Source organism: Uloborus diversus, chromosome 5 (assembly GCF_026930045.1).
Source record: "Uloborus diversus isolate 005 chromosome 5, Udiv.v.3.1, whole genome shotgun sequence".
Lineage (NCBI taxonomy): Eukaryota > Metazoa > Arthropoda > Arachnida > Araneae > Uloboridae > Uloborus > Uloborus diversus.
The window spans coordinates 175,413,741-175,485,829 of record NC_072735.1 but is presented as its reverse complement, the minus strand read 5'-3'; the positions used below and the strand labels follow the sequence as shown (position 1 = coordinate 175,485,829).

Below are 72,089 nucleotides of genomic sequence, written 5' to 3'. Positions count from 1 at the left end.
TTTATTTTTTCAACATTTAATTATTAAATTATTTTTTAAAATGTCAGATTTCTAAAAAAAAAAAATGTTTCATCATATGACGTCACATGAAAGACGCGCGTGGTTGTCTTTTCTGGTAAGATATCGCCTTTTAGTGATTTTTCAGTGCGAGCAACTAATAGCGAGAAGACAGTCGGTAATAAAATAATGCGCTTACTAAAACCTGGAAGTGAGTAGCCTAGTTGAAGAAGCACATTTCTCTGCTGACCGTTAGTCAATTACAATATTAATTCGACATTCAGAACTTCTGAATGGGGTAGTTTCCAAGAATTTAAAAGTATTTTTCTGAAAGAGTATGTTTAAAAACATAGGCTCTGTCCATTTTTTAAATAATTTGCTTAAGTTTAATATTTTTAAAAAAAAAAAATTTCGGTGCGCTTTTATTGTTTACGTTTTGTCCCGATGACATCACAAATGATGAAATGCTATTCAGCGTTGTCATTCACAGAGCTAAATATTTAATTCGCATCTTTACTCACGTGTATTGGCAACGATAGGGTTGATAGCAAGCGTAGAGCGCAATATTTAATTCGCTTCTTGATCATCATAACGTGGAAACGCTAGAAAGATGCGCCAAAATGCATCATTTGTGACGTCATCAAGACTACACCTTGTTTGAAAAATTGGACATTTAAAAAAATTAATTAAAAAATAACTGTTGGAAAAATGAAAGAATTTTCTGGGCCCATGTTATTATTTTTGCTCATTCTATCAATTTCAGTGACTAAAAGTAGTACTTTTGACTGAAGGAAACAATCCCATTAGTAATGTAGTTGAGTGATAAAAATATTTATTATTATTACTACTTTTGTTGTTCAAATGTTGGTTTGGCAGCAATTCAAAAATGAAATGATTTTAATTACAGTTTTATTTGTAACAATGTATGTAATTCTCAATGATTTTCAGTTGAGTTATACGTGATAAAATGCCAGTAATGTTTTCTTTTTAAATTTTTTTATTTATTTTACTTTTTTTTTGGCCTTTCATTTATTACTTTTTGATTTGTTGATTGTGGAGTTTCAAGTTACGGCTATAATATGTCAAATTAAAGTACACTATGCTAGATTGTTTGTACAAAACACCTATTTCTGTCTACAAACTACGTCGATAAGATCTTAAAACATTACTTTTGTTTTTAAGGACTTAGTTCAAAATTAAATAAATGAATAAACAAGTCGGAGAATTTAAGATATTATATATTGATATTGCTTTAATAAGTTACGCAATTTGTAAAAAAAAATAGTAAAAATTATTAATTTAGTAAACAAGATCAGCAAAATAGTAAAAATGTAATCAAAAAAACTTTATTTTCTCATTTTGTTTTTAGTAAAAGAATTCAGAGTAGTTGGAATTTTTATACCCAATGATAAAACTTCATAAATTAATCATGATTCTGTACGAAAAGTGATAAAGCTATTTTTTTTCTTTTTTTTTTTCAACGTGACCCAGGGGTATTAAACCAATTTGTGTCACGAAAACTCAAGTTAATTCGAAATAGTACAAAACGTTTCAATGCTCATGGTGGGATTCAAACAAATGAGGTATGGTTTGCATTCTCGTCTTTTCGCCGTCGAATCGATTGACTAAATTACTTTTTTCCATTACCATTCCCACACCACTTTACTTTCGCCCTGAAAATCACAGTGAAAAAGAGCTTCATAAACGTAATTACCTAGCCAAATGAAATTTATTACAATGAGGTTTTTCGCTCCTATTTAACCTTCGTACTAGTCAGCACAGGTTAAAACAGCAAATCCCCGATGCTTTGAGAGAACACCACTCCCTTTATAATAACTTTGAAAAGCGAGCTTTTTCGGAGATTGACTCATTGAAAACTTTCTTATTCCGCTTCTGACACCGCAGGATTTCGTTGGTGACGCCATCTATGGGTGTATAAATAAACTTTATAAAATTAGTTAGCGCTATGATTTTTTAGCCAAAGATTTACATTTCTTGGATTCTGATCGCTTGAGAAAATTCTGCCGATTTTTTGTTGGAGGGTTGGCCAGTTTATTAAACAGTATCGTAGGAAAAATTTTATTTGTAAATGCCATTTTTGAGTTTCTTAATTTCCTTTTAGTAGTTTAATTTAAAGACAATGTTGTTTGAGGTTTGAATATTTTAATTCAATCACAAGACGTATTTGTTTTTGTTATTTCTGAAGTCATTTTCTCGTGACAATAAGAAATAATTCCCAATGATAATAATTTTGTTATTATAGTACTTAAAAAATCAAAAGCAGCAAAAAAAAAAAAAAAAAAACCCCTCAATTGACCTATTGATAGACAAAATGCATTTTTTTTTTTTTGGCGGTGGACAGTGCAGCAATCAGGAATTTTTTTTTTTTGGAAGGGGATTTAGTTAATTTAAATTTTTTTTTGTGGTCAAAAAAGGAAGTTTTCTTAGCTTTGGTGAGACTTTACGCCCCCCCTCCCCCCACTCACCACAATGGATGCGCCTCTTTCGATGGAAGATTAAAAATGAAACGATTTGAAATGCAAATTGCAGTTTAAAGTAATGTATGTAATTCCAACTGATTTTCAATTACAGTAGCTGTGATTACATTCCAATAAAACTTTTTTTTTAATTTATTATTTTTTGTTTTCTTCGTGATGGTAGGGTTTTTTTTCCCCCCCTAGGTCATCAGCGGTGCCACAGATAGATAGACCGATAAACACATATACAGACACGTCTACTTATAACCCCCTTCCTTGTAGCATCTGTTCTTAAAAATGAAAACCAACAAGTAGTCATTGACTGCTGAACAGTGAAATGTATAATGGAAACAGGCTCGGATCTATAAGTTTTAGCCCCCCCCCCCCGCAACAAAAACTGTAGGGTCCCTCCCCAGAGTCCAGCAGTGTATAATTGCAACGTTAATAAGTCTTAGTGCAAGTTTTTTGAATTTATTTATTTATTTATTTATTTTTTGAATTTGTTGGGCCCTTTAAGAACCCCCCCCCCCCCGGTCTGCGGGTATACAGATCCGGGACTGAATAAAAACAGTAAAACAGCCCAGAAACTATGTCGACAGAATGTGTCTCTAGATCGAGTTACATTAACTGCTTTCCTCATTTTCTCCCCACCAAGGCAAGCGTTCAATTTCTTATAGATGTTAAGTTTTAAAGAATCATGCTTCCATTAAGACATGAACGCAAACACGCATAACAGAAACCAATCTTGTAAACTCGATTAGATTGCTCCAAATATGGATAACGACAGCTCTCGAGAAGAAAAAGAGCTCAAACTGCTCTTTATGAAAGACGGCTGCCTGGATTTTATTACTGATAAAAAATATATGTGTGCATGCATTTCGAAAACGAGATCTGTTTGTTTTACAAGTGCTTGTCGACATATCTCCCAACCCAAGGAATGATTCAGTTCGGAGATAAGGCGTGTTCTCTGGATAAGAGAGATAAAATATGAATTCTCAAGGAGGGGCGTTGAGGCATTGCATCATTTCGTTTCTCAAATTGATTTTGGAATATAAATATATACTGTTACAAGGGCAAATATTGCATTTTGCTGAAAGATGTTTGTGTTTAGTAATCGTGTGATCATCGCTCGTTACATACAAGAACTTAAAATTAAGTTTCACTTTCTTAATTCACGTATGTATGTGAAAGAAAAAAAAAAGAGAGCGTTTTCATTTTTAATCACCGACGCTAAAGGCCCCCCCCCCCTTTACTTTAATTGTAACTTGGGTTGTAACTTTAATTTGTATACTCGTGTATCCGGTTGTCTGTCTGTGGGGCTGCAGTTCATAAACGGATGAACCGATTTTGATTCATTTGGGGCGGGGGGGGGGGTTCATTAAAACACATAGGGTGTTTATATGTGGTAGTTTTACAGGAGGGCTATAAATTCCGAGCGGAAATTCTTCTCACGGATCAGCTATTCTGCCGTGTGCAGGTAAACGACAGTATCTGCAGAAATGAATTTTCGAGATATTTGAAGAAATGTGTGATGGATTCAATACTAACAATAGGAAAATGTTGGAATTAGACGTTTTTTCGCCCCTTTTTTTCAGCGGAAACCAAATAAACGAGGTTGTACAGTAAAGGTAACGTTCAATAGATGTCAAAAATGCAAAAAAGAAAAAAAAGAAAAAAATTAAATTAAAAATTTGCAGTTACTTCTTTTTACCTGCACACGGCAGTAATATACACCCTACTGTACAAAATGGGATAAATGTATCTGGAAAGGAATATAATTTGAATTATTGATGTATTTACTACTGTTACATTATCGCAACGATGACGAGCAGAGCCAACAAGGATAACTAACGCATTGGCAGCAAAAAGCTATTTACTATATTAATACATGCCTTTAAAACTATTTACAGGATCAAATGTTGGCTCGGATGCGGTAGTCGCAGTCAAAGGTTGCGAATGACATCTCAATTTCCTCATTTGCCAGAATTCATCGCCATAAACGTTGAGCTACTAAATTCTAGTTCAAACACGAAGCAATTCTAGATAACATTACGCATCTGAGATATGACTCAGAACTAGGAAAGCGCCGATGAATGAACAGTGCGATTAATCGGCCATAATCGGCTACTTTGCCGATTATTTATAATTGGCCAAATTTTGCCAATTGATCGGCGGAAGAAATATTTTCCGAAATATTTTCTTTTAAGCATACCGTCAACAAGAAACTATAATGAATAGATTTGTTAACAATTAATACATTTTCTGCAAACATTACACTGTAAAAAAATTCCGAAACGTTACTGGTTATTTCCGTGGAACGTTTCGTAATTTCAGAGGTTTTCACCTATTTCCCCAAAAAATCAAGTATCTTCGCAAAAAAGTTTCCTGAATTCCTAAAAGATGCACGAATGCAGACCTTGCACTGATGTGAAAAATATTTTTTGCTACCAGTTTAAATATTGATGGAGCGTGTTTATTTAGTGTATCGGCTTTAGTTTGTTGATGGCTCGTCCAGATTGACTAAGCTTCCAATGGGAACAAATAAATCACTGGGTAGCTACAGTTTTGCGTGGCAGGAATTGCAGGCAAGGAATATGCTTGGTTCTTGCTTGCAATTTTCCCGTAGCTTGGCCGTGGTTGCTCTAATATTTCTGGAGCTTTCTTGGTAAATCAGGAAGGTTCTAATCAAATAAATTTAACCTATTTAATTTTTCTAGAAGGTTCACGACTGGCTTTAATAGGGGAAATTTCTTAATATTTCAGAAAGATTACTGACTTTTATCGGAAAACGTTCCTGGTTTTTGTAAGATATGTTACTGGCTGTAATTGGGCACATCAGCTGCCTATTATTTTCCAGGAACGTTTCTGAATCGTTTTTACAGTGTACTATAGCATGTAGTATGAAAGTATACAGGGTAAAAACAAAACAAATCGTTTAGAAAATGGGTAAAACTGAATGAAACATTATGATCATTTCCTAGGTTTGTTTGTTAAAATCTCACTCCAACTTTTGATATCAAAATATTTTTTTTATAGTTATTTTGCCCCTTGTAACTATACACATGATTACATCATGCATTTTGCTACATACTCTTTAAATTATTGATTTTTGAATCAACAAAACATTAACTGTTATCAAATATCCTTAGATTTAAATAAAAAACTATGCACTTACTTTATTATTGTTATTATTATTTAAAAGATGGTTGAAGTAATGTCATTTTTCAAATTTATGTTTTCTATTTTTAATAAATGTATACGAATACAATGTTGAGACATTTTTCATGTGTCGATACTTTTCTCCTTTAGCTTTCTCCTTAGCTTTACTACCAGATAACCTTGTAATTTTTATAAATAATCAAAGTCTTGGATTAAATGACTACAAATATTTAAAAAATATATTGGAAGTACAAGTGCTCCTAAGTTAGCCTACTGAACGCAGCTACCCCCCCCCCTTTTTTTGACATTTTTATGTTTAATTAACATAATGTAACTTTATTAACAATAATATGGAGAGACAACAACAAATGGAGAGAAATAAATCTTCTCAGAAATAAACCATTCACTATTTCTAAAGTCGAAATAGTAAAGGGGAAAAAAAACATGGAGAAATTGATTTAAAAATAATCATCACTGTCATTAATCGACTCTGGCCGATTATTCGGTAGTCGGCTAATTTGCTTATTGGCACATCCCTACTAAAAACCTTTTCGCTAATCCCCTTTTAGCATGCGTAAATTCTCAACACACGAAAACGAATTCTGTAAAAGTCGCTTCTCTTCAATCGCGGTGATAATACAGAGAAAACGTTTTGTCTTCACTGTAGTATTCTAGTATCCTCGCCATCAGAAGGCGCCAAATTGGCGAAAGAACAGCAATCATACAATCCATCCTGGATATCAGTGTGGCAACCGTGAAACTGGTTGTCAAGCTATTGCCACACCGCTGATGCATAATTTTTGTTTAAATGTCGCTTTGTGTTCGTAGCATATGTGAACGTTATTTGATGAATGTGTGAACTTCAAATCTAGAGTCTGGAAGTCTAGATTAATGACCCAACGATGCTACAGTATGTACAACATTCATTATCAATTTTTACACGCATATTAATGGCGTTGTGGCGAAAATAATTAAGTTCATAAAAAAATTTTAATAACTGCAATGAACACTAGACTTTATAGTAAGTTACTTCAGTTGCATGAATAAACTTACTGTAAAAGTTGGGGTTCTGTTAAATGCTTTTTGCTGTTTCTTCAATCCGGAGTTTCGAACTCCTTTTGCTTGAACATTGATGAAAAGTACTTTCATATTTTACCTCTTAGTTTTCAGTTATTGAACTTGGTTTGCATTGCACTTTGGTTCCACTAAAATGGATTAAAAAAAAGCGCGGGGGGGAAAAGTTATACGTCTTATTTATATTATGCTAATACATTCCAAAATTTCCCCGTTAATGTAATAATATAAACGAAAGTAAAGGGGAAAAAGGGCTTCTAGCATTAAAATTATTTTGTCAGCTGTTTCTATAATATCTTTTTAATCGAAAGCATACGCAAAGTCTACATACAAACAAGAACAAAATAGCAAATTTCATGCCCACAACTGAATATTTATCACTGGATGTTTACCTGAAACGTAGCGCCACCGAGAAAAACTTTTTTTACTCAAGAGACACTCTCTGAATAGTTGGCAGTATTTCTAGTCGAAGAATTTGTAAGTTAAATTTAAAACCACTGCCAACAATTCTTGAGAAATTCATTGGTAATTTAAAGCTCATCCGACCCATTTAGCATTTGTGTTCAAAACTTTCCACCCATCCTCGAAGTTGGAGTTTAAAAAAAAAGGAGCAAAACAAAAGAACGGATTAATTCATCTCAATTACCTCTCTTTCTCTTCACCGGCGCTTAGTATTCGATGTGGGTTAGTATGTAGACTTGGCCTTCGCTGCATCAACCCTAAGCGCGCTTTTAATATTTCATGGTGATTTTTTTGGCCGGGCCGATGGTTGGGGGTTCCGTTTCTTATCCACACCCTCCCCCTGAATGTTTTTCCAGGCTTCATGCCAAAGGATGCTGATTCGGGAGGATCAATCCTTAAACGACTATTGGCACCAGTGCAGGATTAAGTTTTTTCAGGGCGAATCTTGTGGGGGTTCTGATTTGACAACGTAGGTTTTGTTATCTAATGTTTTGATATCTGACGTAGGCTACCCTCCGCTTATTAATGATGCACATTGAGTAACAAGTATATGATGAAAAAAAAGTTGTTATCTATTTTATTGTTTTTTAAACAGAGGACTTGAGTTAGAGAGAGAGAGAGAGAGTCTGGAAAACTCTTGTATAATTTTCCTTCAAAAGATCTAAATTCCTCAAATCTACACTTGCTTCAGTTCCGCCTTGACATTGATTTTTTAACGATTAACTTTATAATTTATGTTATTTATTAGTTTTTGGCAACGTTTAAAAAACTTAACTCATCATCCCAAAATAATAAAAGCTTTTAAAAGGAATTCAATTTCCACTTATAGTGCATTCACGAGAAAGAGACTAGATGTAAACCAAGAAATGCGCCATTTGGCTGCGTCAATCACGTGTTTGGCTTGGATGATAAAAAATTTGGTGCCAAGCAGATGGCGAATACAAATACTATTGATTTTATTTTTATTTCAGAAAAAAATCTCCCAAAATGGCCGTAGTGACAAACCTTCTGGCAACTTGTTTGTTTACATCTGGTCTATTTTTGTGTGAACGTAGTATGTACAAAATTTCGATAGTGAACTAGACAACTTATGCAAGGTCCTATTCTGAAACTGTCTTATGCGGTATTGATACTGGTGAACTACATCAGCACAATCTTAACAAATTTCTGATGTCCGAACATTAAACCATTTACGAGCATTTATAGGGAAAGTTTTTTTTCTTTTTATCCAGTAATTTTTGATAGAATGTGCTTTAATTTGCCAAAAACATAATCTAAGTTATCCCTTTACCGTTATTTTGAGTAATATAAATTGTAGAGTAGAGTATTTAATTCAAATTAAGATGCAAATTGTGTTCTGTAACTAAAATGGGCACACCAAGAAGATAGCAGCTTCAAGTTACGTATGAATTTGTTAATTTGGCAAATGAAAGGCGGATAGTACTATTTTATATTCATACTGGGCATTATTTGTAGTGTAACTCAAAGGAATACATCAACAATTTTTGCTTGATCTTTCGTTGTTTCAACTTTAAATTACTGAAAGTTTTTTGCGACATGGAATAGAAAAAATGTAGATTTTTTACTGTCACTGTATGCCAATGCCTTACAAAAGGCATGGCAAAGTTTAGTTTGTTTGAAATTTCAATCGTTCTTAGGAAGCATGAGAATTTATTTTGAGCTATTTTAAAACCAAGCTTCTCCTAAATTAACTAAACAATTTTAAAGCACGTGTTTAAATAATTATATATAGATATACACATATATATTTTTTCAACAGTAAGCAAACATTGACATTGTTAACACTAAAAAAAAAACAGAAAATTAAAATATCGTTACCACATTGATGAGGATCAAAAGTAAGTCAAGCGAACTTCTGAATAACCCAGTGATATTTCAGAAGAAATTTATTTTCATTCGATTAAAGACTTAGAGCAAATTCAACGGAAATAGAGGAGACCGACCACTGAGGGAACAGACAGTAGTTTTAAAAATAATAATAAGGATTTAATAGTCATTTGTTTGATGAATTAGGAGAGATAACTTCATTCAATACATTTCCGAAACGAATATGATGTGTTTGACCACTTCATTCCCGCTCATTCATTGGGTTGTTGCACTTTTTCGATTTCAGCCCTATAGTGGAAAATGCTATAAATTTTCGAAATGTTATGAATTTGTGAAAATGAAATTCCACTTAATAAGTGTCCATTCACTGGTCGGGCTGCCCTAAATTTGATGAAAAATACTGTTGAAACGAAAAAACATGATTTTAATGAAATGTGGCCCAAAAATATGTCGTAGACAGGAAATTTCCATAACACCCAAGTAAATGCAAAAACCAGTATGAGCATCAGTGGCGCACACAGGAATTTTTTTTTGCAAGGGGAGGGTCCAAGGTCGTAACTCTCATTCTCATATCATACCCCAATACGCCGTCTAACATATTGACTTGATTTTCACGATACGAAAAACGGTAAAAAATAAACCATTGAATAAATAATTAGCATTACTTAGTGAAATATATTCTCAAATAAAAAGCAAGAAGGCAACATAATTTTCTTTTAATTTCCTCATAAGTAAAAAATGGATTCAAGTTCATAGAATCTTATTTTAATTTGAAATTAAAAAGCTAAAAACATGGCTATTACAGTGAATTCATTTATAATCACCATTCTGCATCTTATAGGCGATTCGTTATAGGTAAACTGCACACTATTTTCAAAAATCTTTTAGCATGAGTACTTTATTTTCTCACTTATTAGAACTGAAGTTATTGTTACCTTTGTTCGAAATTATTCAACGTACAAAATACACATAATCGTAATCAATCTGTAAAAAAAGCAAGACCTACGGGAGGGGTCCGGACCATTGAGAAGAGACAAAATGGAGGAAATGAAGACTTTCATTCATGAAACCTAGAGTCCAAGTCACGTGATAGATTTTTAAAGCTCAGCATTGGAAGAAATCAGGTTTCTTTCGCTTTGTTTCACGCAAAACGTGCCAACCATTCGTCGTTGTTGAGTCACGTGACTTGAGTTCTTTGGATCAGCTTTTGCTAATCAAATGACTGAACTTGCTCCCTCCATTCTAATTCCTGCTCTAAGGTCCGGACCCCTCCCTTGTGTGGGCAACTGACCAGTATGCAAACACAGAATGAACAAAATGAAAAATGCTGTTCTCGCGATAACACTTCTCTAGAATAAAGGCATTCGACAAAAAAGTGGAAATTGGTTCAGTCAGTCAGTTTTCCTTTCTTGACTGGAATAATTTTCCGCTGCTCTTCAAGTTATATATTGTTTCTCGAGAACAGTGTAACAATCCCTCACGTGCACTGACAGAAACCGAATTTCGGTATTCAAATGCGCAACGAAATGGCTCATCGCTCAACAAACGACTCCAGTTTTTAGGAATTCCAAAGCCTTCCCACCTCCAATAAATATTTCCCTGATTACGTCATAGGGAGAACGATCTTTAAAACGGATTTGCGAATACAAAAATATGCGCCGAAAGAATGGAACGTGAGCATGATTCTAATGTTCAGAAACTGGGGCACAAAGTCCCGTCTGCGCGCTTCCCACCGGAAAAAGCAGGCTGGCCCCTCTCCCGATTGAGTGGATGCCAAAGCCCTTCTCTCCGAGGGAAAGTTCTCGCAGCCGGATTCTATTTATAGAACGGGAGAAGCGCGCGTGTCCGGAATCTCTACCCCTCCCGGAGAAGTTCCATCCCGAACGGGGCCCGACTGACAGCTGTTTTAAAGAACCTGATAAGCCCCTCTAATGAACTTCCGAGTGACCGGAATTTATCGGTTTCTTTTATTGTTCTCTCATATCCTTTTATAAAAAAATCCAATGTGGAAACCACATGGCTTCTACACACGCCTCTTAAAAGAAAAATATTTTTTAATGGTTAAGAAAAAAGTAATAAAAAGAAAAAAGTGTATGCTTGCACTTTTATACTTGAATTTGATGTCATTCTTCCTAAATTTATACTCTTTAAAATGAATTTTTAGATTTTTACTGAATCTTTAGACACTTTCTCTATACCTATAAAGTCCTCATCCTCATCTCTACATAGTATAAAATGAAGTCTCCGAAAAGCATCTGTGTAAACGCGCAAAATTCGAGAACTACCCGACCGATTTCGGAGGCATTTTCACAGTATCTTTCTTTTAGCCCCGGAAAGGTTTGCAGATCAGTTCGAAAAAAAATTCGACGAGTAGTTCTTTTTTTATTCCAGTTTTGACCCAATTTTCGCATAAATTCCCGAATATAGGGAGGAAAAATTACTTGCACATATTAATATTACGTATCGTTGGGAAAGGGTAGAACTTTAATTTTATGTCTTCTACGCAATTTGTTTCAATGCTCTAACTAAATTATGGCGGGAGTTATTTGCATTTTTAGCTCGAACTTTTTTAGGCTTACCTGAAATTTAGGCACTACTTACTTCATTAAATCTATCAATAAAAAGTGAAAGAATTTTCCTCGATTTTTTTTTTTTTTGACACCATTGGAAAAAGCGACATTTTTTACTTCAGATCTGTCTCGACCTATGGTCGAAAAACGAAGCTTCTATCTCCAAAGGAAAAAAGTTACGAGCCTTTTTAAATCAATTTCGAAAAATCTCATCTCCATTTAAGTTGTGAACCATTTCATTTTCGCGTTTCCATGGTTACGCTTTTTGAATCCATTAACTCTTTCCATATTTCTCATTTTCACTTTAACTTATTTTGTTTTGTGTTTCCATGGTTACGCTTTTTAAACCCATCTTTCTCATTTTCATTTCTTACAAGTATTTTATTATTTGTCGTCATTGTTTAGGAGGGAAATTTTGCATTATATATATTTTTTTCTTTTATTTAAGCCTGATTGTTGAATATAATCCTTTGAACAATTTTTATTTTCAAGGTAGACCGGGCAAAGCCGAGCAACTAGTATTATATAATAGCGAATTCACTGATCGAGTAAAGCTCTTGACGTCACCAACAATGAAACTCGTGCCATAGCATGATAATTTGATATTTTTTGGTAATGTCTGACATGTAGGGAAATGCTTTATTTTGACAAGGCTGGACTGGATCCGGTAGCTGGTTTACTGGTCAGCCAGTCGTTTTAGGAGAATGAAGAAATGATAAAGTGGTCAACAATTAACGCTATCTACTGGAGTTTGGGGTTGATCCTCTGGAGTAGGGGTTGACATTTCAGCCATCAAAATATCACCAAACAGGCACTGACTTTAAATGCAGGAGCAATTTTCACCCGTCATACCTTGAAGGGGGAGATTCCAGTAGTGAACAAACATAAAAGATGGTAATTTAAACTTAAAGTAGAATCCAATGTTTTTGTATGCGTCTGAGGTCTGAAATTACAGTAGCATTGCAGGAGCAATTTTCACCCGTCATACCTTGATGGGCGATTTTCCAGTAGTGAACATAAAAGATGGTAATTTAAACTTAAAGTAAATCCAATATGTTTTTGTATGCGTCTGAGGTCTGAAATTACAAGAACACTGAATAAATAGGAGAATGTAAAAGGAAGGAAGATCCAGTTCAGCCTTGTCAAAATAAAGCATTTCCCTGCTCTTAAACATTACCAAAAAATAGTATCAAATTATCATGCTATGACGTGAGTTTCATTGATGGTGAAGTGAGGAGCGTTACTCGATCAGTGAATTGGCTAATGTATATATATATATATATATGAGGATTATACGAAAACAGCACTTATAAATCGGAACAGAGTTAAAATCAAGTGTGTAAATCAATCATCAAAAGATAAATTGTTTCATGCAGTAAGAACTGTGCATAGTTGTAGTACTAAATGAAACATACATTCAAATTATTGTAATATTTATTTTTGATGTTTATTACTTGTTTTTGCGTTTATTTAATGTTTATTTATATTTTTTATTTACTCAATAAATTTTAATTTATATTAAAAAGAAGAATTATTATAAAAAGTATAATATAGCGTCTTTTTTTTTTTTGACAGTTGGAAAAATTAAACAAAATGCTCGCAAATAATGTTTGCGGAAAAAAAAAGATTAAATAAGATTCGAAAAGATTTATTGTCTGAAAAAAGCCTCAGCAACACAACATCGTCCGTGAACCTAATCCCCCTTCACCTCATAAAGTGATGTGTCACGTGACTCGTTATCTGCCAACCACAAAACAATTGAATGAAAAACAGCAAACCGCAGCAAATTTAAACAAGCAATATTGATTGGTAAAAATCCGAGTGAAAAATTACTAGATCTTTGATAAAATGTGCCTCTAAATACATAGACAAAATTAAAAAAAAAAAAAAAAACCTTAAATAGTAAGTAATTCCCCGAAAATTTTCTTAAAAATAGGAAAAATATTTCTGTGAATATAATAAACTGCGAAAGGCTTTGCAGAAATTAAAAACAAGGAAGAAAAACATGAGAACTTTGCCCCAACACACATTATGATTTTTAAATTTTCATTTTTTGGTATGCAAATGTGTCTTGTTCTATATGAGTTTCAGAAGTAAATGGCCGAATGGTTGTTTTCCCGAGTCCAAAAATCTTTATTCTTGAAGCTCGAAAGTGAGAAGTTTTTCTAAGTGGAAGTTTATTAAGCGCAATTACTTGTCTAGACGAAAGCCTTGCTTCCATCGATATTACTTGCTTACTGACGAATGAAAGTGAAAGTTGATGGTTTTGGCCATCAGAACAGAAAACATCCGAAAGACGAAAAGGAAGTAGCAAGAAATGATTACTGACAATGAATAAAAGATCATGTAATGGAAAACCGGATTTGCGAATGTCGTCTACGTAATAAGAATCTGCATTTTTATACGGTTTTCTGCTAACCTGCTATTCAACACAATTGCGGTCAATAATTTACTGGAATTGTACCCAAGAGTGGTTCTAAAACTTCCGCAACCCACGCAACTCTTTTTGTGTGTTAGTAACTACTCATACTCCCTTTACTGAAGTGTGTTAAATAAGGTAGCATTTAGCTATAGGATTTTTAATGTTTATTTCAGAATAAGTACTTAACTGAATTTAAAGCAATAAATTTGACTTTATAGACCACTAGCGGAACCGCACGGCTTTGATCGTAGTAGCGAATTAAAAGGTCATTTGATTCGCTTGTATATTTACAAATAATGGATGATGAATTTCTCGCCAATTTGTTATGGCTATTTGCTCGTCCACGTTATGGTAATTTGCTCGTCCATGTTATGATAATTTGCTCTGTAAAATGTTTTAAAAATTGGAATAGAAAAGGAACAAAATCGAATGTTTGAAAAATCGCTTCGAGGTGCACACCCCATGCTACAAACTAATTTTGTACCAAATTTCATGAAAATCGGCCGAACGGTCTAGGCGCTATGCGTGTTACAGGCATGCAGACAGAGATCCAGACTTTCAGCTTTATCATTAGTAAAATATTTTGGTAGAAAAAGTTTTATTTTTATCAAACATAATTTTTTTCAGATCTCAAAAAATAACTTTGTAGGAAAGTTGGGGTTGTTATTGTTCAATAAGTTTATCTATATTGTATTGGATAAAGGTATTGCAAGTTTGAGAAATCCAACATTGTTTTCAAACATGAGACTATCCAGTTTCTTTCCCCACAATTCAACTGATGCTTTTTACTTCCTTTTACAAGAAAGGAAGTATTGTATTCGCGAAAAAAATTTCACTCAAAAATCGACCTTAATTTTCATTTTGCTCTCCCCGAATGAATATTAATTTCTGTTTTCAACCTCACCACTCGTGGATACATGCCGAAGAACGTATAGACACCTGAAAAATCCATTTTGACGATCCCCGAGTTAATTACAACGAGTTTTCGGGTGACGTCCGTATGTACGTATGTATGTGCGTATGTATCTCGCATAACTCAAGAAGGGTATGTCCTAGAATGCTGAAATTTGGTACATAGACTCCAAGTGGGGTCTAGTTGTGCACCTTCTCTTTTAGTTGCATTCTGATGTTCCAAAGGGGGTCTTTTACACCTTTTTGGGGGTAAAATCATTGTTCATTTCAATGTAAACTCAAGCGGTGCTATAATTGGACAAACACTTGGTAATATATCGCCAAGTTTTTGGTCGCCAAGTTTTTTCGCCAACTTGGTGACAAATTTGCCTTTTTTTTTTTAATCTGGTTTCAATTTGGCCATTCTTGGTGATATTTAGAGACTTAACTATTGAATCATGTTAAAACTGCCAATATTGCGAAAAGTTATCTGTACAAAACGTTTTCTTTGCTTCGGTTCGCAACAAACTTGGGGTGAAAATATTTAAAGTGTTTCTTTGCGCACTCCGAGGCACTATTATCTTTAAATTGGAGTAAAAGGAAGTCATGTGATGCACACATAAGCTCGTTTATTGAGAAAATGTTAAATTAATTTTGATTTAGTTATTGTACACAAGTAATTATTCATTTTCATTAAAAAAATATCTTTAAAAAATGTTCAGCTTATCAGAAATAAGAATCCATTTCTGAAACCCTTCAAATAAAGTGAAATAAAGATACAATTTCGAGTTATTCTGAGCAGAAAAAATAGGTGAGTGCAACTGAACCGGAGAATTTTATTTTTTCGTCCCTTTCGTTTGATTACATTAACCGCTCTTTAAGCATGGAACATATACGAGGTTCTTTCGTTTAATTTCATTCTGCCAACCTTCTATTATAGTTTCTTTAAACTTCTTATCTACATTTGCACTTTAAAAATCAGTTTAATTTTTAAAAATACTATTTCTGCTGGTGGCTTATTGTGAAAAAATGATGGATTTCTATAACTTGCAATACCTATAGCGTATGTTTCAATTTCGCTTGGTCAAATACAGCCGGAAGTTTTCCTTAATATTAACTTTCGGGCCGTGGTAGCCCGATCGGTAGAGTGTCGGATTCGGGGCCGGAGGGTCCTGAGTTCGAACCTCGATGGTCGAAGACCCACCTTCGTCATTAAACGGGACTGGGCGACGTTAAATATGCTCGTGGTCTCAATGTCCTCCAAGTGAAACGATACCTCTGGGGGTGCTAGCACCAGGTAGCTATTAGCTCTTGGACTAGTTCTAAATTCTCATTAACTGTTCGATCCGTTGATGGCGCTGCCATCTATCAGTATATTAAATAATGGAGGCAAGGCACTTAGTATGCAGTCCTCAACATAAATACAGTTGTAGTCAGTTGTGACTCTGAATATTAACTTTGTTTTTATACTTATTGTTCAAGTAAGTTGAACTTAAAACCCCCCTTTTTTGCGCAAGCTACAGTAAACCTGAGAAGGGAACTTCACATTAGTGTCTGCTAGTATTTTTGCGTCTTTTTCAATAGCATGAACAAAATAATGCATTAATCTAGTTTCAACGTCGGATGACAAAGTTTTGTCTGGATTTTATCCCAGTTAATTTCTAGCAGGTAGTTGGGAACTCTTAGTTTACTGTATGCTTCTATTTAATCTTTTGGAACAGAAATAAGGAAATTGTGATTATTTCAACATACCACCGTTTTAAGCTTGTGTCTCATTTGATGAATTTTATGGAAGAATGATTTTCATCACTATGCAATCAGGGAGAAAGGCGCTAAAATTACTTATCATTTTTTTTTAAATTATGAATCAATGTACATCTCATTTTAAGAGTAGTTACGCAATAGAATAAAGAAGAAAATAAATTTTAAAGAAACTTTTTCAGCACAGTGGCAAATTTCGCAAAGATAGTTCGATCAGAGAAAAAACACTCCCCGGTGAATGAACAGTGATTACTAGGAAAATATACACGCCCGCACATCCATACATACAGAATGCAGATTGGTTTTTCTATTCCATCATTTTTTTCAATTTTTTTTAAAACTGGGTTGAGAGTCATTTTGCTCTCCTAAAAAAAGTCCTTGCAATAAAATTTACCCCCCCCCCCCTATTCTTTTAATAATTGTATTCTCTATCCTAGAAACACATTTCTCTTATTGTTTCTACAAAGATCGTCATTTCAATGTTTTCCTGGAAGGGGGGGGGGGAGGAGGGGACAATACCCCCTCTCTTCCAAGCGCAAAGGGGTCTTGTCCCCTCACTTTTTAGAGTTTAAAATTACAGGTCGATTGAAAAGTTTCTTTTTTTTACTGGGTGGATTGTTTTATTTCATGAAAACAAAACTAAAAATTCACAAATAATTTTCTTACGTTATTTCATAAAAATAAAACTTTGAAATGGAAGAGGGAAGTTAACGGTGGCTATTCTTTCTCATTTTTGATGCCAGGTTCCAGGGGTGCCCCCCCCCCTAAGAGCAAGGGCACACCCCCGCCTGAAAAACCACGACGTCCCCCGAAAGTCGGAAGCCTCCCCAAAAATGTTGAAAGTATGCCTTAAAACACCCCTCCTAAAAATTTCAGTCACGCAGTCTGCGCCATTCCCCCCCCCCCCCTCTCCTAGGTGGGCACCCCTGCAGGTTCCATATTTTTAGACGATTTTTTAATCACTAATGTTAAAATCAAATAATATAACCTAATTTTACTTAAAAATTTCCTCTTCGGTTAAACCGCACCCTTATCCCCCTCACTTCTTTTGACCCCCACTTTTTTGGTGCACCAGCCGCTTATGGGGGGAGGGGGATTAAAGGTTACATTCTCAATGCATATATTACCGAAAAACTACAAAATCTAAATCCTCACAGGTGTGAATGCATTGAGTTTCCCCAAGTCTGGAGGAGGCAATTGCCCCATCCTAACCCCTTCAATGGCGGGCCTGTGTGCCTTGCTTAACAAACTAAAACTTCTGTTATTATCGTTGAGCAAATAATTTTTATATCAAGAAGAAATGTTACTCAAGAAGAAAATTGAAATGTCCTTCTTGCTTAGGCGGCATATTTGTCCTTACCATTCCCCATACACTCCTAAACGATGGAACTGCATGAAATTATATTTCGCCTCACGCTTTGTGTTATGCATTATACAATGATAGATAGATAATGTAAACAACGACATTTTTTCTGCCCACGCGGACTCCGAAATGAAAATTTATAATTGTCCAATCAAAAGCTAGACGTATATACATCACCCAGCCCCCTACTTCCTAGCGAGCACTGAGATCAAGATGCACTGACTCAAGTTCCATCAAGTGTCCGCTTTTGAGGTCATAAAGCCTGATAGCGAGCTTTTTTAACACTTGCGCGGCCAGTAACAAGGTCAAAAAAACCGCCGAAAAAAAGCCGGTTGCATGCGATAACGCAGTTTCTCTGAAACAAGTTGCGGGCAGACGCATCACGTGATCCATTGGATGTCTTCGGGCCGATCAAGTTTTGTGTCACCCCCCTTTCGGTACAAGCGTTCTTACACAACTCGCGAGCTTTTGAGTTGGGCTTGAGAAAAACGTTCTTTTGGAATGAGTGCGGCGGGCTCGTTTGGTAGGGAAATGTGAATTTCCCTGCTTTTTGTTTACAGTTCCTACAAGGAGACATTGTGCGAAAGTGGTACTTTTGATCTTTGGGATACGCCCGAAATTTGTGTAAACCAAATTTTTAATTTATGCAAAAAAATACTGAATTGTGAATATTTGTGTTCCTGCGACTTCAGTTCGACTGAGAGTGTGCTCTAGTTAGAGCAAAACAGAATTGTGAGATCATAACTGAGCTCTTTCGACTTCATTCCGACTGAAAATCTCTGCCGATTACCGTGGGAGAAAAACGAACATCGGACCAAAATTTGAGTTCTTACGACTTCATTTCGACTGAAAATCTGTGTTGTTAAAATTATTTTCTTATAGATTGTCCAAGAACCTAGCTTTTTGCTCTACAAAGGTGTCTTCCAAAATACAATTGTTGTGCCTATTTTACAAAGTATATGAGGATACGCGATACTTTTTTCAATTGCTCACACTACCTGTTATCACCAGTATTCACTTAAAGGGAATATATTCTTCATACTAGAAATATCATACATTCTTTCCACGCTTCGTCGATAGCTTTTCAGTCATGATAGAGGTATTCGGACCCCTCAAGGGGTTGCTCAAACTCGGATCCATCGCTTCCACAAAAATCGACAATGCGGTGTTCCAGCTCCATTACAAAGTGACCGCCCCCATTCTCATCGTTTTCAGCCTGCTCGTGACCAGCAAACAGCACATCGGGGACCCCATCGAATGCATCTCCAAGGATGACATCCCCGAAAAGTAAGCACATCATTATACAGTACTAAAAGACCAGATATCATTAGTAGTAATTTAGTAATTTACTTGGTTTATCCCCAGTTTCGTCGACACATTTCAAATTTCCTCGCCACCTTTAGTTTATCAAAAGGTGTGATTGAAACTGAAAAACGAGGGGGGGGGGGGGCGTGTCTTTGAAACTGGGGGGGGGGGGACACCATTTACTTCGCTCTTGTTTTCAATACACTGGTTTTTCTTTAGAATGATGATAAGTTTTCTTATGACGCTTTTTTTTCATAAATTAGTTTATAATTGGTGACGTAAAAATATGAAGTGTGAAGAAAATGAATTTCAACCATTATAGACACCAATGCATCAATGGTAAAAACATCAATATTTAAAGAAAGACACTGAAAAGTTCTTAAACTTCTACATCGGTGTTCCATTCTTACAATAAGAAAAAAAATATGAAGAAAAGAAAAAGAAATAATGAAGAAAATAAAAACTATTAAACTGAGAAAAAAATGCTAAAATGCTATCATTGCTTAGCAAGTTGGCTGAAGACAATTTAAAAACAGCAGGCACGTCGTGTCGTTACAAAATTTCTTGTTCAACTTAAAATTGTTAACAAAATGATCTACTAGATTTAAACATCTTAAGCCTTAATAAAGAAGAAAAAACAACGTCAAAGAAGCACAAATTGCAGATTTCTGCAGACGCGTGTTTCGGCGTTATAGGGAACGCCTTTTTCAATGCAAAAAAAAAAAAAAAAAAAAACTGTTTTCTTCTTTTCAGGAAGAGAACCATGAGTTTGAAATTCGAATGCGTCAAAATCATAACGATCTTTATTAACTTCTTATCTATTTTTTTAAACTATTTTTTTTATCCAGTTCTCGTTTATTCATCCCTCTATTTTCAGCTCGAAATTCTCTTTCGTTTTTCTTTCATGTCAGTTTCAAAAAATCGTTAGCAATAGGCTGAAAATTTAAAAAAATCAAGCAGTACGGGAAAATATTTTTGCTACATGTATGACTAACTACCAGAATAACAAGACAATGATGAGTAGTATTTTTTGAAAAATTGATTTCATAAAATTTCGCATCATAAAGTTTTTTACTGATTCAACGTGATTTTTCATTGTCTCATTGATTCAAGTTCCATTTTTTTTTCTTGTTACATCAGTTCGTAAAAATATATTTGGCTTTTTAGAAATGTGTGCTAAAAGAATATTAGCAGCTATAATTCACCATTTATTTCATAAATTATGTTCTGTGCAAGTTCGTTATCGAGCTAAACTATTAACTTCAATTAAAAAACTTCATAAAACCATAAGAGAACAACAGGACCAAGTTTTTATTTTCAAATAATAGAACTCCATGAAAATATACTCATAAAAAGTAAAGAAATTTTTCAAAACTAACTTAATTTCTGAATTTTAATTATATTGATTTAATTAAAATCGAAAGTGCGTTAGATTGCCCTGCCAAAAATTAGTTTTAAAGAGCTGCGCTTTCTAACTTATTGAAAAGCATTTTTACATATTTTTTTGTTTGTAAAAGTTTTCTGGTAAAAAGATTCATGGTTAAAAATTACGAAAATCGGATGTATATACGTTTAACAGAAATAAATTGATTATCGTTTACTTAACAGGTAATAATTTTCTTTTTATTAAGGCTACACAGACCCCTATTTTCAAAAATATTTTTTTGGAAACAGGAGTATTAAAAGTAATTTATAGATTGTCTTTAGCTTATAATTTTAAACAGATCCTGAAAAAAAAAAACGCAAGTTCGGCCAGATGTTATTTAACTCTTTTTAAAAATTAACCTTTTGAAGTTTTTTAAAAACATTTATAAAATACTGAAATTTCGATGTTGTTTCTTTCAAAATTTGAAGTGATTTATGTCTCTTGAGTTATTAATATCAAAAGTTAGAATGAAGTTTAAAGTTTGACTCTTTGCTAAATAAAAAAAAATGCAGACAAACCTCGAAAAAGCAAAAAAAATCCATTCAAATTAACTTCAAATTAACTCGAATCAAAAAAAACTTCACATTCATATCTGACTTGAATCTATACTAACTATCTGTTGTGCACACATACAAAAAACTTCGAGATTATTTTCCGTAGTAAAAAAAAAAAAAAAAAAAAAAGCCTTTAACATTAGTTAAACATTTGGATCAACAAAATCAAAAATTTGAGACACACATATTTAAAGGTTGCAATGACATGACACTATTACTAATAATGCTTGTAAGGTTCTAGTTTTGTGCCTTTTCATTTCCCACTTTTTAAAATTCAAGAAAACACCATTTTGAATCTGGTAGTCCTGGCCCCACAATGTAGTCCCGTAAAAATTTTTAGGTCCAGAGATTTTCTCTTTAGAATCTTGATCTGTAGGTGTTCTAATGTGAGAATATCTTGGGTAGACATGTTGAATCCTGCGCGAAATAATTTTACAGGACATCAAAGATAGCGGCCATTTTGGTTCACTTGCTCATTACGTTTTTCGCAACGGGCGTACCAACAAATTTATTTTTAGTTTTGAACTGCAGTTTTTGGAGTTAAGGAAGTCAATTAATGTATTAATTATGTCATAAAAGCCGCTCTAGCTGTTTCCACAATTTTACGTGGAGATATCTCCGACATTTGTTGTTGAATATTCTGGTTACTAAAAAGGGTACAAAAATTAATAAATAATTTAAAATGCTCATTTTAAACTCCTGTTTATCACATACATGTTTCTTCAACAACACAATAAACGAAAAATACAAGATTAGTTACTTTTAAAAAAGGTTACGATCTGTTTTTGCATTGCATGTTATTGAACTACGACGGACGTCTGTATCATTTGATGCCGCAGCCACTCCTTTTGAGCAATTTTTATCAGCCCAGTCTATGTGTGGAAAAATTCGTAGATCTGCATCTTCTCTTGAGTTATTCTAATTAAGCTCTTCAATGATGTGTCTCAAATCTCCTATGAAAAGTATTGCAGATTGCTTCTTCATTAACTGTTAAACCACTAGCAATAGCTGAAAATGTAGCATTTTTGGACATTTCTTCTATTTCCTTGCGTGCTAGTTACTGTAAATTTTCCTTATTTGATACTGAAGACCAGAATTGTTCTACCTGCATCGGTACTAGTGTTTTTCTGTCAATTACAGCAATGTTTATTCTGCCCTTAGTTGATTCTCTTCTCATCTTTTCGGATTATTTCACAACATGCTGCAAATAACTATCGAACACAGGATGAAGTTCATGAAAAGAGCATACAAGAATGAATCCATGCAGAACATTGCTGATAACTTCGCCAAAAATTTTCTTTATTTAGCGGACTTGTGGCATGAAATATATAACGAAGGCAGTTTTTATTTGGGATACTTTGCTAAATAAAAAATGTTCTGGGAACGGATATTTCTGCAATCTAGCTTGGTAGGTGAATCACCACCACCAGGGGCGTGCACAGGGGAGGGGGGGGGGAGAAGAGAAAATTGTTGGCCCGGGCCTGAGCCTGAAGGGGGCCTATTGTTTTTAAAACTAGGGATGAAATATGTGCTTAAACAATATGGAAGGGCGGCCGAAACATTTGTGGGCATTTGTGAAGGGCCCCAAATTTTCTGTGCACGCCCCTGACCATCGCATAATGTGTTCGTTGGAAACAAGCCATGAGCTAAAATATTTTTAATGCATTCTCCCCTTTCTTTCGCTATTTCCATGTCTCTGTACCCCTGTTAAAGTTGATTCTTTCCCATTAGTTTAGAAGTGATATTTTATGAAGAACTGTGTGCCTCAAAGCATGGTAGGTTGACTTTGGAAAGTAAATCAGACAATTTTTGAAACAAAATGTATCCGGTCTGAACTGGCGGTACGGTTCTGATCAATGATTCATGATATTCATGATACTGAGAAGGCGAATCATGACACTACCATTCACAAGTTGTTTAGTGAGAAAGTTGTAAAGTTGCTCTGTTTCAGAAATATGATAGGGATTTACATGTTGATAGATAAAATCAACAAGTCTTTTGACATTTTCATCAAAATACTGGCTACGATTGCTTATAAAAATAAAGATGCGGGACACTCTCACAGTGATCCATTAAATGAGAACTAGTAAGACCACGAAACACATTGCATATCATTAAAATTTCATAATACTCTAAATGCCACTCCGGCAACTTTTTCTCGTCTGCCCTGCAATTTCTCCGGCACTTTTCTGTGACCGTTGAATCGTTTGTTCCAATTTCATTCTGGCTTCACAGCATTGAATTTTAACAACAAATTTACCTTGAATGAATTTTTCTTACAGGTAGGGACACTCATTTTCTAGCGCCCTTATCCTCTCTACGTACCATGTTTCATATAGTAAATAAATGATGCAATCAAATACACGAAAGACTGGAAACAGTAATTCAACAGTTTGAACGTATGATTTGTAATTTTCTTCGCGATCAGCAATAATCAAGTGTTTTACAAGTGATACCAGTGAACGAAACACTTCCCAACCCTTGCACAGTTCTGATTTGTCACTACATCCTTTAACAAAAACTCAATCTCAGTTTTCAAGCTTTCAATATTTGTGCGTAGCGATTGAATCATCATTGTCTTTTCGTATCATTGACTTTTTTCCTCATCTTTTGAACCAAGAGCATCCTGAACCATCTTTACTCGCTTAGCAGAACTTCTCTTGTAGTCTAAACTCAACATCTTATAATGATTTTCTCAAGATTCTCAATGATTTTCTGCAGTCTTCACATCTTCTTGTGAGCTAAAAGCAGCAGCAAGTACTTTTGGAGATAAATGACTGAAAAAAAAACCAACAAAAGTGCATTCTTTCTTTAGGAAGCACAGAAAAGAATCCTTTCATTATACGTTGTTACGAGAAATAGTTTTGTTTCATTAATAAAAACCAATGCATTTTCATCTACATTGAGCATTGAGCATCAACTCTTTTATTTCTGAAAGAATAAATCCATGCCCAGCATTTAATAGAGTTTTTAATATTTCATTTGCCTTTTTAAACAGTTCAAATTTTGAGGATAGATGTTGCGCAGACTGTGTATTGGTTTCTCACTCATATTTTCGAATATAAGAACTTATACAGCTTGGATTTGCATATGAATTCGCAGCAGAAACATTCATATCGCTGTTAAGATCTGCTACTCTGTCAAAAACTTCGTCTTCATTTGGACCTCCTTCAGCACTTTCTGATTTTTCTAAAACATTGTTTTCACTTTCAAAATAACTTGTCTGTGCATTTTTTTCTACCATTTTTTTAGCGTTTTTCCTCTTGTGTATTTCTTATAGCACTAGTTGCTGCAATGACACACTATATTTTCTTGCCGCGTTTTTCAATATTGCGTCTTTGCGTATTTCAGCAGCTTCCCGAACTTGTTTTTGTCGAAGAACATAATTTTTCTCTTGATTCCTTTTTACAAACTACATATTCGTTTGTTAAAACTGTCTTCAAGATGTCTTCAATTGCCTACCAAAACTTTCTGAACTCGGTTTAGAAATATCAGCCATTGCTAAAATAGTTATTGTCACAGAAAAACATGAAACAAAAAGTTTTTGGAACTGTGGAATATTTTTACTCGAAAACAATTACTTTGATAGCAGACGATAAATAACCTTGAACAGCGTGGAGCGACCGGGGGGGGGGGGGGAATCCCTATAGCTACTGGTTTTAACATGAATGCAAATTTTAATACAGTAGCTTATGCATATGAAAGGGCTGTTTTGATCAAAAAATCTCCTTTATAATGTATTTTTGATCAAAAAATCCCCTTCGTAAGGTATTTTTGATCAAAAAATCTCCTTCAGAAGGTTTTTTCATCAAAAAACCCCCTTCAGAAGGTATTTTTGACCAAAAAACCCCCTACAGAAGATATTGCTGGCTGCGCTGGTGACCTTGAAAAATATTGATTTACACAAAGGGTTTTACACTTTGAAATCGCTTGGTTTCATTAAGAGTTATTAATTTTTGTACACTTTTAAGTAACTAGAATGTTAAACAAAAAACGTCAGAGATACCTCACGTAAAAATTGTGGAAAAAGTCAGAGCGGTTTTTATGACATAACTATTACATTAATTGACTTTCTAAGGCCCAAAAATTTCAGTTCAAAACTAAAAATAAAATTTATAGGTACGCACGTTGCGAAAAACCTAATGAGCAAGTGAACCAAAATGGCCGCCATCTTTGATGGCCTGTAAAATTATTTCGCGCAGGATTCAACATGTCTACCCAAGATATTCTCACATTAGAACACCTACAGATCAAGATTCTAAAGAGAAAATCTCTGGACCTAAAAATTTTTACGGGCATACATTGTGGGGCCTGGAATATGGGTGATAAAATATATTTCCTTGCGCAAAATATCAAGTTTTCGCAATATTTCGCAATATCGATGCTCACCGTCTACTCTCAGCTGTCAAGTATTTCGTCTCACGAAACTTCGAATGCCTCTAATTTTAATTAAGGCAGCGGGAATTAAAGGGATCTAAGTTCCAAAATTAAAAAAAAATGGCAGGGCTGGAAAATCTGCGCCAATCGCACCAAACTATGTTCAATTTATGATACAAAACGGCCAAATTCGCGTTTTTTGTGCCAAACTGCGCCAAAAATGCGATTTTATTATCTAAAACTATCTACAACAAGAAAAAAAAACAGTTGCATTCAATTTTTGTCAGAAAAAGCTAAAAGGAGGAAGTAAGTAAAAGAAAGCATAAATAATTCTTAATAATCGCCGAAAATTGCGTACTGTGCTTCAAGCTTCAATCCTTTTGCATCCTGTAAATTTTGAATCATTTTGAAAAAAAATGGAAGTTATTTTAACTTATCTCACTTTAAATTGGCCTATTTTTTTTCTTATTTGAATAATTATTTCGTGTTTTGAATGAAATTACGATGCACTTGTAGTTAATTAGTATACGTGCAGAAAAAGTGTCGTAAAAGTTCATAAAAATTTATTTTTTTTTTGTTCAAATTGCATTTAAGCAGTTTAATCTCTACAACACATACATTCACCCATTTCTTTGAAAATATTTTTTGAAAAGTAGTTTTTTATTCTACTCCTACAAATGCATAATCTACTCGCTGCCATGCATACCTCCATATATATATTTTTTTAAATTATAAAACAAATGTTGTTTATTTAACACATTATCCACCGGTTACTACTGATGTTTATTTTTTTACTTTTAATACTTGAATTAATAGGTCTCCCTTACACTGAGGAATAAAATCCTGAAAAGAAAACATACGAAAAAAGACACACGAAACACACACACACACACACAAAAGACATTCGAAACAGCAATATGGAAAAAGTAAAAAAGTAAGTAAAAGACATACGAAACAGCAATATGGGATCCACATTTTTTTTTCAGCCAATAAAATGCTACTTCTGAAAATGAGCTGATTAAGAAAAGTTTCTCTGGTACCATGAGCTGACCAGAGATTTCTTAATGAGCTGATTAAGAAAACTTTCTCTGGTGCCTGGTGCTCGAACTAATCGAAAGTAACGCATTGACATTGAGTGAAGTTAAATATAATGCAGATATGTGGTCACGATAGGTAATGTGTAAATCCACATACGAAACAGCAATATGGGATCCACATTTTTTTTTTCAGCCAATAAAATGCTACTTCTGAAAATGAGCTAATTTATGAGTTAAAAATAATGTTCAATTATGGCCTGAAAAGAATCAATGAGCTCTCCTTTTATACAAAGGCTTCCTCTTTTTTTTTACAGATTTTTAAAATCTTTAAGGGACTATGTTCTGAAAAAGTCTTAAGTTTGAAGAATTTTTATTTTATTTTCAAGATTTTATTCCTCAGTGTAAGGGAGACCTATTAATTTAAGTATTAAAAGTAAAATTTCAGATATTGATACAAGATGAGAAAATTTGAACAAGGTCTATAAGTTCGGTTGTGAGTGAATAACTTATCAATGTAATGGTTCTAAATTATATTCATATAATGTTGAGGCATAAAAACTTTTATTTCTTCTTAGTAAATCTTAAATTCCTACATTTTTTTTAAAACTTCATTTTATTTATCAAGCCGTTGAAAACATGTTTTTTGCACCCAAAAACTTTAAAAGTTTTTTAACAAAAGTAAAATAGAATCTCACATCTTTATAATAGCATCTCATCCTCACCCTGTTTTTTTTTTTTTTTTTTTTCGAAAAATTATAAATTGTTTATAAATATTTTACAGTTTTTCCCCCTCAAGCTTTGAGTGTAATAAATGTACCAAAGGCATTTTAAATTTAAATGCTATAGTTATCTATATCATGTGAGGCTATAAATAAAAAGATGATAAATGTTTGCAGCAAATACTATGAAGCAGCAAAAGTAAGATTATAAATAGGAATTACTATACTTAATCGCACATTTACCAAAATTAGTTTTTACACTCTTTTTAAATGACAACATTGCTACTAAATTTGCTTTTAAAAATTATTTATGTACTTTTTTACTACAAATGTTTTGTATTAGCTTCCAACTGTGTACTGATTTTGTACAAAATTAAACATTCTGTTAAAAAAACATGAATTCAACTGATACAAAACTGATCATTCTGATACAAAACGGCGTTTTTACTAATACAAAACCTTTCGTTCCGATACGAAATTGACATTTTTGCTGATACAAAGCTGATACAGAAATAAATTTTTGATTTTTCACCCCTGAAATGGAGATAACCAGTGGAAGTAGTAGGAGTTTTTCTCTTCTGTTTTGAGGCAAGAGATAGAATTATATATATATATATATATATATATATATATATATATATATATATATATATATATATATATATATATATATATATATATACAGTCGGACCTCCGTATATCGAAGTAGCAAATTGCCGGAAAAAAATTCGATATATAGAAATTTCGATATATAGAAACAATCTGTTTTTATCACAAAAATCTCCTAAAACATTAAAATTAAAGCTAATTTTCTTGTATGAAACCCAATTTCTAATTTATACGAGCATCGGATTAAACGAAACTTAAGAATTAAAAAATTAACAGAAATTACACTTTTGCGTCTTCATACATCTTCATTCTTCGGCATTTCAACTTGATCCGCAACATCAGAGTATTTTCGTTTTGACAATGTAATCGAGAGAAAATTGAAAAATCAATCTACTTAACCTGAATGATTTTTACTGAAGCTAAAAAGATTAAAAATGATAATCAACAGACAAAAGGGATAACTTGAAACTGATTTTACAGTGTTAATGGTTACAACTAAGATTTGAAATGAACTTGACGGAATTTATGAACTCCAGAACGGAACAACGACCTATCTTCACACCCCTCAACCCCGCACAGATTCCTTGCGAGTTTCATAGCAACCTTTAGTGAACATAATTTTCTCCCCTAACCTTCATTTTTCATGAGACAAACAGTCTAAAGTAGAAAAAAAAATCTACGAATGTCTCGAGAAAAATTTCGATATATAGAGAATTTTTCGATATATAGAAACAAATTTTCTATGTAATGAACATGGAAATGTGCTGGGATTTCGATATATAGAAAATTTCGATATGTGGAAGTTCGATATATGGAGGTCCGACTGTATATATATATATATATATATATATATATATATATATATATATATATATATATATATATATATATATAGTAGCCCTGGCAGGTGTTGCTATGCAGCATCATTTAGAAAAAAAAATCAAAAAAGAAAATTAATTTGAATTTTGACATCCTGAATTCAAATTATGTTTTTCGCAATCACGAGTGTGTGTATGTAGGCGTGTGTGTTTGTGTGTGGGGGTATGTGTTTGTGTGTAGGGGTTATGTGTATGTGTGTGTAGGCATGTGTGTTTGTATCTGTGTGCTGGCATAAGTGTGTGGGTAGTTGTGTGTATGAATGTGTGTGTGGGGGCTATGTATATGTGTGTGTAGGCATATGTGTTTGTGTCTGCGTGCAGCATGAATGTGTGGTTAGTTGTGTGTATGTGTGTGTATGTGTTTGTTTGTGTTTGTTTGTGTGTGTGTAAGTATGTGTGTAGTTGTGTATGTATGCGCGTGTGTGTAGGACATGGATGCAACCTGGAGACGGCTTTCGCTATAGCAGCAGCATCGTGAGGAGCCCGTCGACGGTGATGATGCGGAGGGTGGCGGTGGGAAAAATCAAAGGAACGTCAAAAACAGTCAAGTGAGAACAATAAGCAATCGTGATTGCTAAAATAAAGGCTTACCAAGAATCTGACTGCAAACGTGTTTTACTCAAAATTTAAAAAGTCCGTTAACCCTTGCTTCTCACTGCCTCAATTGAATTTTTGATCTAAAGTTAAAAATTATGATTTTTTATCATACGATCAAACGAAAAGAATTAATAGAAAAAATTATTATTTTTGTTTTTATATTTATTTATTTATTTTTTGCCATTTTCTGGACGCTTTGAAAGAGATTTTTCTTTTGTATTATGTGTTTTACAACTTAACAGGTGTATTAGAAACTGAGATATAGTTGATGATTTTTTTTTATTTTAATTTAATCAATTTCTCACTGCGCATGTACGAAAGATAGAAATTGATAACTTTCAAAATTTCGTAGACAAGTAGAAGTGACAACTTATTTTTAAACAATCCAGTTTGATAACTTAAAATTGAAAAATAAAAAATCGTCCATCTAATAAGTTGTATTCTGATGAGCTTCGGAAATGCGATGAATGATAATGAATGCTTCACAAAAGAACTGTAAGAATTTTTGGTTTTCATGATTTTTTCATGCTTAAATGCAATACAAAAAGTTTCAAATTCTTTTTCGGAATTAAAAGAAATGTGGGCCAATAAGGATTGAAACAAATTTCGCTCCAGTTATTCACTGGTTACTAATTTCTGTTAATTGTTTCTCAGGGTTTTGAACACCTACTGCTGGATCCATGCCACCTTCAGCGTTGAAAACGCCTGGGAGAAGGAAATTGGCAAGGAGATCGCTTATCCCGGCGTCGATAAGTACAAAGAAGGAGATTCCAGGGTCTTCCACGCCTACTATCAGTGGGTCTGCTTCGTGCTATTCCTGCAGGCTTTGCTCTTCTGCATCCCGAGGTAATTTGGTTCTTTCGACGCCTCTTACATTTGACAATTGCCAGGAGACCACAAACACTTTTAAATACGTAGCTATAGAAAGATCATAGTAAAATGTGCTTCTGGTCGCTCAAATTATTTGCCCTCGTGTCCCAGTTATCAAAATATGAGAAAAGTAAGAAATTCGAGAAAAGTCACCAAATCTAGCGAGTTTTGGTGAGAAACGGATGACATCTTTTATACGTTTTGCAGATGGACGTCCTACCACACGCAGAGGGTGAAATCGTTTGATGCTTTAAATTTCTTGCCAAGTCTTTTAAGTTTGGCGTTTTTCTTAAACCTTTGGCACATTTTAAGACTTTATATCGTGATATTGGATGCACGAGGGCAAATAATGTTTATGGTCGAGAAATGTCTCAATGTGCTACTTCGATCGCTGCCTATTTGAAATGTTCTCATTACTGTCCAATTCGTGTGGTTTCCTGATTGGAAACGAAAGAGAGTAAGTGACAAAATTGAGAATTTAGAGATCTAGTGTTAATGATAGGATAAACCGATTTGTTTTGTGGTGAAAGATGCCGATGGTACAATCCCTAACTGGCGTTGCTATCGACAGTGCTTTAGAAAAATGTTTGCGGTAAAGCAACTTTGTTTCCTTTAATCACATAGTTTTCAAATTTCATTTCACCCCCTTTGCTCCAAAATCACTCATAGATCATTTACATTGATCAGGCGTTTAACTAAAAATCGTTCTTTTGACACTTAAACCTCATGCATTTCACAATATCATATATATATATATATTAATTCATTAATGGACGTTTTTTTGATAATTGATTTTTAAATATGACTATAAAACATGAATTGCAGTTGTAAATATTGGGGAAATTAATTTCTCCTAGTCTTTTTTTTTTTTTTTTTTTTCGAGTCGTTGGAAGGTAAAGGAGTGAAACAATATCGTCTCTTTGATTTCCGCATTTTTTTTTTTTTTTTTGCAATGCTCTGAACTTTACGATTTATAATCTGAATGTCAGTGCTTTAACCCTTTTTCAGGGGCAGTGGTCGCGCTGTGAAACCACTAATTCATAATTTTTTTTCTCTGTTTTTTTCTGAGTTTTTTGAATAAAAACCGCTTGAGTCCTCTTCTTTTAAGTTCAATGAACAACATTAGATGGCAGACTAACAAAAAAAATATTTTTTCGTAGGCTCAATTTCTTGTTCAAATAATCAAACTTTCAATTTTTTGTTTACCCCAAAAATTGGAATTTTTTTCAGATTTTAAAATTTTTAATTAGCGTTGAAAGAGTAAATCATTTTTCTTCATTTTACCTGAGGTAGTTAATTATATTGTTCGAAAAGATTCAAATTCATTTTTACATGCATAAACATGTTTTTGTCCTTCCCCAGATGGGGGGTGTGAACAAATGAGGACACCACAACCAGCGAAAAAAATTCTAAAAAAAAAAAAAAAATAACTGAAAAATCTATGTCTAGACGATCAAATAAACCCACTTGTGGTGTTTTTTCTTAAGATTTCTCAAAAATTAATGACGCGCCCTTGAAAGGGTTAAATGATTTTTGGTTTCACTTCGTTTAAAATCTTAGTATTTAATGGTAACTTATTGTTATACATTTAGTAATTTTCGTTTCAAAGAGTTATTTGAAAGATGTTCAACTGTTGTCATTGCATTAACATAATTAATAAATAGTTATTGCCAACATAATTTTGTTATTAATTTAATAAACAAACAAATAAGAATATCAGTCTAGAACTAAACGAGTTGCCTGTATACCAACTTCGGTTTTCTAGTGTCATACCAATATTTTCTCCATTAGTAAGGGTTACTAATTATCTCAAACGTACCATTTTAACATTTAAAATTGATTTCAAGTAGCAATTTATACCTGTCTTTAAGAAAGTAAAAACATATAAAATAGATATCATATTCATTTCCCCGAATTTTTGGGGTTCATTTTTCAGTAAATATCAACCGTTAGTTAGTTTTCTATTAGGAGCAGTTTAAATTAAGCTATTTTGTATAGGATTGAAGCATGCGAAATCACAAGAGGTAAATTGAAGAGTAGAATTACAAAAAAATATTTGTCTTAAATTTTTCCTTTGAATCTGCATATGAGGCAAAGGGATGTCAGTGGACATTTTCAAGTTTCGAATAAAACGCGTACAAAGATAATGTCTTAGGTAGGCTTTCATTGAATTTTTTTCTAAATCATGCTGTATAACAGAACTTACCAGGGCTATTAGTACAATCTCTTGCCCCAAGACAGGAGAGGTTCCCCTACTATTTCTACAGGTTATCTCAAATTTTCAACTTTGCCACTTACATTCCTTTGCTTCGCACTGCCTCATATGTAAAAGATATATATAAAGTAAAAGTATCTTTCGTATAGTACAAAGGCAACTATCATATCTGTACTGCAGAGCGGGACCAGCGAAAGTCCAAAAAAATTGCTTTTTTTCAGTTTATTACTGCATTGTGTGTAAAAACCTTTTCCGCATCGACCCATATGAAATTTATTACTAAACAAAATCCTTTGTAATTATTTACTAGTGTTGAAAGAGCGCAAGTCCCATCCTTTGTAGGCACCAGGCAAACGTTTTACATCTCTCTTGTAAATTAGCGGTTATGTGACTTAGTTAGCTTGGCTTTGAGGTACAGATATTAGTTTTCATATTGAGAAAAAGATTTATTCGAGTGCAAAATAGAAACAAAATTATAAGTAGAAGTTAAAGGTACACTTATATCAAAAGTAAAATCTTTCGCAGCTTTTTCTTTCGCATGAAAAAGAAGAACATTTAGGAAGGAGTGGGAGAATATAATCACAAGCACTATTAAATTTCCGCGTTACTATGTTTTTGTGTTCAGGAAAGTTGAGATTGGGAAGCACTTTCTGTCTTAGACATAGGTTAAGATTGAGTCACATTGTAAGATGGGGAAAAAAACCATCATCATCACCATGAAACGAGCGGAAAATTATTATACCAATTATTAGTTCTTATCCATTTTACAATAATATATAGTCATCCTCAATCTCTATTTCTAAAGCTTGTAAAATTAGGTTCTCAACTCATAAATTAACTCAAAATGCGCATTACTATCGAGTTTTGGCTAAATATTGGCTAAATAAATAGTGCCATGGTGCACCGGAAAAAACTAATTGAAATGAAAAAAAAAAAAAAAAACGCATGTGTACTAGCATATTTAAAAGACAACTTCCGCACCTAGCACCGATTCTTTTTTCGAAACTTCGATTTATCTCTCCACTTTGTGCGTATTTGGTATTTTGCTTAATAACGGTCTACATACAAGATCATGCCATTTAAGTTCCCAGTAAAGACACTACACTCATACTGAGTTCTATCTAGTATTTTACTTCTTTTTTTTTTTTTTCGTTTTTCAACGACTCCGCCTTGTTTGCTTTAATTTTTCTAAAAATGAGTCATTGATTCCCTACTTTTTATGAACTACCACCCCTTAAGTTTAGGAAAGAGAAGTAATGAAGTTGACATTTATGTTTTGCTTAAACCAAAGACGCCTTTAGGTAAGAGATGTTTTAGGGGCGAAGGCGTTGGAAAAAAGAATAGAAGTCAGTAATAGGTGCAATAAAATAGATTCATACTTCCAAAATAATTGCTGCTTTGATTTCCTCCTAAATTCAAGAATCCAAATCAATGAGTTTTAAGCATTATTTCCATTGCTTTGTATTTTCTATTGTTTCTTTCCATTATGTTTTCCGTTTGTTTCTGAGGTAATCTTTCTGCAGTATATGATACTGTAACGATATATATGATACTGCAATGTAAATATACGGCTTGAGTTGAAGTTTGAAAAAATCGTTTTCTGCGTTAAAAACATCCTTTACATAAAGATTTGATCGTTATTTCACAAGAAATAATCATGAATGCGAAGGTGATACATCAAAAGTGGTAATTTATGTGTGTCTGTGACTGAGATCTCTTTATTTAAAAAAATAAAATTGTTTTTATTTCTCAAAGAAGTACATTTTTTACGTTTCTGTCACGAATCGCCTTTCTCGAATCACAAGAAAATAAAAACAAATTATATACTATATACACATAATTTTAGACTAACAATGATTCAGATAAACATTTAATGTTTTTCTAAAGTCGCAATGAAATTTCCTTCCATCTTATTGTTGATGGAATGCATGCATTTGCACTTCGGCACTCAAAATTTATTTTCTGGGAAGGGGGGGGGGGCTTATTTTAGTATAATTATTTTGAGAGTAACTCTTCAAGTTTTTAATCACGTTACAAAATATTTTTTTAGCCAGCCGCAATGAGTCTTATGCTTTGCTGATGAGGTAACTTTGTTGCATTTTAAGCAAAATGTTTAATCAAAGGAAGCAAGTTTTTTTTTTTTCAAATTTGAGTGAGTCTTTTATACGAATAAATGCAATCTTTTGACACAGCAAAGTGATCTGATTACCATCATCATAGGGATCTATCACATAGCCCATTAACTTTTTTGAGACTGGTTTTCAAGGATCGTGACCTTGAAAATAAAATAAAAGAAAAGAGAGATAGCAAGAAGCATTCTTGCATTCTCAATTTTATTTATGCACGAAACTGGATGTTTCCGGATTCGCTCCTTTAAACTGTTCAGACATGTGAAGAATTTTACATCTTTTTTTTTTCTTATTTTTTTTTCTTTTTTTTTTTCTTACTCATTTTTCTAAAGAAAAATGAGTGAAGATTAAAAGGGGATGGAAGTTCGTTATACAATTTTGATGCGTCAAAGGTAAAATTTCAACACAATCGCAAACGAAAGAAATGCAAATATTGGCAACATTAGGAGCTTGTTTGGCCAAAAAGGAGATGCCAAATTCAATGCCAGGTTCATCGATATTGGCGGTATTTGAGAGATGCCTATCGAATACTACTATGTAATTGACTATCTCTGTTAAGCTTTATTTTCTGCGTTGGTTCACAGCTCCGCAAGAATGCATAACTAAAGGAATGAATGTAATTAAATTACGAATTATTTTCACTTCACTAACATTTTACAGCAAAATTGGGCTTTATTATTCTTTCAAAATTAGTGCCACTATTTGTTGACAGTTTGCTTTTCTCGTATTGGAGGCTCATGATATGGATTGCTCCTTTTATCCATTGAACCGGACTGAAACAATGCTTTTTACTTTCTAAAACATAACCTTTTTTCCTCGAACTTGTACGCTCTATAATTAATATCACCATGTTTCTTTGAAGTTATAGTTTTTCAAAAATATCAGTCTTTCCTTTTAGATGTTTTATTCATACTCAAAAGAAAAAAAAAAGAACATTTCTACAGTCGACTCCCAGTTATCCGCCACAAACAGAAAGGCGGATAAGCTAAACTGGCGGAGAATAGAGAGGGTTATATTAATGAAGAAGTAGAAAATACTAAATGCCATTGACTCATTCTTCATAATAAATGTAATGCTATTGTAGGAATTCCCCCAATCAGAGATATACGAATTAGTAAGAGATTACGTGCACTCACTGACGCGCGCAAGCTATCGGCAGATCATTTTACAACGGTTTTTGTTGCATTAATTAATCAAGTAAGAAATTTAAATGCTATTAGTGCGACGGGTTATTCGAATGGCGGATTACGGGTCTCTACTGTATTTAATAAATACTATAATACGTGAAGCTATATCAATTATCAAAACAATTATATGCAAGCGCGATTTTAACACTGTAAAAGATGTTTAAAAATAAAGTATTAAAAAACTAAAACTTGATTCTTAAGCAGAGAAAAAGAAAACTAAAAACAATAGGCTAAAATAATTTTAGGTAAATTTGGTGTAAGAAATGCTGAAATTAGATTTTATTTATAGAAGAATCATACATCATTGTCATATCTGATAGTTTAAAGGTAAATAAGTAACGTTCAATGTGTGTAATAGATGTATTAATGAGTACGAAGAATATAAAATCCAAAAAAGTGCAAGAAAGAAAAAGGAACTATGAGAAGATAGAAGTAAATTAATAGAAAAAAAGTGCAAATATGGGTACCATCTTTTGCTTTTGACCTAAAGTTGTTTTCAGTTCAAAAATTCTAGATTTTTATCTTTTATTAACAACTATAACAATTTTTCTCAATGCGAGATGGAGAAACAATGATGAACATCAAATATTTCATTTAAAAAATGACAATTTACAAAAAAATTTTAAAACAACAACACAAAAAAGTGTGAAATGTAAATATAGGCCCCTTTCAAAATCACCAAAAGTTGTGTAAAAACATGATACAATTGTACGAAAAGATAGATAATTTATTGATTACAGGGGAAAAAAATATTTACTGAGATCGCAAACATAACTGGCTCTTTCAGTCCGACACAATCTAAATGTGCCCACATTTAACACATAACACCCACACTTTTCTCAGAGTGTCTTGAGAGAACTTTCCATCATGCAAACTACAAGTTGCATCGCTTGAGAAATATTGTTTTCTTTCTTTCTTTTTTTTTTTTAAAGACGTTTAATAACTATAGGCACTCTTTAAGTGGGGTCCCATATTTGCACCAACCCAGCCTAATAAAGATGGCCCCCTATCACTTGTAATGAAAAGCATGCATGACTAAAGGTGTGCTTCAAAAAGTAGCTTTGAATCTCCGCTTTTCGGATATCATGGCAAAATTGTTTTTAACTAAACATTAGAGCTAAAAAAGAAAACGATTTCACATACCTTTTAAAAGTTAGCTTTCCAGAACACTTATTTGCACAATATCTTAAGCTGCATACACTATACTTGAAAAATTGTTTCTAACTGCTCTCTGCTATTCTGATATTAGTAAATGCCTCAACTACAATCCTAGGTGCCTGTCGTGAGTAGGGGAATGTGGGGCAAAATGAGATGGTTAAGATGACTGAGTTTTTTCAAAATGAAGAAATCGGAAATTTGTTTTAATTATAGTGCATAAGGAAAGAACATTGTATTTTATAATAAAACTTGCGTTCAAACAGTATTTTTTATTTTTTGCAGTAAATTTGGGTCTTCAAAAAAAAAAAGTGGAAAATTTTCACCTTTTTTTTAAGGGGGAAAGTGAAAAATGATATATTTTTCGAATTAAATATTTTGTATTCGATTGTAAAACATAGTTTTGATCAAAAGAATCTGTAAATAAAAAGTTAAATAAATAATTGGAAACGATAATGAAACAAAAAACGAATAATTAAATGAATAAATCAATTGATGTATGAAGAAAAATAAATGAGCGAGTAAAAGAATGAATGAATAAAAAAATAAGTGAATGAGGGACATAAAATAAGTTAATAACTAAATGATAAATGCAAGTGAAGTAATTAATAAATGAAAACGTAAGTGATTTAGATTAAATGATTGAGTGAGTAAATGAAACAAACTATTTCACTTTGCCCCATCCACTATGCCTCGTATGCACTTGACTAATTGCACAATTTATTCAAAATACAAATAAGCTTAATATTAACTAAATTGTTGCTGCATTGAATATTAGGAGGTCTCAACTAATAATTCAAATGATAATAACAAAAACTTAATCATTTTATAGTAACAAAAATAATTTTTTACTTACAACAAAATATTACAATATGAGTATCAATTTTTTTAAATTGCCTGTATTACCGAAAGCTTTAATCTTCAGCGGTATTTTTTTTCCTGACTGGAATAGACTACATAGGGTACTTAAAATAATACCAGATAGGTGGAGCTAAAAGCAAAGAAAATATTTCACCATTTCACTCTGCCCCGATATTTCAATTTGCCCCATGTTCCCCTACTTCCCATAGCCACTAGGAAGAAATGCTCACATTTACTCCTGTGCCCGTTTTTACACCTTTTCCTCTCTTATTTTTACTTGCCGAAAAAGCAGATGATGATAATATTGCCAGAACACGCGATTTTTTTCTGTCGATAAATTTAGAACAAAAACGAATAAGAGGAGTGAACTCAAGCTGCGTATCAGTAAAAGCAATGAGTAATCTTTATTATTCAATGAGCTAACATCAAAACAATCACTTTGAAAAAATAGGAAATCACGAATCGTTTCTTCTAACACGCGTTCATGAATGCACGTACATTTCTTTTAAATAGTTCTTTTGCTTCAGATACTTCTGGAAATGCATGGAAAAAGGTAAAATCAAGTCCTTGGTGATGGACCTCCACAATCCCGTGCTGGACATGGAGGCGAAGAGTTCCAAAATCAATACTTTGGTTGACTACATGGTAAGAAATCTCAACAACAACGACAACTACTCCACTCTGTACATGATGAGCGAAGCGTTCAACGTCATCAACGTCATCGGACAAATGTACCTCATGGATACTTTCTTGGGTGGAGAGTTCTCATCGTATGGCGCACAGGTAAAACAAAAATAAAACTAATTAAAGTACTCTAATAGCAAAGTTTTTTTAATGGTTTTACCTTAAAGATGTTAGTATATTTTCACAACTGGGATAAAAATTCCTTTCTTTCTTAATTAATTTAATTTATCTCTCATTTAAATTTTACTATTTTACTTCGTAAATGGAAAATTCTACCTCTTTCTTTTGCTAGGTATAGAGTACTTTTTATGATCACTTCTTGGTTGTTAGGAAGTTACTAAGTATATGAAACATTGAAAAACAGTGAAAGGAAAATTCCTAATATGGTAGAAAAGCGATCATTGCCGGACGAATTTTTAACCTGATCCTTACCAGATGGGAAGATAGTTACTTCAATACTACCTGGCGGTGGTAAAGGTCATTTGTCTTTCCTAGTGTAGACAATTCTTATCGAAATTTCTTTCTACCTTCCTTAAGCCGGCTCAGGTTGATTGGCTTGGTAAATGTGCCCTAAGGTTTAGATACCCCAGAGACCCAAAACATCAAAAATACCAACACAGGTATCCTTCGTAGAACACGGTTAATTCGTATCTTGTAGTATTAGAACCGTGTTATGCGAGAGTTTTTTTATAAGTATTTTTGAGCAATCACGATTGCTTATTGTTCTCACTTGACTGTTTTTGACATTCCTTTGATTTTTCCCACCGCCACCCTCCGCACCATCACCGTCGACGGGCTCCTCATGATGCTGCACCTCTAGCGAAAGCCGTCTCCAGGTTGCATCCATGTCCTACACACACGCGCATACCTACACAACTACACACACGCACGCACGCACGCACACACAAACACATACACCTACACACACAAACACATACACACATACAAACACATATACACACGCATACATACAGACACCCACAAATACACACACAAAAACATACACACACATACACACAATTACCCACACATTCATGCCTGCACACAGACACAAACACATATGCCTACATACACATCCCCCCCACAGACACAAACACACATGCCTATACACACATACACATAGCCCGTACACACAAACACATACCCCCACACACAAACACGCATGCCTACACACATACACATAGCCCGTACACACAAACACATACCCCCCCACACAAACACACACGCCTACATACACACACTCGTGATTGCGAAAAACATAATTTGAATTCAAGATGTCAAAATTCAAATTAATTTTTTCTTAATTATTTTCAAACTAATTATTCATATCAGTTCAATATGGATCGTGTTGTATCGAAACTTGTTTTGTGTTACATCGAAACTGTGCTATACGAAACTTTGAAATAATGCAAATCAAGCAATGTGTACCGTGTGATATCGAAACCAAGTTTTAAGGTGCGGATTTTATAATCGCTGAAATTTTGTTTCGTTAAAACATACAAACAAAAACCGGGAACCAAAACATGCAACGGTCCTACTGATCAAAAATTAGATTTGTTATAAACGGTATAACTTAATTCTTTTACATACCTCAAATTAAAACTATTATGCACAACAAGAAAAAATTTTTCACTAAGAACGAAACACGTATTATCAGAAAGAAAATATGAACTTTTCTGTAGCAACAAAATTCATCTGAGCAACAACAGTGAAACAAAATGTTAAATAAATAGAATTATTCTATTCATTTCATTTCATATTTTTTTTCGGCTACATTTTTATATTTATTGTCTGCCAAATTTAGCCTATGTTCAATCCTAATATTATTTTCCTACAATGTATTGGAAATAAAATAATTTTCATCTTTTGGCTTTCAGAACACTGATGAGAAAAATAAAATTTTTGAAAGTTAAAAGTTAGTGTTTTACTAGCAAACTAAACTTTCGAACCAGAGACAGACACAACTTTTTGTATCAGTTACTTAAAAACAAAGAAAAAATCTTTTTAAAGGTAATATCATCCAGTTTTTTAACAGGATATTGAACAAAAATAAAATTCAATCTTTCAAAGTTAGTTTTATAACAAAACCGTGCAGTATTCAATTCAAGTTTTGCACCGTGTGATATCGGATCCGTGTTATAAAAGTCCCGAATTTCTCTCCGTGTAATATCGAACGGTGTTGCAGAAATACCGTGTTTTATGAGGGACGTCTGTACTTAATAAATTAGGCAGTGAGAAGCAAAGGAATGTAAGCGCCAAAATTTAAAAAAATGGAAGTAACTAGTACAAAGAGTATTGAAACTGTCCTCTGTTTTGGAGCAAGAGATACTATACTAGTGCTCCTGGTTGGTGCTGCTATACACAGCATGATTTATTAACTTTTCAATGACAGCCTACCGAGTACCGCAACTTTAGACGCGCTTTACTCAAAACTTTAAAATGTCCGCTAACATTCCTTTGCTTCTCACTGCCTCAACTGAGATATTAGGTAAATATTTCTTCACATTTACAAAAAAATAATTGAATAATCAGAAAAATGCGTCGTAACTCAATACATGATAAGCACATGGCAAAAATAACACTTTTTAGCGAAGTTTCAGTGACTTAAGGGGACGGTGGACCTTGAAAGCGTTTTCTTTTATTTATTAATTTTGAAATTTGAAACTGAGCATAAAAGTTAGTAAGTTTATTAGAAAGCAAAATATCAGGCAAAAAAATGCAACAAAATTAAAATTTGATTAAAATAAATTTTGAAATTTAAAATAAAAATTTTAAAATGCTCCACGCGACTCAATTTTTGCTTTTTTCTCAAACAATTTGCATTTTATCAGAGAACAGAACATTGCTAAGAATTTTGGGTATCCATTTAAGGATTGGTCCATTATTAACGGCACAGTATTTTTTTTTTTCGCGTAAAGCAATAGTTTTTGCTGCGAATATTACATAAAAATGAAAATTTTAATATTTTTAGCAACATAAAATTCTCTTAAACCTTAATGCATACCCAGTTTTATCAAACGACTACCAAAGTAGCATATTCTGAAATTTGAAGCCAATCGAACAAAAATTAAGTCGCATGGAGCTTTTTTCAATCTGTGTCAGCATCGAATTTTCCAGTCCGAGATAAATGACGTTTAAGTCGAATGTCACCTACATTTCATGATCTTCGTATTTTAATACCTCCCGAAAGATATTTTCACGGTGACTAAATATTTGACATTAATACCAATGTCAGAATTTATTGAAATTTATTTTACATGTTTGACACAGCCATTTTAATCGAAAACACGCTCTGTTTACTTTTTTTTTAAAACGCATATATCTTCGCGATAAAACATCAGATAAACGAGAGGTTTTTTTCATACGATTCAGCACACTTCATATATTGTTACTTCCACGGAATAAAAAAAATCATATTTTTGACCGATTTGAGCTATTTGGAAGGTCCACGGTCCCCTTAAGCATTTAACCACTACCAAATTAAAAGAAAACATATTTGGTCTTAATGATTCATAAAGAAGAATATTTCCTGTATTTCACAGCATATTATTTACGTGCAATGTTTGTATGCATTTTTCTATTAAGCAGAACTTATCTCACTGATTATATAATAATTTCATTGAAAAAATTCAACGTTTTTTATGATTTTTGCTTGCGGCGTTATAGTAGGTTTTCAATAAAATTCAGTACTTTCGTAAATATTCACAAAATATTTTAAAAAATAATAATGATATATAGAAGTTTTAAATGAACTTGTTGAACATTCAATGGTGAAAGTTCGGGTATTTGGATTAGACATTTGCATGTCAGCCCAATTAGACAAGTGCTCAATTTCATCTTGGAACACGAGTTTTAATTGCACATGCTGAGTAGGCCCTTTATGTTCTTTTTCCTTCATTCCTTCCTGAACACTTCGCTCTTACCTTTTCTATTACCCTTGGATATGGTATTTATTTTGAATAAGCAAAATTCAACAACTCAGTTTTTTCCACTTCTACCTGCACAGATCTGCAGTATAATAGTCAAGCATTTGTTACTATTATATTTTAGGGATGATAGCACATATGAGGCACATATAAGAAGCAAAGGGATGTAAATGCCAAAACTAAATATTTGGAGATAACCAGTCCAAAGATAGGTGAACCTTGGTCTTGGGGCAAGAGAGAGTACTAGTATCCCTGGTAGATGCTGATATACACCTTGATTTAGAAAAACTTTTCAATGAAAGCCTACCACGAACCGCAACTTCAAGCGCATTTTACTCAAAGCTTGAAAATGTCTACTTACATCCGGGTGCTTCTCACTGCCTCGTTTGAACTTATCATATGTTGCTCCTTACCTTAGGTTAGTATTTTCAAAGCTAAATATCAGGGAAGAAATTGCCAGTAGCGGCATTCGTGCAACAAACATTAAAACTAATTTTACACAGGTACTCTATATTAACAACAACAATGGTATCTTGACACAAAAACATTGATCTAACGTTCATGGGAAAAAATTGAATAGCTTTAATCATTACAAAATTATCACAAAGTTTTAACAAAATGTCTGTAGTAAACACGCTTAATCTTTTTAGAAATAAGTACACCTTAGGTCTTAAAGTAAGCTTAGTATTTCCATCTTTTAGAGAGAAATTGAGCAGTATGTGCGAGCTATAAAATGTTGAAAATAGAAACAGTGTTGCCAAAACTGTCCTTAAAAACTCACTGGGTAAGATGCGCAGGCTAGTTGTGTTTGCAGCAGACATGCAATTGTGTTGAAAAGCGAAACATTAAGACAAACAACTTTAAATAAAATCTGTGTTCTTCAGCAGTTTTACTTAAAAGTATTTCCGAAATGACATCGCATATTTATAAATTCAAATTAAATCCTGCTCGATAAAACTATGTTTTTCATTGAAGTTTTAACTCAAGTTTTGATTTTGAGCAGCATGAATTTCCTTTTCATTTTCAATATTTCCCACAGGTCATCAAATTTACAGAATGGGACTTTTCACTGCGCTACGACCCGATGATTCGAGTATTTCCACGTCTCGCAAAATGTACATTTCACAGGTAAGAGGAAAGTATATCATACATTAACAAACCTTTTTCTGTCCATCATATTCATTTTTTGAAAAGCTTATTAGTGTAAAGCGTTCACCGATTGAAAATTGGGGAACTCATTCTGGGAAATGAAGGTTATTATTTTTTTAAAAAAATATAACGAAGGTTAAAAAATATTTTCTTACATTAACAGAAAACAGTAACTACCTTCTTTACAACTTTAAAATACGAAAGATAAGGGAAAGGGAAAGAAAATAATTTTGAAAAAGTGAAAGAAAATAAAAACATAGCAGAATAAATAATTGAAACAAAGGACAAATAATAACTGGGAAGTATGTACAATAAAATATGAGTGTAAAATAAAGAGTACGAAGCCTGATGGAAACTGATTTCAAGCAAAAATACCTCCTGCGCATTACATAGTACATTTTGGGTGCATCCACTGCTTAAACATGTTCATTTACTTGGATGTTGCGTCACTTTTTATTTTAACGCACAAAAATCTGAAGAGAAAAAAGGGAAAGAGAGATAAAAGTTTCTCCCTCTTTTTTGAAATCAAATATGTATTTAAAAAAAATGTTTTTACGCTTATGCACTTAGAGCAGCAGTTTTTAATTATATCATGAACACCTAAAAATTAAATTTGCTGAACTGTGCATTGGTAAGGCAAGTGGCTCCCAACCTCTGAGAGATCATCCCCGCCAAAGGTTCGATTAGGTTCCTCAACTAGGCGATAAATTGGTGAGGGGCAATAGGGGCAATGAGTATATTAAAAAGCCAGCGAACATCGTAATTGAAAACGCATACAAAACCGATTTTTTAGAGCTCAGACAAGGAATTACAAGTAAAAAATGTATAAATTAAAGTTCAGGAGTTCGATTTTCACACCTCGGTTGAAGTTTAAGGAAGTGTTTCATCATTCGTCACAAAAACTAGGAACTAATTAATCCCTCTTTCTTTTTATCTGTCAACACGATACATATTAAACTGATATGAATTATTAGTTTGAAAATAATTAAAAAAATACTTATAAAAAAACTCTCGTATAACACGGTTCTGATACTGCAAGATACGATTAATATTTTAATCTCATTTGGGAGGGTTCGTTCTTGGGGCATCGTTCTTCCTAGCAGTTGAGGAGGCTACGCCATTATTCTTGAGAGAGCGTCACCACTGGTGTTGAAATAAATCAAGTTGCTGTAACCAAATCATCGTAGTAATCAAACTTATTTTTCCCCAATTCCAGATACGGTTCTTCGGGTGACGTGCAGAGGCACGACGCCATGTGCATCCTGCCCATCAACATCGTAAACGAGAAGATCTACGTCTTCATCTGGTTCTGGTTCGTGGGTCTGGCCGTGGTATCCTGCATTGCCCTCGCCTATCGGGTGGCCACCTTCTTCTGCTACGACCTGCGGGTCAGGCTGCTCAGGTTCCGAGGCAGCCTGGTGCGCGAGGAGCCGCTAGAGGTCGTAGCCAGGAAGACCAAAGTTGGCGATTGGTTCGTGTTGTACCTTCTGTCCAAAAACATGCATTCGCTCCACTTCAGAGATTTCATGGTGGAGTTTGCCAGGAGGTTGGACGGAAAAGGTCATCATAACGACATCAGCGAAGCTTAATGCAATTAGGGTTCTTGAGGATGCTGATCCAATTATCTATTTCGCGAGAACTGACAGTCGAAGTAGACAGTGAAAGGTGCTTTTTCGTTGCCGATTTTAGCCACATTCATGGTTTTCGCACTGAGTGGGCTTCTCTATTAGTATAAAACGAGTAGGTTATGTAGTAGGTACTGTCTGAACAAGCTTGCCATGGAACTAGCAAGTGCTCAGTTAAGACGACTCTATCTGAATTGCGGGGTAAAAGAAACGTTAGATGCGCGTGTTTTGTTCACTTCAATGCGACTCTTCTTACGTTAGAGGCTATCACAAAGCTGTAAAGGCAACCCAATATCTACTTCCGTTTCGGCTTGTAAATCAGATGTTTGCCTCTTCATCTCATCGGTGACCAATCAGTAGACCTTTTTCTTTTTTGCTTGTTTGTTACTTTAAATGTGATTGTGCTATAGCTACTGCTGCCAATGACATGATATTTATACAGAAGGAAATCTTTCTTTTTTCAGAGGACAGAAGCAGTTTCTTAAAGCTACATATTTTCGATATGGGTTTAGAAATAAATTTCCAAAGGCAAAAACAGTTGTTTGCCACATCAATAAAGAGGGCGCTACGTCAAGTAGACAAGGAAATTGCCTAGAATCACGTTGCTTTGTTTACTTTTGCTATCAGTTCTCGTTAAATAGGACATAGTTTTTTAGGAGATATGAAACTGCCAATAACTTTAAGAAATGAGTGGTTACGTTTGAAAAGTACAAACTCTAAACGAGAATGCTATGAAGGAAAAAAACGCGCTAAAGTGTTTTGGAGTTGCAGAGAATTCCTTTTTTAACGTAAAATAATGTAAGTTAATGTAAATTTACAAACACCGTACAGAAAACATGCATTCGATTTTCTATTCATCAGTAGTATTTCATCGTTTTGCATTACAAAATGAGCTCTTTGTAATTTTAAAACACGTGTATGCATGTTTTAATGCTTTTTTGCATTGTTATCTATACTTTTTATCGGTAGCTATCTATTAAATCGATTGTTTTTGACTATCGTTTTCATCGATAGCTATTTTTTCTGTTGAGAGAAGCACCGAATTTAAAACTATGACTATTTTTATTTGAAATTGGCAGTTTTGATCTTTTAAAATGTATTTTTTATGTCTTCTGCATCGAAGAATTAAACCTTTAAGAATTAACTCCCATTTTTCAAATTCTCAATTTATTGCGGAGGATTTCATTATCTTCGTGGATATTTCCAGCGTTGCTTTGTTGCTTTGTTTTCAGTAGATTTGCATTTGTGAAATTCGAAAAAAAAAAAAAAAACGCGACTATTTTGAATTTTTCATTCATTTGAAATTATATTAGACATTTAATATCAAATTCACAGAAAAATATTCACTAAAAATATTATTACTTAAAAAAAATTTAAAAAATCTTCAGAAAAATGAATAAAATATACTTTGCAATATCCTATTTAAAATGTCATTTCAAAACACTTGCTGTAATGATGGTGTGATTATGTTTATTTTTATCGTCGTATTTTTCTTATTCTTCTCAACGCTAAGTTGGAATTATTTTTATTTTATTATTATTCATTTTTTTACTTTTAAAGAGTTATGAACAACCTATGAATGACAACATATCGTACTCATTTTTGAATGAGTCTTTTGAGCAATAAGTATTCCCTTTCAGTGTATGAAAGATTATACTTTTAGCTAAGAAAAATAAATGAGGACCAGAGAAATATTTTCGATTGTGTTTCGATTATAAACTGGACCAGCATGTCGACAGCAAACTTTTGTGAAATTTATTGTCAAGAACTTTTCAGTAAAGTTCACTGCAATGTTATGATTACTATTTTTAATTACAATATTTTTATGTATGCAATTAATTTGAGATAAGGATAGACTAAGTTCTAATGTTAAATGTAATTTTTAGAAAGTCATTCACAACACGGCTATTATTATTTAAAATGTATGTTTGATTAAGTGCATTTAACGTTCACTTTATAGTATAATGTTTCTGCATAACTATTTAACTTCGATGATACATCTCTCACGTATTGAAGTAAATACATATATATTGTATACATTGACAACTTCAGAGTCATTTGCGTCAAATGGACACGGAGAATTGCATATATGCGTTTTGTAGTTACAAGAATCTTTTACCTGCTGTAGTTTCGAGTTATTTCTGTGGAATAACGTTGAATTTGTCAGTTTATACAAGTATATCTTTGAAACTTCATTACAATACAAAATGGCAGTAAATAGTCTTCAAAGACTGAAAAAAATATTCAAAAAAAAAAAAAAAAAACCCAATTGCTCAATCTTGTTTAAATTATTTTACTTTTACTGTAGATTGTTTAGTTAGAAAATAAATGTAAAAATGTGTCTGTGCCAAACGTATTTCCATTTATTTCACTAACCTTACTTTATATATGCATGAAAAAATCGTTCCGAATTAATTTTTTGTATTTTTTAGAACCGTGAATTTGATTCATTTAACCTCACTGAAACACAAGGAAATCACGCCTAAGAAGTAATCTTTTTTTTCATCAATAACTATTACAGTTCAGTCATCGAAAAAAAAAACTTTTTTGCCTTGAAAATCCTTAACTTATGCTGTGTTTGAAGAATATACATGTTTTTGAAGCCAAGACTGTGTTCTATGTCTTCTCCGAAATTTGTGATTAAGTTTGGAATAAAATGTTGACATTAAAAAAATATTTGTATTTGAATTGATGTGCTAAAGTTTTTATTGCAGAGATAAGTGACAAATGCCTTAGATGTTTAAAATAATGCTCAATGCAATTATTGTTTTAAAGGCAATGTCAATATTGTTTTTATTGCCATGTATCGATACCAAAGGTCTTGTTTAATTTAAGAAGCTGCAAAACTTGATTTATACAAGTGACCAAAAAAGTTTAAAGGTGCCATAACACACTGTAAAAAAAAAATTCCGAAACGTTACTGGTTATTTCCGTGGAGCGTTTCAGGATTTCAGAGGTTTTCACCTATTTCCCCGCAAAATCAAGTAAATTCACAGAAAAGTTTCCTGAATTGCTAAAAGATGCACGAATGCAGACTTTTCACTGGTGTGAAAAATGTTTTTTGCTACCAGTTTAAAGGTTGACTGAGCGTGTTTATTAAGTGTATCGGCTTTAGCTTAGATGCGGCCCGTCTGGATTGACTAAGCTCCCAATGGGAGCAAATAATTCACTGGGTAGCTGCAGCCTTGCGAGGCAGGAATTGCAGGCAAGGGACGTGTTTGGTTCTTGCTTGCAATTACCCGCGTAGCTTTGGCCATGGTTGCGCTAATGCTTCTGGAGCTTTCTTGGTAAACCAGGAAGATTCTAATCAATTACATTAAACCTCTTCAATTTTTGTAGAAGGTTCACGACTGGCTTTAACAGAGCAATTTCCCAGTATTTCGGGAAGGTTACTCACTTTTATCGGAAAACGTTCCTGGTTTCTGTAAGATATGTTACTGGTTGAAATTGGACACATCAGCTGCCCATTATTTTCTAGGAACGTTTTTGAATCGTTTTTACAGTGCATTCGCATTTAGTATTCAATTAGTCTTGGGAAATATATAACATAGTTTGGTACACATTTTATTACGATGGAGACTATTTATTTGCATAAAAAAGAGAAAAGTTAAATATTCCTGACAGCAACTAAAGAAGGATTCAATTTTTGAATTTTTTTGATGTAGTGTCATGATAAGTATTATTGTGATGGTATGCGTTAGTGGTTCGAACTATGAAAGTAGAGTTATATTTCAGAAACGTTAACAATCCTGCATTCCAGCAGACTGTTAACTAGACTATTAAGTATTAATTAAATTCCCCCCCCCCCCACCATAAACGAGAGTTTAGGTTAAAGTTTTCGTCAAAGATATATTTGAACCTAGATTATTGTCTAGACCAACTCTCAATAAGTCGTTCATTTAAAAAAAGGTGGTTTTAGTTAAAAAATGTACTATTAAGTATACTATAACTGGTATGTGTTTCAAGTCACTATAAACATTTATAATCTGAATATATTTTGTGTTTTAAACTTAATTTTCACAAATCTTTCATATAATTCTGTTGGAAGTAAGCGCACCAGAACTATATATATATATATATATATATATATATATATATATATATATATATATATATATATATATATATATATATATATATATATATATATATATATATATATATATATATATATATATATATATATATATATATATATATATATATATATATATATATATATATATATATAAAATTTATTATTTTATTTCCTTTCCTTTCTTTATTTTCTTCTTTTTACTTTCCTCAACCTTTCTTTGTGTGTTTTATATAGGTTGAAAAATCTTACAAATTTCTCTAATTGATTCTTATGAAAACTATTCAGGTGGAAAATTAAGAGGTGTTGCGAAGTTAATCCTAATAGTTTCTAGTGATGTTGCGATTTTTTCTATTGTAAACTTTGTTTCGAATGAAATATTAAAAAATAATTCTGACTATTGATATTAACTTTCATTCAAAAGTTCAAAGATCTTAGTTATTGGTTAATCAATGCAAGCTGTGAATTTAGTTCTGGAATAAAAGTATTTATCAGAGATTATTATGCGAGAATATATATTAAAAAGCTCGATGTTTTTCAACATCGATTTTTCGAAACATCGATGTTTAAGGGTCGATATATCATAGCACCCGTATTTTAGTTTTGAACGTCGATGTTTTGAAAAACCTTTGTTTTTGCACTGATGTTTGGGGTCAATGTATCGATGGCATCAATATTTTAATTTTGAACACCAATGTTTTGAAAAATCGATGTTTCGGGGTCGGTATATCGATATCATCGATTGTTTAATTGTGAACATCAATGTTTTGAAAAATCGATGTTTCGGGGTCAATGTATCGATACCATTGATGTTTCAGATTTGAGCATCGATGTTTTGAAAAATCGATGTTTTTTTCATTGACGTCGCAATACTAGTGTGTGTGAGTGGGAGTAATATCAACATTTGCTGTAGTATCAGAGATCTAGTCCTTAAGATCGATTTTATGCAAAGAAATGAGGTATCTTAAATATTCTTTTATTTTTCTGTCATGGTTCTTATCTTCTAATTTTTTAATCTAATATAATCTACCCTTTGTCAAACCTTGTGTTACCTTGAGGTGATATCCGAGAGCATTTGTGTATCATTGTCTATTTAATATGTAGTTCTGTGGTTCATTTAATTATGGTACGTTATGGTTCATTTAGTTATGGTGCATTATGACAAATTTACTATGAAGACGTTAAGATTTTGGTTCTATACCGTTCATTTACATAATGTGTTTCTTGGTTTTTATATTTGTGGTGCATTATGGCAATGCATTTACAGTTCATTCAGTTATGGTTCATTTAATTACGGTGTAATATAGTTAATTCAACGTGCCCGTATTTTGATTCATTTAGTGCATGGTGCATTGAATTTTATAACTTTGTGTTTCATCTTTACTAATAATAAAGCAGAAAGTATCTCTGTCCGGAGGATGTCTGGATGTCTGTAGGATGTCTGTAGGATGTCCGTAGGATGTCTGTGACGCGCATAGCGCTTAAACCGTTCGGCCGATTTTCATGAAATTTGGCACAAAGTTAGTATGTAGCATGGGGGTGTGCACCTCGAAGCGATTTTTCAAAAATTCGATGTGGTTCTTTTTTTATTCCAATTTTAAGAAAAAAAAACTATCATAAATTACGAAATTATCATAACGTGTAACCGTAACATAAGCACAAGCCAATTGGCGAGATACGAAATTATCATAACGTGTAACCGTAACATGAGTACAAGCCAATTGACGAGAAAATTCACAATACATTATTTGTAAATACAGGCGAACCAAAAGACCTTTTAATTTTTCTATTACGGGAGAAGCCGTGCGGGTACCACTAGTTTAAAATATTATGGTTAATTATAGTTAATTTAACTTAGCGCTTTATAATTCATTCAATTGTTGTGTTTTATAATACATTTTATGATGGTGCATTCCGATTCATTTAAGTATTGAGCAAGGCAAGAAGGGTGGAACTAAAGCGTAAAACATGTAGCTGAGTAAGCGAATAAACCAAATTAAATGAGCTGATGTGTTCATCACATGACTTCCTTTTACACCAGTATAAAGTTATTTCCCCATTATTGGAAACTTTAATGTGATTCAATAGTTAACTCTCAAAATATCACCAACAGTGGCCAATTTGAAACCATATTAAAAAAAAAAAAATCGCCAAATTTGTCGCCAAGTTGGCAACAAAACTTGGCGACCGAAAGACTGGCGATAAATCACCAAATGTCCGCCAAATTATAACACCATTTTTAAGCTTTCATCGAAATTAACAATGATTCTCCCCCCCCCAAAAAAGGTGTGAAACACTCCCTTTGAAAACCCGAATGCAACCAAAGAGAGAGGTGCAGAACTAGACCCCACTAGGAGTCTACGTACCAAATTTCAACTTTCTAGGACATACTGTTCTTGAGTTATGCGACATAAATACGCACATACATACGTGCATAGGGACGTCACGAGAAAAGTCGTTGTAATTAACTCGGGAAATGTGAAAATGGATATTTCGAATGTCTGTACGTTCTTAGGCACTTATCCGCATGTGGTCGGGTTGAAAAAAAACCTCAACATTAATTCAGAGTGAGCAAAATGGAAATTAAGGCCGAATTTCGAGTGAAAATATTTTCGCGAATACAATATTTCCTTTTTTGTGAAAGGAAGTAAAAATGAATAATTCAAAAAGCAAAAATGATCATTTTTTTTTCTACAATTATTTAAAACGATATTTTTCTATTGTTTATCAATTTATTTATTTTTACGCTCACGCATTCCAGCTTGAATAAAATTTTGAGGAAATACTTCACAAGTTTGCATTTTCTTTTCTTTGATTTTAAGATTAGTTTCTGTGGGGGAATTCTTTCATAAAAAGTAAAAAAGCTTTAATATTTTCCTGTTCCACTCTCAGAACGGTTTCAAAAATAGATAAACAAAATGTCAAGGTATAACCACCTGATTGCCTATTTCCGCTACTTGTTTCCACGTAAAATGAAAACATTCACACCTGTTGCAATTTGTCTATGTGTTTCGAAAGATAACTCTTTTGATCTGTCTTTATAAAAATACATTTTTTTAAATGATGAAAAAAGCACGAAAGATTTTTCTTGATTATAAACAATTTGAAATTTTTAACAAAAAACCCATGTTGGTACTTTTATGGTTAAACATTAATGCTTATTAAATTTTTCTTTAAGTTTCTTACAGTTACATGCACAAGAAATTATTGAAATGGTGGATATAAAATTATCACTTGGCAATAAGTGCTTGTAATAAGATATTTTTAAACGAAGCTATTGTGGAATAAATGTGATCATTTCAAATTAATTTGACCCCTGTTCTCTTACAAAGTTTCCTATTCTACGAAAAGAAGAAGAAGAAAAAAAAGAATATGATAGTCATGTTTTGAAGAAACTTTTTAAACTTAAAATCAAGGCTAAACATATTATTGAAAAAAATCTTGGGGACTCATTATTTATGTCTAATGTTGCATGTCTCAAAGCCTATTCTATCATATACCTTAGTTATATACGTATATTAATATTGCGTAGCGTTATATATGTAAGAGTATAGCTCAATTCCTATTGATAAAATCTTGTACTTCGATATTTCTTTGGTTTATGGTTGTTCAAAATTTTAGGGGGGGGGGGGGACTTGCTCAGTATGTAGCAAAAATAGCTTTAAAAAGTGAAATACTCCGTCATCTTCGAGCATGAATATTTTCGCTTAACCATAGCGAATATTTTCGATTTGACCATGATATTTGATATATACTATTGTCATCTCAAGGTCAAACATACTGGGAAAAAAGCTTGTTCGTTTCTTCACGTCGTAAGAGCAACTTGAAATGAACTCAAATCTTCATTATTTCGCATAACCATTCGAAATGCGTGCAATGTACTTACAGCCCAGTTTTGACATCCAGAGACTGCAATTTCGTTATTTTTATGCACTCATCAATCTGGAATAATCAATAACCGAGCTGTAGGCAGATGTCCTCTTACTGTAGCTGAATATTTTAAATATGTGTATGAATTTTGATGTATGCTGTTGTATATCTCAAGGGCAAAAATATGAGGGCCATTCAATAAACAACGAAGCAGAGGCTATAAAACAGACTCTATTCGACATTCTTCAAAAACACTTACCGATATTGTTTAAACACTTATCCGTTTGGGAAATTAGTCGCATAGTTTCGTTCTCATAAAAGTCTTTTGGCTGCTGCTGGAACCAATGACGCACGCACTCCTTTACTTCATCGTCCGAATTAAATCGTTGTCCCCGAAGTGCTTTCTTTAGTTCGCCAAAGATCTGGGATCATATGGAGATAGAACTGGACTATAAGGGGGGAGGTTCAAGACTTGCCACTTAAATTTCCGCAAAAGTTCCTTAGTTGCATTGGCTGTCTGTGGTCTAGCGTTATCGTGCAGAAGGATGACAGCACGTGAAAGTTTACTGGAACCACACACAGCCAACATCTTTGAGGAACTCAAGAAGGCACTTCGGGGACAACGATTTCATTCGGACGATGAAGTAAAGGAGTACGTGCGCAATTGGTTCCAGCAGTAGCCAAAAGACTTTTATGAGCACTCAATTATGCGACTAATTTCCCAGAGGGATAAGTGTTTAAACAGTTTCGGTCAGTATTTTTGAAGAATTTCAAATGAAATCTGTTTTTTTAGCCTCTGCCTCATTATTTATTGACTGATCCTTATATTAGATAAAAAACCTTGTTCATACCATTTTTACGTAACCTGAATTATTGCCATCTTCAAAAATGAATTGTTTCGTATAACTATGCACAATATTTTCGGCACAATCAGGAAATTTCATGTGCACTATTGTATATCTCAAAATCAAATATATTAAGAAAATACCTTTTTTTTTTGAGTTGAAGAAAGAATTGAAAAAAGTCAGTCACACACACACACACACATATTCTTGATACAATCATAAAACTTGATGGTCTATTTTATATCTCAAGTTCAAAACTATTAGAAAGAAGATTTTTCGTGGATATTTACGTAGCAAAAATTACTGAAAACAAACTCGGTCATCTTCAGTTATGAATGTTTTTGTATAACCATACAAATTATTTTCGATATGATCATGAAATTTGTTATTGTATATCCCAAGGTCAAAATTATTGGAAAAAAACCTATTCATACATTTTTTCCCATAAATACACGTAATGTTTTCGATCGGATAATGACTTGATATTTTCTATTGTATAATCTCAAGGCTAAAACTTAAGAAAAATTTTGTTCATCGATTTTTATTTTGCAAAAGGAACTTAAAAAAAAAAACCGCAATCATCTTTTGAACATAATTATTTTTTATACATGCGTAATATTTCCGATATGGTCATAAAATTTTTTAACTTGTACTATTTCATATATCAACGTCACAAATATTAGAAAAAGAAGAAAACTTGTTTATTCATTTTTACTTAGCAAAAATAACTGAAAACAAAGTCAACTTCGAGCCTGAATTTTATCTTATAACTATACGGAATCTTTCCGACAGGATCATGAAATAAGTTCTACACATTCTATTTCGAGAGCCGAAGTGTATCGATCCGCCAGACTCCAAGAAGTCGACTGATTTGGAAACGGAAACGCATTGATTTCCGAAATCCTAGTCTCATAAATTTTCAGATCATCCAAAGAGTCCCCATTCCGATGCCAGTAGGTCGAGAAAAATCTTTTTGACCAGAAGCTCTGCCGACTCCGAGCCAGTCCTAAACGAAAATTTCAAATGAGGCTTTCAACTCTGAAGAAGAAAATAAACCTTTCAAAGCAGCATAATTTACAAAGGTCTGAAAGAAGTTGAACAGTAATAAATTTTTCTTTGAAAGAAATAAATAGGAATAGACCTGTTGATGTTTATGCTTTAATATCTTAACATATAAAAACGATAGGCAGTGGGTGCAACAGCTGTTTCCAAGAAACTCTTTAATATTTTCGAAAGATGAAATTCGATGAATGAAGTGCTATGTGAGTAAAATAGAAGTAACGGATAATCATCATTTAAATTTATTCTAAACAAACAATTTGTCTTGTTACTACCTCGTGAATGACGCACATAAAGTTACATCTCAATAATAAATTCTTGAGTGTTCTACATGATTGTAACAGTTTAAAACATATTTCACCCTACCTTTGACACAAATTTGCAGTTTACTCTGACCCGTCTGCTCCTCTTTATCCCGTGTCAAATTATGAAAGAAAAATCAAATTGCTGTGAAAACGTTTTTTACCAAAATGTGTAATGCTTAGCCCCCTCAAAGCGATACATCAGTTGTGAACGACCCCTTGTGCTTAGTTACTTAAAGTAAGCTGACTCATACCAAAAATACATTCGAAAGCAATAAAACAAACACGAATTTTCATGCATTTCATGTACCAGAGCGGCAAATAAAAAAATAAAAATAATGCAAAATTAAAATGAAAACAATTTCTTTTATTAAAATTTATTTTTCCGGAAAAGCAGTACCGGAACGGGGTTCTGTTTCATTCTGGTCTCAAATCTACCCTAGTTCATACGTGCACATGCTCATAGGAAAATGACAACGAATTAATCATCGTACAGATCGATTTTTGAGTGAATTTTTTTTTTTTTAATAATTACAATGATCTATTTAGTTCGTATTAGCGCAGTAATACACAACAAACGTTAATAACAGATACTGTGAAACATTAAACAAATGCTTACCTATAGTGTTAAAATATAATTACTACTACATATTATAGTTAAAAAACAAATTGTTCAAAAAATTTACTTAGTTCTAAAATGTTAGTGGGAAAAACGGTAAAAGCAATGGGTAAAGAATACAATCCACAAAGGTAGATTGAAATATTCTGTGGTAAACATGTGTATGGGCTTTATTTTAAAGGCAAAACATTACCATTTTCTTCTCGATGTGCAATGAGTCTTCTACAGTGTCGCCAAATCATAAAAAGTGTCTCAAAAAATAAATAAATAAATAAAATTAAACGAAATAAATTAAATAAAATAAAAGAAAACAGCATTCAATGAGGTTGTTTCCTTCCGTCAAAAGTACCACTTTTTGTCATGAAATTGATAGAATAAGCAAAAAAAAAAAAAAGCATGGACCCAGAAAATACTTTAATTTTCCCAACAGTTAATTTTAATTTTTTTTAAGTCCAATTTTTCAAACAAGGCGTGTCTTTATGACGTCACAAATGATGTTCCTTCGGCATATCTGTTTGCCGCGATTCCACCTTATGATAATCAAGAAGTGAATTAAATAATTGCGCTCTACGCTTGCTATCAACCATGTCGTTGCCAGTACACGTGAGTAAAGAAGCAAATTAAATATTACGTTCTGCAAATGGCAACAATGAATGGCATTTCATCATTTGTGATGTCATCGGCAGAAGCGTAAACAATGAAAGCGCACCAATTAAAGTAATTTTTTAAAAATATTAAACTTAGTCAAATTATTTAAAAAATGGTCAGATCCTATGTTTTTAAGTATGTTCTTTCAGAAGAAAATACTTTTAAAGTTTTGGAAACGACCCCATTATGAACTTTTTCGCTTAAGGGGTCTGAATTTTTTGATAATTTTAGCTGGACTTTCAAATTTATGACGTATTATTTGCGTTAAATTTTTATTGAATTTAAATAGCAAACCAAACATAACGAACAAAATGTTCGTTTTAGCCTTGGTTTCGTATTAAATGTGGTCGTAGTAAAAGAGTTCAACTTTATGTATATATATATATATATATATATATATATATATATATATAGATGGATAGATAGATAGTTGTGTGAGTGTAAAGAAGTTGGTTTAACTATTAACGCACTCCAAGCTCTATACATATTTCTTTTTCACAACGCATATTTAAAATTCTAGTTTATTTTCCAACAATGAAAATGATTCTTTCTTTGAGATACAATATTATATGTGCTTCATTCTAGTAAAACATCTCCCATTTTGTAACATGCTTTAAGACTAAACACACCATCACCCCCGTGCGTGCTCAATTCTCTCAATATCAGCATCGAACGTTTGGAGAACCGCCAGCATCAGATATCAGGCAAAAGAAAATGGCAGAGGTTGTCATTCACACTCTCGAACCCGCTGTCCAATCAGGAGAAAGGAATGGCCATCCAACATTGTTGCCAAAATATGCAGTAGGAATACGGCTTCGAAAAAAATAATAATTGGTTCCCTCAATTTTTATTTTATTTTTTATTCGAGTAGGCAAAAGATTACAGTTTTGGAGAGGTCGTCACTCAGCCGTCTTAAAGAGCGATAAGAAATTCATCTTTATCTTGCGAGAACGCCTATAGCTATTTTCAACGCAAAGAATGAATTTGCAGTTCTGATTATTCAGCAGAGAAAAAAATATGCGGTCTCACTCTCGAAAAAATGATTTTATTTTTGAAAAATAATTGTTATGTCATACTAATTCTTAAAATTGCATCAGGTATATTTTATCTATTTCCGTGATGACTTCCGCTGTTAATTGTCGAATCAGTTTTAACGTTTTTTTTCAATGCATTTATGCCGAAAATATTAAAAACGATTTAATTATTAGAAAAAATCAATATGGAAAAAAAAGAGTTTAAAAAGCAGAATTCTGGTACATACTCGTCATCTTGTATCATTGGCGATAGAGCTCAAGGCTCCCCCACCACTGATCAAGGTTTAAATCCCTGTAATACATGGGTGCTATTGATCGGTATAACACTTCTTCCGAGCATGGCCAAGGGTTTCGAAATCTTCTTTGATCCGTAGGATCTCGTATTACATCCGTATTACATGGGATCGCTTTATGCTCAGTCCGTTTAGCCAAATGGAAATGCCCAAGAGTGGAAGTCGTTGGGTTTATAGAAAATTCTATGAAAAGTAACCGATTAATCTTTATCTTTATCTTTACTAATAATGAAGCTGAAAGTCTCTCAGTCCTGATATCTGTGTGGATGTCTTGACACGCATAGCGCCTAGACCGTTCGGTCGATTTTCATGAAATTTGGCACAAAGTTAGTTTGTAGCATGGGGGTGTGCATCTCGAAGCGATTTTTCGAAAATTCGATTTTGTTCTTTTTCTATTCCAATTTTAAGAACATTTTCCCGAGCAAAATTATCATAAGATGGACAAGTAAATTACGAAATTATCATGACGTGGAACCGTAACATGAGAGGGCGAATGAACATAGCCAATTGGCGAGAAATTCATCATCCATTATTTGTAAATATACAGGCGAACCAAATGACCTTTAAATTTTCTACTACGGGCAAGGCCGTGCCGGTACCACTAGTAAGCCAATACAAGTACAACTTTGTGAATACTACGATGCACTTATGAGACAGTGAGAAGCAAAAAGATGTAAGTGGATAGCTTCGAGTAAAACACGTTTAAATAAAAGGTCCTAGGTTCATAGAAAAGTTTTTCAAATCATACTGTGTAGCAGAACCCACCAGAGTCACTTGTACCATCTCTTGTTCCTAAACAGAGGAGAGGCTCACCTACCATTTGTACTGATTATATTTGAATTTTCAATTTTGGCCTTTACATCCCCTTGTTTCTCATCGCCTCATATAATATACTACTCAAAGAAAGTCCAAACTGCATAGACAAGAATATTTGTTTTTACACAGCAAGTGCCGTACCACCGTCTACTGAGGTAATTCAAAATATTTCCTCTCTTTTCTCTTGATCGCTTTAGCATTCGTGAAAACTTAAGGAAAAAGCATGTTTTAATGAAAAGCGGACTTATTCGGCCTTATTCGTTCCCGTATTTGTTGGATTACTCCCATATCCCTATATTTGTTGAACCACTAGAGGTTCAACAAGCGTTAATTCCCATAACAAAATATTTGAACGTATATACTTAGTTAATATTTTTCTGAAACTCAGGAAAGTCAATGTTTGTATGCTGGAAGCATATTCCACTTCCCGTCTCTCTAACAAAAAAGAAAGAAAAAGTTAAGGCTAAAAGTTAAATAGATTGGAATAAAAGTATAAATAATGTTTCTGGTCTCACAAAAAACTAAATAGGTTTTCTGTACCTCAATATTTTTTCGACGAGTTTTAGAGCACATTTATCTGTCGCTTTCCTTACATATTTTAATTCAATGTTTTAGTTTCGAAACATTATTCACTTGTAATATTTGCTACAGTTCTGTATTTTTAATGCATAAGTCGCTATCGCCTTCTGGTGGCTGTTTTTGTCAAGTCTAAAATCTTATTGTTACTGTTAGTAAAGCTGTTATTCCAGTCCAAACAAATTAACGCGAGATGAAACTTCGACAGCTTTCTAACTTATTGGATCTTTTCAAAAATTCTATCGTAAAGAAACAGTCCTAAGTTATCGCTTTTATTATGTGTTGTTTTTTTAATATGTCTGCCAACTGCATTTGAATAGGATGTTTATAATGACTGGATTGTTTCATCTGATAAGCCGGTCTCGTTTGAACTCTGTGTATCCAATTCAGTTATCTTCATTTAATCTATAAAAAAACATTGTCGGCGTATCAAAATGCACTTTGACAGGCATGTCCGCTTTTATGAATGAGAACAATGGACACACGCTCGGGCGCAGTGTGGATTCTAGAAACGAAAAATGTGATGCTTACTGGAAATATATTAGCCGGGGGGGGGGGAGGGGTAGAGGAAAATAGTGATTATTTAACGACAAATAATAATGCCAAAATATGTATTGTGTTGCTTGTGAAGAAAATCTTAACCCTTTCCAGCACAAATCATTATTATTATTATTATTATTATTATTTTTTTTTTTTTTTGAATTTTGAATTTTGGAAAAAAACAGAATGTGTGGATGTAATTGATCGTCTAGACATTTTTCAATATATATATATATATATATATATATATATATATATATATATATATATATATATATATATATATATATATATATATATATATATATATATATATATTTGGTGTGTATTGCAGGAAAAAATCTTGTTTATCCATTCAAAAATAAATTTAAATCACTTACAATAGTATAATTGAACACCACGGGGAAAATAAAAAAAATGGTCGACAAATGGTTTCAAAACAAATTTAAAAAACTAAAACTTTACGAAAATTTAAATTTTTGAATTCAAAAATTCGGTAGTTTTGAACAAGAAATTGAGACATCAGAAAAAGCCATTTTGTTCTGCTGCCTTCCATGATCATTAAAGAGAAAAAGAATTTCTTCAGAAATTTTTTATTAGGTGAAAAAAGTTTCAATGATTGTGGGAATTGTAGGAATAAGCAAGGGATCAAGTAAGACACTGAAATAAAATGTTGAAATGGCTGAGAGAAAAGTAGAGAGATACGGAATGAGTAACTTAAAACCTAAAATTACCTTATATCGATTAGATATACTATTAGGCATTTATTAGTGGTGAGCGAAAGCGATTAGTTTGTATTTGCTTTTAGAAATGACTATTATCTTAACTACAAGATGTGCAATGAAAATTAAGATAAATGTTGATTATTGCACTAATGCACTCTGATTAGCTCACTGGGATTTTTATGCCGATAAACCTATTCTTACCATAAAAAAGAGCTCTGATTTTGTTGATTAAGCATTTCGGCAACAGAGGAAAATTTCATTTTCAATTTTTCTGATCATTTAAGACTATCGGATGATGTATTTGAGTTCCAGATTATGCGTTTAGATTTTAATCATTTATTCCTTGCCTAAGATTTAGGATTTCAGCGTAAAATGTTGGTAAACTATGGTTTAATTTTGTAAGAATTGTTAATAGTAAAAGATCCCAACGCAAATTTCTACCCTTACCTGTTTTTTTTTTTAAAGAAAATACATTTTTATATATATAATTATGCATAGAGGAATATGGTTCTGCCTATCATAAGTAGAGGGAAACTCTCTTTGATTTTAGGAACTTTTTTTGCAGTTTTTTGTTTTATATCGCAAAAGTTAGTACTTACTAGTACCGAAAAAAAAAACGTAAATCACAAGGCTTCGAAAACAAAAGATGAGAAATAAGTAGAGAGTACAAAAAAAAAAAAAAAATTAGTTTGAATTTTTGGCATCTTGTATTCAAATTATGTTTTTCGCAATCACGAGCGTGTGTGTGTATGTATGCGCGTGTGTGTTTGTGTAGACGCATGTGTGTGGGTGCGTGTGTGTGTGTGTGTGTATGTAAGCATGTGTGTGCATGTTGTGTACGCAGTGCTGTGTGTATACGGTTGTGTGTGTGTGTGTGTATGCATGTGTGTGCATGTTGTGTATGCAGTGCTGTGTGTGTACGCGCATGTGTGTAGGCGTTCGTGTGTGTGTGTGTATTTGTGTGAGTTTGTATGCGCGTGTGTGTGTAGATATGGACGCAACCTGGAAACGGTTTTCGCTTTAGGAGCAGCATCGTGAGGAACCGGTCGACGGTGGTGCTGGTAGAGGGTGCTGGCGGGAAAATAAAATCAAAGGAACGTCAAAACAGTCAAATGAGAACAATAAGCAATCGTGATTGCTCAAAAAAGAGTATAAAAATAAGTAGGGCCAGGTGGGGTAAACTGAAATTCTCTTACCCTACTTGTGGTAGTTGTTTAAAGTAAAATGCTAGTAAATAAAGACTAGTTAACATATAGTTTCTCAGAGTTCCGCGCATTTCCAAACATTTGTATAATCTTCAACATTGTTTGAAGATGACACTGTCGAAAAGATTTTTTTTTATAGTTTAGGGATCTTACATTTCCCTCTCCAGCGGGTGTACAAAGGTGAACTAACTGGCTTAAACTACTAGTTTTATCTATCTGGAGGACGATTATTAAAACTCGTATTTATGAATTTCACTTTCCCAGCTATTTCTGATGAGGATTAAGATGTTTCCATTTAGTGCCGTGATGGCTAATAGAGACATTTTCATAAGTTTTTCATTTCCCTTACGTTTTGTTTTCTTTTTGGAGGATCAGATTTTGATAAAAATTGCACTATTATATCTATTTTGCATAAATTCAACAGGGAATTAAAATTTTTGAATGCTTTTGCTGTTTAAATAATTTTAGTCCCAATTACTTCATTTATTGTCGCAATTTCCAAACAGTAATGAATTTATACGTCTCTAAAAACGAAACTGTGCTAAAGTGCTCATTGGTGATCAAACTCCCCTACTGCATAAAATTTACTCTAAAAATTGCTTAAAACTTTGTATAAGAAAGAAATATGGATAAAGAACGAGAAACAGTTTTGCGGAAAGAAACATTGATTTATATTCTGCTAATGAGTCGAAAGCATTTTCAGAAGGGACCAATAACTTCTCAATACTATCAAAATTATCAACGCCAAAATGTTTTATTTTAGTGAAATTTCGGCACACTGGAAATGCTGCGTAGCAATTAATGTTTCTAAAAACGGTCATTATTTATACAAAGTATGTAATTAAAGCGCCATTGTTCTTAAACCTCTTTAGATATTTCGTAAAAAAGGCCAAAGAATATTCAGCACTTTAGGATGAAAATTCCATTTCATTTTGTAACCCAGTAAAATCTCGAAAAGAAAAAAAAAATCCTTATATTGAAGATTGTTGCAGTTTTTTATTGCAGAAAATGACAAGGGTGTGACATTAATTTTTATTGGGGGTAAAAAAGATAAAATAAAAAAATTATATAATTGAAAATTTAATGTTATCCTCACTCTAGAACAAATGGTGATCTTTAGAACTGTCACCGCGCACTTGTCGCCAATTTTTCATCACTAATTATTAATATTATAAATAACCTATAATACATACTCTAATATAGGACTTCGCGTGATAGCCTAAATGATTGAATTGTGTGCCAAATTTCACTCTAACAGGTCAAGTTGTCTGCCTTCGTACAGCTAAAACACACACACACATAGATATATTAATATTCAAATGTACAAAAAGGATACATATTGTGCACAGACGCACTCTTTTAAATAAATAGTTTACAATGAAAGTTTTAATAATAAGCAAATTGTAATTGAAGCGGAGTCAGAATGTGAAAGTGACGATAACGAAACAATCCAATCAAAAACCGAACAAAACGTGAAGTTTATTTATTTCTTTCTTTATGTATTTTTATTTTATTTATTTATTTATTTATTTATTTATTTATTTATTTAATTTTATTTTTTCTTTTTTGCGTTGGAGGTAGAGATATAATTCTAACTGAGAAAGATAGTTGTAAAAAAATTATGCTATTGGTTCTGATTAACTGTGTTTCCAAAAAATGAAATATTTAAAATTGCTCCACTACTTTTTTAAAAATGTTTACACGATGTATATTTTTTAACTTCTGCTGTAAAATCTAAGAAACATTTCAGCCATAACTTTCACCATTTTACTATGAGTTATCACTCTACAAATAATAGATTGACAACGCTCAGGGTATGAATGATGTGCCGATGATCACTTTTGTTACGACAAAACCAAATTTTTCACACAATCTATACGTATTTTACAAGAACATACAAACAGTGCACTTTCGCTGTTTTTGAAAGAGGTGGTTTTTAAATATGAATTAGCACATTATTTGAATGACTTGTTGATGTTTCAGAGAATCAACGTTCAACTGGTTGTGTAACCCGTAGACTACGAGCAGCATTATTTGTTTCTTGAATTATAATGTATCAAAGGGACTTTTCCAGTTTATAAAATAACTGTTTGTCGTCCCAGTTCTCCAAATCCCTAGTGATACCTATAATATAATACTAGTTAACATTTTCGCCAGGTAAAATATTTCCTTTAAATCAGGAGTGCCTACCCCCAACAAATTTTCCTCAACTCCCCCCCCCCCTTCTGTTTTTAGCTCTTTTTTTATTTTATTTATTTATTTATTTGTTTTTTAAATAAATTTAATTTTTTTTTCTTTTAAATATATTTTATTTATTTTTTATTCCTATAAATATTTTTTATTTATATATGTATTTAATTATTTTTAATTATTAATATTATTTTATTAGAAAATCTCTGTGCTATGCCAATGACACACACACAAACTAAATAAATGAAATAAAAAATAAACAAAATAAAATAAAATAAATACTAATTTAATTTAAAAATAGATAAATAAATAAAAAGCAATTTTAAAAATCCCCCCCAAAAATTTTGATGGCGCAACTTGCACCATAATCCCCTCTTGTGGGCACCCCTGCTTTAAATATTTTACCTGGGGATATAAATTATTACCTTAAATATTTACCTATAAGGTAAAGATTATGCAAGTTTAATCAATTATAGCAAACTGTAAACAGATATACTGCTTTTGGAAGTTAAAGTGCAGTATGTGCGGAAAAGAGTTTCTGAGACATTTGAAAAACGTGTTTTGGGTTGCAAACCAACAATAGGAAATGTTGGACTTTGTCATTATTTTGGTGCTTTATTTTCAGTGGAAAGCAACATTAAATGTATGTATAGTAAAGCTGCTGTTTGACCATCGATTACATGGAAAGACTAATATCCGGTTTATAGGTGGAAATGAACGTATCTATTAGTTTATAGGGGTGTTAGTTGATTTGCTACAGATGTGCACTTTTGCCTCTCTATTATTTAGCCTTAGTTTTGTAAAAATGAAAATTTGCTCACAGCAACATTTTTTAAATCTAAAGTATATTCGATCTATATTCTCTCGGCAAAAATTGATTTATTTATTCACAACCAAGTTTTGAGCTTACCATTTTGCTTTTACTTTCCTGAACGAAATGAAAATATTTCCTTTTCTTTTTGTTTTTTTCCATGGTAACTATTTTTGTTTTCCCTCATTTTATTTTAGAGAATGCAATAAATGAATAAGGCACTAGTGATATTATAAAAAGCGTGAATCAAAATCCCATCGCTATTTTCCCTTCTCCCCTGTTAGATTAATTCAGATGGAATCGTCTTTATTTGGCAAATTGCCAAATTACATACAATCCGCGGTCAAACAGTAAAGCAGAATCGATGGCAAAAATTAAAAAAAAAAGTGCAGATGCTGCATTTTAAATTCCGATGGTAGTATAACCAACACGTGTTTTAGTGAGAAAAAGATCAGATTTAGAGAGATTTGCAAGATTATATAATTTAGCACCGTACCTATTTCACACAGGAGGCAAGAGCTACAAAAAGACTGTCACGTGGGTTTTGAGCTTGCGCACTGCGTGCTAAGATGCTAGATTGAAAGCAATGAGCATGCGCGGAACCTGGCAGATGGAACTTTTATCGTTTTCCCGCTCTGAAGATAGCTTTAGGTTTAAATGTTACATTTGCTTTGAGTACATAATTCTGGACAATATGAAAGTTTTTGACTTCTAGAGAAAGTAATAATGTGCACATTAAAATGCATCTATTATTGTTGCACTCTGACATCCTTGTAAAAAGGTGGTGCAGTTTTAACAAAAAGGAAAAAAAAAATAAGTGAAGAAATAACAATATCAGTTTTTTTCTTCCATTTTTACTTCCTTTTACAAAAAAAAAAGTATTGTATTCGCGAACAAATTTTCACTCAAAAATCGACCTTAATTTCCATTTTGCTCGCCATTGATTTTTTTCTTCAACCCGACCACTCGTGCATATATACCTAAGAAGGTATAGACACCTGAAAAATCCATTTTGACGATCCCCGAGTTAATTACAACGAGTTTTCTCGTGACGTCCGTATGTACGTATGTATGTGCGTATGTACGTATGTGTGTATGTGTGTATGTATCTCGCATAACTCAAGAACGGTATATCCTAGAAATCTCAAATTTGGTACATAGACTCCAAGTGGGGTCTAGTTGTGCACCTTCTTTTTTGGTTGCATTCAAATGTTCCAAAGGGGTTCTTTTACACCTTTTTCGGTTAAAATCATTGTTAATTTCAATGTAAACTCAAGCGATGCTATAATTTGACAAACACTTGACAATATGTCGCCAAGCTTTTGGTCGTCAAGTTTTGTCGCCAACTTGGCGACGAATTTGGCGTTCTTTTTTTTTTTTTTTTTTTGTAATTTTTAAATCTGGTTTCAATTTGGCCATATTTAGAGAGTTAACCATTGAATCACATTAAAATTGCCAATATTGCGAAAAGTTATCTGTACAAAACGTTTTCTTTTCTTCGGTTCGCAACAGACTTGGAATGAAAGTACTAAAATGTTTTTTTGCTTACTCCGAGGCACTATTATCTTTAAATTGGAGTAAAAGGAAGTCATGTGATGCGCAAATCAGCTCGTTTTATTTGATCTCAGCGTTTCCCAAGTTTTTCACTGTTAGAAAAATATCGTCCGTGAAATAATATTTCTTCAAAACCTTTTTTCTCTTTCTAATTTTTAGATGCAATTATTTCACGAAATGTATCAATACTCACGCCAATAATATAAAATTGATGCATTTTTATGAAGCAACATAAAGGCAATATTATGATAATAAAATTCAGCAAAATATTAGTTTCTGCGAGATTAAAAATAGAGAATTACTTAATTGTTTTTAACTCAAATTAAAGTTACAAATAAAAAATTAACTTTTCACATTGAAAAATACTAATAAAATCACGACTCTTGATTCTTAAAGTAAACCTTAACAATGTTTCGTGGAACCCTAGGGCTCCGGGGAATCCTGGTTGAAAAACATCACAACATTAATTTGAAATATTTAAATCTTTTCAAAAGAAATGCTTTTCCAAAAATTCAAATAAATGAAAGAAGTACATTAAACAGAAGCGTTTATAGCTCGAGTATCACCCGTGAATGTAATATCCGTACCCACGAGAAGAGAAAGGCAGACTAACGTAACCCACGAAACCGCTACTTAACAGGAGAGAGGGAGAACGTTTGCCCGGTGCATACAAAAGGATGGGACTTGTGTTTTTTTAATACCAGTAAATTCTAACGAATTACTTTCTTTTTAGAATTACGTTCATATGGCTCGATTCGAAAATAGGATTCTTCGGATTCTACATACAACGCACAGCTAAACGGAAAATCACAATTTTAATCTGGATCTGAGGTACAGATATGTGGTCACCCCCCCCCCCCCCCGCCATATTTTTTTATGTAAATATGAAGTTCATACAATTTTCATAAAATGTTATTTTTTGTATGGTTTAACGTAAGTTTAAATTAAAAGACAAGTATAAATTATGAACGCATTTCATTTACAAATTTCCCTAGACGTACTATATGTAACCGTTCCCGCTCCACAAAATCGTGATCCACTTCCGTTTGAAATTTGCTCTATTAGATAGAATTTATAAGATATATAGGGGACATTTCAGAATTGAAGCATTTATGTTTTACATAATTTCTTAATGTTATTTTGGGTGTCACCCCAGGAGGATTTCCCTCGAGCAGACACCCCCCCCCTCCACAGTGATGAAGGTCATCTTCTACGGTAGGGAAACTTTCCTATAATTAGGGAATAAAAAAAGTATTCAAACGAAAAATGTTAATAGTTCCTCCTTAAACTAAATTGTCCGTTACGAAATTAATACTTTTAAACGAAAAACATTTTTATTAATAATGAAACAATGCAACATGTATTTACTTTTACATGCAGTAAGTACTATGTTCTAAGTATAAAAAGGAACTCAAAATAGCACACTAAACAAAACAAAACTAAATGAACTACTACTTTGAGCACGTTATCATCAGAGAGCCTTTTTTGAAAAAACGACGTCGCTACACCTGAACAACAGATTATGTGGTTCTTAATGTCATTTTAATTTTATTTTATCATTTATTAAAGTTAGTATTCAATTGTCCTTAACTAAAATGTCTCAATCACTGATCTTTACAAAACCGTAAATGCACTTTTACACATCAAAAAAAGTTAAACAAAAATAATTTTCTTTAAAATATTTTAAACTTTAAACTTGGAATACTTTAACTACGAAAAATATAATAAGTTTGAGCTCCAGTGAATTGCAGCCAAGATGAAAACTTATCAATGACTTTCAAGGAAATGGGCCTTAATGAATGTGACTCAAAAAAATGTCATGTAGAACTATGCCTCACAAAAATATTGAACTCATATATCTTTTTCGTTCCTCAGCTTCTTCGCCATTTGCCGAATAATACAGACGTAGTTACAGTCAGCCATGTTCTTGCACAACAAACTCAAAATCAGCCAATCGTCACGGTCGCACCGATTCAGAACAAGCTTCAAATCATTCTCGTTCACTTTGCGGCATTTAGAGTATAACACATAAAATCGGAACTTGGGGAGGAACGCGATGGCCAAGCGATACACAACTTCCAACCCAGACAGAACGGCCAGTATCACGAACCAAAACCAGAGGAAGATGTAAATCTTCTCATTAAGAATATTGATAGGAATAAGACACATCGCATCATACTTCATTATATCCCCAGACGAGCCGTACCTGTGGAAGGTACACTTGGCCATGCGGGGGAACACTTTGATCATGGGGTCGTACCTCAGGGTGTAGTCCCACTCCGTGAAAGACAACACTTCGGATCCGTAGGTCGTGAATTCCCCACCCAAAAACCTGTCCACCAGGTAGATCTGTCCAACCACATTGACAAAGTTCATAATCACGACGATGTTGTACATCGTACCGTAGAAAGTGTGGTACCCGGTGCTTTCGTGAAGGTAATTCACCAGCAGCTTGGTAGTTTCACTCTTCGAGGAAGCACTGACAACAGGGGAGTTGTATTCCATGACCAGGTTTTTGATGTAGTGTCTTTCGGTGTTCCGCCATAAGTAGCGTGGAAGAAAGAACAACAGAGCTTGGAAAAACAGCACGAAGCACACCCACTGGTAGTAAGCGTGATACACCCTCTCTTCTCCTTCGACGTACTTGTCCACTCCAGGATAAGGTACTTCTTCACCAACTTTTTTGCGCCATGCACTCTTCAAACTGAACGTTGTAGTGATCCAACAGTACGTGTCCAATAGTTCTGTCGGTACATCATCCTTAGAGATGCAATCGATTGGATCTCCGATGTATTGTCGTCCAGTAACAGCAATACTGAAAGCGATCAGCGCCAGAAACGTGAATCGGTAGTGGAGTCGAAAAATGAAACTATCAATGGTACATTTCTTAGTTTTGAAGAAACTCTTGAGATCTCCAAAAAGTTTATCCATTTTTCTGGCTTTGAAAGCGTTGGATTATGGATCAAAGAATTAAATGCAAGATATCAATGATTGAATAAGAATTTAGATTCAAAGAGTTAGTTCTTCAGTGGCATATCTTCCTAGTAACACAGTCCATTGATCTGCTTAGCCCTTCTGACTAGAATGATATCAGGTCATATAAGGTCATCTAGTTAACAAAGTTTGATTCCGTTCATATTAACTTCCTACATTAGCATAATAGTTCCCAAATGAAAAATGAAAAAGAAATACTTTGCATTCCAACCCGGTTTTCACTCAGGAATCGTGAAACCGGGGATCGATTCTTTGAAATTCAGGTAGAGAGACACACCTGATTTGCAGATATGCAGCTATTGAGCAAGTGGTTGTTCAAGCAACTCCTACAGCTTGTCGAGGAGTGGCAGATAAGATGCTTTATCTCGATTGTTTTCTCCGTTCAACAGTCGAAGGTGAATGCTACAAGTATTTTTTTCTCTCTCTCTGTCTATGATAACAGGTAAGTTTTAAAGTTCAACTGATTGAGACGATCTCTCAAGAAAGTATACTTCGAAAATGGGGCATGTATAATGGAGGAGAGCAATGTAAAATACCCTTTACTTTTCTATAAATAACGGGTTTTTAAATAAAAATATCTAAATCACCACTATCTGTAATGAACTGTCATTTGCAAAAAGAAAAACATATTGTAACGGATTCGGTGCGACTTCCACTTTCTTGAAATGAAAACACAGTTCTTGATAAAAACACAGGAAATTTATTTACACTATGTACAGGAAAGATCTTCAACAACTGCTAAATTATTCATCAGCAATTAAGCAATTATCACACAACACCGTAAACTCAACGTTTACACACGTATTTACTTCCAAATACGAAAACAACACAGCGAAATGCCTCGCTATAAACAGAGCAAAATACACACTCTCAGTTCGAAATCCTCAATCGAAACTCTCCGTTTATCCATCGCTAACGGCTTTTATAAACATCCAAGAATTTTCCACAACATTCTTTCTGCTTCGAGAAATGCGTAGACCGTTATCAAATTTTATCAATGAAAATAAAAAGAATAGGAGGTTGTATACTTTAGCCATATGTTAAGGGGTTGTATATTCATTACGGGAAATTATTTACAGGTTACGTTACTACAATAATTACTATTTACAGGATTTGTAACATTGCCCCCTTCCTAAGGACTGCACGTCCCGGGCAGTACAATCCCCAGAAAGGGTGCCAAACTTCTATCACAAGTTCACAATTACACACATTAAATAATAACCAATAGTGCAAAGGAAACACAATAATAACAAGAAATATTACTAAACATTAAAAGCAAAAATTAATTATCTACAACTTTAATGTTATCAACCATGGTTGTTTACATAATACTCATGAACTATGGCCATAGTATGGGGCTAACCGATCATAATGTACAACCCTGGGTTTTGCATTAGGTGATTTTTGGATCCTCACTACGACGTCATTTAGTCGGTTAAGGACTTTGTAGGGTCCATCCCAATGCGACTGCAATTTGGGTGACAGACCTTTCCGTCGGATGGGATTCCATAACCAAACCTTGTCGCCTTCGTTGAATTCATGTCCAGTAGACCTTGTGTCGTATCTGGTCTTCATCTTCTCCGCCGCGATGTTGATTCGCTCTCGTGCGAAGTTATGAACGTCTTCCAACCGGGCCTGGAGATCCTGGATGTACTCCTCAGGCGATGAAGGCGCATCCGGAGGACGACCGAAGACGAGATCACAAGGTAGCCGAAGCTCTCGTCCGAAGAGCATCTGAGATGGGGCAAATCCGGTAGTCTCGTGGACAGCACTGCGGTAGGCCAGCAGGAACAAAGGTAGCTTCTTGTCCCAATCCTGTTGATTTCTGGATACCATAAGTGAGAGATTATTCAGGATTGTGCGGTTAAATCTCTCCACCATGCCGTCCGATTGTGGGTGTAGTGGTGTTGACCTAGTTTTCTCAATTCCGAGAATTTGACATAGGCCCTTAAACAAAGCAGAGATGAAATTCCTCCCTTGATCGGAATGAATCTGCAAAGGTGTTCCGTATCTCGAGATCCAATGTTGGACTAGAGTCTCTGCTACGGTGGTAGCTTCTTGATCTGGAATGGGATATGCTTCCGGCCATTTGGTGAAGTAGTCGATGGAAACAAGAATGTATTTGTTCCCATCAGCAGTTCTTGGTAGAGGACCCAGGATGTCGATCCCAATTCGTTCGAAAGGAGCTCCAACGTTGTACAGATGTAGCTTCCCTCTGCTTCTCTTCTTCGGTCCTTTACGAGCAGCACAGGCGTCACAAGAATGGCACCACTTCTCCTCGTCATCCTTCGCCTTGCTCCAGAAGAAGCGCTCCCGAACTTTATTGAGGGTTTTCAAGACACCAAAATGTCCTCCAGTCGCACTACTATGTATTTCTTTCAGAACATCTGAAATCCTTGATCGGGGAAGTAGTAACTGCCACCTAGATGTTTTGCCGTCGTCAGATTCCCATTTCCGGTACAGCACGCCGTTCCGTAAATGGAGCGAGTTCCATAAAGCCCAGTATCTTTTTGTTGCAGGACTAAAGATGGAAACGTCCTGCCAGCTAGGTCGCCGACTGTCACTTTCCATGAACTCCAAAATTGGTTTTATGTCGGGGTCTTCAA

At 33.5% G+C, this 72,089-nt stretch overlaps 2 protein-coding genes across 2 annotated transcripts; one reads left to right on the top strand and one right to left on the bottom strand.

Moving 5' to 3' along the window:
* The first annotated feature begins 19,072 nt into the window (after window positions 1–19,072).
* Window positions 19,073–48,066, top strand: LOC129221874 (innexin inx2-like). The gene is made up of 5 exons (XM_054856241.1): window positions 19,073–19,311; window positions 30,181–30,372; window positions 38,471–38,726; window positions 43,593–43,681; window positions 44,919–48,066. Exons 1-5 carry the CDS (start codon window positions 19,115–19,117, stop codon window positions 45,289–45,291), a joined length of 1,107 nt encoding a protein of 368 aa, XP_054712216.1. The 5' UTR covers window positions 19,073–19,114; the 3' UTR covers window positions 45,292–48,066.
* A 19,738-nt stretch (window positions 48,067–67,804) lies between these two features.
* On the bottom strand, window positions 67,805–69,765 carry LOC129222267 (innexin inx2-like). Its single transcript, XM_054856746.1, has one exon. The coding sequence runs from the start codon at window positions 69,418–69,420 to the stop codon at window positions 68,341–68,343; it is 1,080 nt and encodes a 359-aa protein (XP_054712721.1). The 5' UTR covers window positions 69,421–69,765; the 3' UTR covers window positions 67,805–68,340.
* Window positions 69,766–72,089: the final 2,324 nt, after the last annotated feature.

Coding starts and splice junctions, on each gene's coding strand:
- LOC129221874 (XM_054856241.1), top strand. CDS start 19,115: ATGATAGAGGTATTCGGACCCCTCAAGGGGTTGCTCAAACTCGGATCC. Junction 30,373..38,470: donor TTGCTCTTCTGCATCCCGAG/GTAATTTGGTTC, acceptor CTTTTGCTTCAG/ATACTTCTGGAAATGCATGG. Junction 38,727..43,592: donor TCTCATCGTATGGCGCACAG/GTAAAACAAAAA, acceptor TATTTCCCACAG/GTCATCAAATTTACAGAATG.
- LOC129222267 (XM_054856746.1), bottom strand. CDS start 69,420: ATGGATAAACTTTTTGGAGATCTCAAGAGTTTCTTCAAAACTAAGAAA.